The sequence below is a fragment of the Callorhinus ursinus genome, unplaced genomic scaffold (genome assembly GCF_003265705.2).
Source record: "Callorhinus ursinus isolate GAN/ISIS: 27379988/994484 unplaced genomic scaffold, GSC_fseal_2.0 scaffold9, whole genome shotgun sequence".
Taxonomy (NCBI): domain Eukaryota; kingdom Metazoa; phylum Chordata; class Mammalia; order Carnivora; family Otariidae; genus Callorhinus; species Callorhinus ursinus.
Genome location: NW_027397071.1, coordinates 39,765,492 through 39,837,580, shown reverse-complemented (window position 1 = coordinate 39,837,580; position 72,089 = coordinate 39,765,492). Strand labels below are relative to the sequence as shown.

At 38.4% G+C, this 72,089-nt stretch overlaps 2 protein-coding genes across 3 annotated transcripts; one reads left to right on the top strand and one right to left on the bottom strand.

Annotated features, from left to right (window-relative positions):
• Positions 1–12,884: 12,884 nt before the first annotated feature.
• On the bottom strand, positions 12,885–37,085 carry CRYZ (crystallin zeta). Of its 2 annotated transcripts, XM_025871851.2 has the most exons (9): positions 36,947–37,082; positions 31,885–32,001; positions 30,343–30,495; positions 27,385–27,548; positions 22,704–22,755; positions 18,889–19,038; positions 14,925–15,026; positions 14,729–14,824; positions 12,885–14,304 (listed from the first exon to the last, which is right to left on the bottom strand). In XM_025871851.2, the coding sequence occupies exons 2-9, from the start codon at positions 31,993–31,995 to the stop codon at positions 14,140–14,142; spliced, it is 993 nt and encodes a 330-aa protein (XP_025727636.1). In that variant the 5' UTR covers positions 31,996–32,001; positions 36,947–37,082; the 3' UTR covers positions 12,885–14,139. The 2 variants fall into 2 exon arrangements, with proteins under 2 accessions (XP_025727636.1, XP_073752619.1); XM_073896518.1 differs by lacking the exon at positions 30,343–30,495 and having other exon boundaries at positions 36,947–37,085.
• Position 37,086: 1 nt separating this feature from the next.
• Positions 37,087–54,694, top strand: TYW3 (tRNA-yW synthesizing protein 3 homolog). Its single transcript, XM_025871852.2, has 6 exons — positions 37,087–37,381; positions 40,270–40,350; positions 41,994–42,092; positions 42,311–42,382; positions 44,879–45,012; positions 53,630–54,694. Exons 1-6 carry the CDS (start codon positions 37,208–37,210, stop codon positions 53,847–53,849), a joined length of 780 nt encoding a protein of 259 aa, XP_025727637.1. The 5' UTR covers positions 37,087–37,207; the 3' UTR covers positions 53,850–54,694.
• Positions 54,695–72,089: the final 17,395 nt, after the last annotated feature.

The window sequence follows — 72,089 nt, the reverse complement described above, 5'->3', positions numbered from 1 at the left end:
CGGATGGCCTGAGAGGTCAGCTCTATGGGACCTTCGGTCACACAGCCAGTACATTTTAGAGTCCATAACCCGGATCTTCTGATTCCAAGGACTCTCTTCCTCCTTTATTGCTCTGAGCTGCAAGTATTCAGCGATGTGGACCTGGGCACTTTCTATCTTATTTTTTTAAAAAACAACCTCTCTTAACTTATGTCTTCATACCTTCAAGGGGCATTTATCATTTCCTCATGTCTCCTTCCTGTTTGCTTCTCCGTCTCCCCCAGTCCTGTGTATAAAAGCGTTGCATGTATAATGTTCATGGATCCAGGATTAAGAGTTCTTTACTCAGGAACTTGAGCTCTTCAAAGTTAAAGAGACCCTACAAACAAGGCACATTTCCTTCTGGGCCTTGTTTTTCCTTTCAGCACTTTTGCTCAAATACCAAACACAATTTGCGTTTTGCTTGAGATGGAAAGAAACAGTTGTGTAGCTGTAGCTATTATTGGACCATGACCATTCTGAGGTGTGGATTTTGTGCTTCGCATTTTTCCTGTGTTCTTCACTTGATGCCCTATCTTGAATTTTTATTTCGCTCTAATCATTTTTTAAATTTGAAGTCTTCCTTTTTACTTTGGCAATTTCAGTTGGAACGTTGGGTTTGGAAAAAAAAATATTCACAGAAAAACTGAAGGTTAAATCAGTTTTATTCTGTAAACAGTGCCTAAATTATCATCTCCTTCCCATAACAACCCAATTAATACGTTAGAGCAGAGCCAGAAAGCCAAAAACGGTGCTGAAAACATAGAGTTAGTGTGACACCTTCTGGTGAGGAACAAACTGCATTTCGTCGACAGCAGCAAAAAACGAATTCAGACAAGGGTCCTCCAGATAGCTTTTATTCCAACAAACCCATCTTTTGTGAATACCCGATGTCGTCCCAGGCTCTGCCACAGGCCCCAGCGCTACTGACAGGGAAAGTATGATTCTTACATACAACAATCTAACCACCCCCAGGGGAAGAGCTCTTTCTTATCTTCACACCTATCTACAGAGATTACAATTGAGGATGTCGGCACCTAGAGTTAGGTTGGGTGTTCGTAGATGCTACGGGGGGCCCACGGAGCCAACCCGCCCTCGTGGATCAAGGACAGCCTCACAGGGGCAGGGATGCTGAAGTCTTGAACGATGAGCAGTTTTGGGGAGGCAACAAGGTAGGAAGTGGGCATGCAGTGGGGGAAAGTCGCATACGGGAAAGTAAGGGGACAGCAAGCGTGCAAGGCTGAGAGGCTGAGAGTGTGTGTTTACTGACCAGAAGTTATTTCAGGTACCTGGAGAAGACAGAGCATGGAGAGAGGGGTGGCTTAGAGACCACACAGGGTCTCAACCCAAAAGGGCTTTGGAAACTTAGCTTAAGAAGTGTGTGTTCCATGATCCAGGCTGCAGGGACCCATTAGAAGATGTGAGCATGCCAGTGATAGGATCAGATTTTTCCACTAGAAAAATCAGCCTGGCTCCAGGGTGGAGGGAGGGAGGAAGACTAGTTAAAGTTCTGGTCAAGTAGGAAGCTGTTAAAATGGAAGAGAACCTGAACTGGGCAGGGAATGCGGATGGGTGGAGGACAAAGTGTTTTAGGAAAGGGCATCATCAGCCAGTATAAGAGCACGTTTAAATGTGGACTCTGAGAAAAAAAAGGATTATGTTTTATGCTTATACGGCCCAAAGTAAAAGGAATATTTCTTTTCCTTAAACGGAGAGAGAAAACCCCACCTTTTAATGTAGATGTCTTCCTTCTCTTTGTATGTGGTCTTAGGAAAGAGTTAAAATATTTCTCAACATGAGAGGATAATTGCTCCACAATCCAAGCATGCAATTTTATAAACTAAATTTGGAGACTTTCAAAAAATATTGATCGCACCTGAAAACATTTAATGAATGCAATTTGGAAACAAGGGCCCAGAGACACCAATTTGTATCAACAGTGCTTAAATACTCCATAAAAAACACACCCAGGGCCTTGGGAAATCTGGATCACTATAATGTGCTTTCAAAGGAAGGTTTGAAATTTTTAGATGAACAGCTATAATTATAAATTGAATTTAAATATAATGCAAAAGAGGCCATGATTTCCCTGGCTGTCAAAATAAATCTAAGGAATACGTTGTGTCCACTGACTATCAGACAAGGGCATGCACTTACTCCCTGTATAAACCACTTTCAGCTTTGGGTAGCGGAGCGTTTTTACTTCTGTATCCGAATGCTAATGGATATGTTTTTTCCATCTAACTCAGATTTAAATTCTAAACATTTCCACTGATCTGCAAGGCTCCCTGTTACCTTGCTAGTGTTAACCTCTGTTACCCTCCCACTCCCTCATTCCACCCCAGTCAGAGCACCTTGCTCTTCCTGAAACACACCATGGATATTCCTTCCTCAAGGCTTTTGCACCTGCTACTTCTTCTGCCTGGAAAGTTCTGTGTCCAGATATCTATCTGCTCCACTGACTCCCTCATTTCCTTTAGGTCCCTCGTTCCTAGGAAGGTTTCCCTGATCACACTACATAAAATAGCAACTGCTCTCAATAAACTCTTGCCCTTTATTCTGCGTTAGTTCTCTGTATAGCTCTTATCACTCAACAGTCCATGTACTTATCATTGCCTTTCTCCACTAAAATCCAAATACTATGAAACCACAGGCTGTCACTGATGTAGAGCCAGGGAGTGGAACAGTGCCTGGTTCAGAGTAGGTGCTTAACAAACACGTTAAATGAATGATGTTTATTTGAAGTATTTATTAGGTTTTTAGTCAGATGGGCAAGCTAGAGGTTTTCAATCAATTCACCAACCATGTACTATGTGGCAGGTACTGTTCTCCTCCCTTCATGAGACAAAAGACCACCCTTGGGTAAACAAAGCAGTGGGAGTCAGACAAGTCAGTTGGTAATTATTGTCAATTATACTTCAGTAAGGCTGGGGAAAAAAAAAACCCCAGGTGACTGTAATCCATCCGTTCATTCAACATATATTTACTGAGTACTTAGTGGAAGAGAGCTAAGTTTCTTTGCAGGCTTTTTATGTGCCAATATTGTGCAAAGGCATAGAAAGATGCATCTAATATATTTTTCAGAACAACCAGTAAGGTAACTATTATCCTTGATTTAGAACCATGAAACTTGAAACTTACAAAGACCCAAGGTCGCCACACTAGTGAAAGAGGAAGACAAGACCAGGTCTAGGTCTGTCTAACTCTGTATTAGTTATTCTGCTAAAGGAACTCAGAGAAAAACCATCTAACCTATTAGTGGGGTCAGAACAGCCTTCCAAGCAGAAGTAACACCTAAGGTAAACCTTCAAAGTAATGGGTTAAAATTGGGCAAGAGTGGAGGGTAAGGCATGCTGAGCTGGGTGGACAGCATGACTTTGTACTTTCCATAAAGAAGCAAACATCTGGGCCTTTGTTTTCATTAGTAAAGTAGGTTAAATTTTGGCTCTCTGAATTACTGAAATAGAATAAAAAATACAAACACACACATACACACCCCATTATAAACAATAGCAAAATCAATTAAATATGTGATATAACTCAATCATGCAATGCAACTAATCAGCATGAAGAAATAATATAAACACAAGATTGAGGGAGATCTAGTATTCCAGATTTTAACAAAAGAGATGTGATTGCCTATAAACAACATTTTCCATTTATAGCATATAATTAAATAACTTATGTGGCAATTAAATTACATGCCAATTAAATAGAATTGCAAGCTTTAATAAAACAAGTTAAAGATAAGTGGAAGTTATTACTGAAGCACACCAATTGCTTTTTTCCTACTAAGTTGATTTGACATTTAAAAATTAATACTTACCTGTGTTATGCACTTTCTATATTTAGAATATAAGTTTAAGAATTAGGCTGTTAAAGGTTTTCAAGCTAAAATTAAAAAAGGTTTAGAAGTTTGGATGCTTGTTTCATTCAAATAAAATAACAAAGGAAAACAAATGTTTTGATAGGTTTTACTTTTATTTTCTTTAAAATTCCATGATTTTTTCCTCTTAACCATCCAAAGTGAGATTTTCTTTGAAGCAAGATGGCAGGTACCCAGAGCTGAGCTTTGACAGTATATAAAGCCAATTTTTTTGTACTTGATCCAAATGTTAAATCTGCAATTTACAATTAATGTACCAATATGTTTACCTATCTCTGTGGGTTCTTCTGCAATACAATTTAAACTTCAAATTAAATATATATACATAATATACATTATATATGTTTGTGTGTGTGTAATACTTGGGATACAGCATTATTTGTAATAATACTTGGTCGACAAGTATTATTTCTGGGAGATGTGCTTCCGCCTTGTTTGTGGTTGCCCAGGGTTATGTTGCATAACTGGGACTTCATATGCTTCAAAGAGTTTAGAAAAACACTGGCCAGGACTACTGGGAGTTAAATATATACAAACACACATATGCATATGTGTGTGTGTGTGTGTGTGTGTGTGTGTGTGTAATATCAAGGTATAGCAAAGCAGGCACATAGAGCACGTGAACCCCCTTTGTACCTGTCTGGAGAAAAAATATAAATAGTATACTAAACCTGACTAAGGCTATTACAGTTGGGTTGTTTGAAGTACAACTTTCCCCCTCTCCTGTCTTTTTGCCCCACTTTCCGATGTACTCAAGAAAACTGAAAAATTGTAATGGATCAATTTAAAATATTTTACTTTCTAAAAGCCTTTTGTGCCTGTTGTAAGGTGCAGAACTCTTCTCCTTTGCTAGGAGAGACAGGTAGTTATCTAAATTTAGTTTAAAAAGGTTATGTAAAAAGAACTTGTAATGAAAGGGATACTCTGCTTTCCAAGTCCTTGTCTTCTCTTAATCTAGGTAAGGTATATCTAGATAAAAACATATCAAAGCAGATATGTAAAGAAAAAATAAAAGTTGTCTTTATGGGAAAAATAAAATTAAAAGTTTAAAAATACATAATCATAATAAATATAAATGGCACTATAAATAGAACCTGATATAGCGGAGTTTACAGGTGGGAAAACCTAACCCACCATTATAATCCTTCACTCCTCAAACACTTGAATGCCTATCCTCGACAGCAGTGTGTTAGGTTTTACTTCCTCACCTCAAGAAGCCTAAATTCTATTTAGGCAAAAAAGTTCAATCAAAAGATGAAAATATTCACTCCTCCTGATTAGCAACTGCTTATCATACTAAGCTTCAGCCATTCCACGTTCCTTCCCATCATGTGGTTTACAGCAATTTGCTTTCATTACCGGTTTGAGTGACATCTGATTCATAGCTACTCCCAAATTCTACCTAACTTCTAGAGGTAAAAATGACTTGCTCATCTTCCAAATACTTCACACGGGGATATATAAAGATCATCTTATAATTAATCAAATGCTTAATTTCTGAATGTATCTGGAGAAAGGGTAATAAATGGGGCATAAATGACATGTAGGAGTACAGGCAGAAAGTTCTGGGTTTGAAAGGCCAACGAGAGGAGACGGCTCGGCAGTACATGCTACATTTGACTGGCTCAATGCCGAAAGGTTGGACACTGGAGGTTGATTACAGGTTTGATGCGGGGTTAGGTTTCATTGAGTGATTCTGTACGAGGATGGTGGTTCTCACTAGTTGAGGGTATTCCAGTGACCACATAGGCCTGGTGCAGTGTGAGGGCTGGTTCAGGCTAATGGGCTGAAGAGCAACGAGGGATGAGATGAACCGAAGGACTGAAACCAGTCAAAGAGCAGGTATAATCAGAATGTTAAAAAAAGGACTTTAAACTACCTCTGCTCTGAAGCAGATTTCTTCACTCTCTGATCACTTCAGAAAGGTGTGTTAACTTAAATTTTTCCCAGTCCTCGTCATTCGGGGGGCTGGGAGGAAAGCAAAGGAAGTCACAGTAATAGTAATAACAGAAATTCTATTATTTCAGTGAGTCCAATGTCTGGTCTAGGGCAATCAACTCCCTGAAAACTCTTCCCCAAGAATTTCTGGGGACCCAAAGCTGTCTAGACTGTGGCTCCTTCCCTGGTCCTACGGCTGCTGCTTTTCTTCTGTGCACCCCTGTCCCCCACTCAGCCTCTGACGGGCCTCTAGCAAAAATGGGCACAGAGCTAGAACCCATTGGTTGCAAATTCCCCACTCCTTGGTAAAACCACAGTGTTTGGAATTTTTACTTTACAAATGCATTCCGAATACATTTTCATGCAGAAGTTAAGGTACATTCCACAAATCAGTGCGTAATAAATATTTATTAACTTAGTCAATAAATGTTTGCTAAGTTCCTTCCACCAGTGAGGCACAGAAGATGGGTTTAGGAAATGAAAGACAGAGTCCCTTCACTCAAGAAATATACACCACTCTAGTCAGGAAAGCAGGCAAATAAATAGTAAATTGCAATGGTGCAAGGTGTGCTTTTTTTTTTTTTGCTTCTGTGTTTGTGTGTTGTGTGTGTGTGTGTGTGTGTGTACCCATCTTCTTCTAAAAAGAATTTAATATCCTAGGCAGGGTGGCAAGCATTCAGATTTATTCTAGGAGCAGAGAGGAAGGGTGCCTAACTCTGATTAGGGGTGGTCAAGAAAGATTTTCCTCTGGGAGGAAATTCCATGTGCTGCCGTCATATCTTTGAGACTCACAAGGCCCTAAAGGCTTAGCTGTGAGCTCCCTACTCTTGGCAGATATGCCCCCACCTGGTGGGAAAGGCCCCCCGCCCCGCCCCCACAGCTAGCTGCAAACCATTCTGTCCTCAACTTAATGCCACACATTAAGGGATTTTAACCAGACATTTCATAGAGATCACTCTGGTACTGTGTGGCCAATGGATTCAAAGTAGGGCAAGAATAAAGAGCGAGCAGCCAGTGAGAATGCCAGGACGGAGAGCCAACCCGGAAGCAATGAGGGCTGAGACCCAGGCATGGACACTGAGTCAGGTTCTGTGGAACAAAGGAGATGCCATCCAAGTCAGTGGCCAACAGGATGCAGTACTGGGGATAAGGGAGAGGGAAGAACTGAAAATGGCTGCTGGACTTGGGTAGCCAGGTACAAGCTGTTGTCATTCACAGACCTAGGGAAGAATTCAATTCTGGACATACTGATTCTCAGAAGTTTGTGGAACAATAGCCAAGCACTGTCCAGTGGATGGTCCCTATATGGGCCTTAGAACAGGCTTGAGATAAAGGTTTGAGTATACAAAGGATATACTGATGCCTGGGTTCCGATACCAGTCAAGAGTAACGGGGAGAGAAGAAAATCCAAAAGTAAAGCAGGCCGACGTTTAAAAGGTGAGTGGAAGAAGAGATGTCTACATAGGAAACTAAGAAGGGGGCAGGGGTATCAGGACAATGTTGTTCTAGAAGTCAGGATAGGAAAGAATCTGAGGTGTTTCTATGTGTAGGGAGATGATGAAGCTACAGGATTCAGGGAATACTTGATAGAGCAAAGTTCATGAAGAGGCCAGAGCAAAGCGATCCAGAGAAAAGATAAATTAATGCTTAATAAGCAGGATAGTCGTCACTTCCAATGAAATAGGGGATGAAGACAAAAGGATGCAAATAAATTTGTAAGTATAAACAGCTTAGTGTTTTCTTCATTGTGAAATAAAAATTCCAGATAAATTGCCTACCACCGGGTGGAACAAAACTGGAAAACAGTGCTCTTCATTTAGATAACCAGCGGGCTGACGATAAAGAGGCAAAGAATTCTAGCAACTTAAGAGTTTTCATTTATGTGGAAATGTAGTTTGATAGACATAAAAAAAGGGAACATAATCTGAGAAGCACTTAGAAGCTATAGTGATAGGTCTATAAACAAGACTATGTGAAACCAGCTAATAAACTCAAACCTACTTTAGGATAAAAGAAACTGCAAGACATGTAAAAACCCAAATTACATGGATAAACTGTGAAACAATTACAGTGTTAATTCCTAAGCAAAATAATATTTCACCAAATAAAACATGGATATAATTTTGTTAAAATGCATTTGTCACACCTACTAACAGTGCTTTGATTACAAGTGATGCTTACAATTGGATTTCAGATGTGATGCTGCAATCAAAATAAACATCCAAGACAAACTGAGAAGCCCAAGTTCATCTTGGGTTTTTTATTAACCTTAAGTTAAATCTTGGAGTTCATTACTAGAAATGTACATACAGAGTTTTCCCAAGATCAGATAGTTTTCATCATCTGAAGAATACTTTATCCTTTTAAAACAAAATGGAGTATTTTCTGAGGACAATTTAATATTTCAAAAACAAGAATAAAGTAAATAAATCATTACGATCCACTTAGTACAAATTTAACACATTGCACTGCCATAATTTTTTACAGAGCATGTCGTAAGAATAAATCATAAATTACCAACACAGGTAAAAAACTAGTTCTGAATATGCAGACATACAATTACAGAGGATTCAAGACAAGATATATATATATGTACTCTGAAACTTAATAAGTCATTTATTTTGATTTTTGATATTAAACTCTTTAGATCTTAGTATTTATTATTTGAAGGAAGCATTTCTTTTAAATAAAATTTTGCTGCTGATTTCCTAGAAATAACTTTTGTTAAAAAATATTTGAAAATGTTGAAAAAATAAAAGTGTTGGGAGGAATCTTTATAACTGTACTACTAAATCAAAACTATTTAACAGGCATCTCTTGAAATGCATAGGTAAACACAATGAACTAGAAGTAGAATTACACATATTTTGTATCTGCCTTTTAAACTTAATATTCTTAATACTGTGCCCTGAACATCTTCCCATATTAGTAGCTATATATCTCCATGATATTCTAATAGCTACACCCTATTGCACTGTACAAATATATCAGCTTTTTAATCACTTAATTGATGAAAATCTGGGTTATTTCCAAATATTTTACTATGATTAGCTAGACTGCAGGGAAAGCAATCTTGACATATGCCTCTACAGACATGTCCATCTCATTAGGATAAATTTCTGTAGTGGAATTAATGGGTCAAAGGGGAATCCACATTTTAAACTTAAAGACATTGTCTATCTGCTCTCCAGAAGGGAAGGAAGTGTATACTTCTATCAATAGTCCATGAGTGCCCATTTCTTATATTACTAATAAGCATGAACAACCCTTTCCCTAAGTTTGCTGGCTATATGCATCTTCTCTTACATGGATTATCCTCTCATTTCCATGTCTCTTGTGGGGTGTTCATCATTTACTAATTAATTTGAAGAATTCTTTTTTTTTTAAGATTATTAATCTTTATCTGTTACTACAGATCTTTTTCTACTTTTTCTATTTTGCTTTCTTTGATAGTTTGGGCTTCTGAGTAACGATGTAAGGGGCTGTTCACCTCTCAAGATTATAAAAAAATATTCTACCATGTTTTCATTTTATATAATTTTATTATATTTAAAATTGTGAACCATCTCAAAGTCTATTGATGTTATATGTGAAGTAGGATCCTAGCTTTTTTTCCCAAATGGGTAGCCAGATGTCTTAATAAATAACTTTTTTCCCCACTTAAAAGCCATCTTTATCACCCCCAAAAGTGAGAAACATTTCTAGACTTTCTTTTGTTCCACTGATCTTTGACTAATATTTTAGTCACTCTACCCTGGAAAAAAATTTTCGTATCTGCTGAGACTCATTCCAACCTTTTTTTTCCCTTCCCCTTTCTGAATTGTCTGGCTACTTGCCCATTTTTTCCACAAAAAAGGCTTTAGAAACATTTTTTTTTCAAGTTTCTAAAAAGTCATATTGAGATTTTTATATGAATTACTTTGAATTTCCAGAGTATGAGGGAAAAATCTGTACACGAACCTGACCAAGAAATCTTTTGAGTATTCCATTTTGTCCCCCAGGAATTTCGCAGTTCTCTTTTTAAGGGTCCTGTACGTTTCTTTTAAGTTGGGTCACTTATATTTCACTGCTTTTTAAATTGGTAATAGTAGTACTTCTATTGTGAATAGATTGTCTTTCCATTATATTTTCTGACCAATCAACAGGTTTATATTAATCTTTGTATATTTATTATGCAATTGGCTACCTTTCTAAACTTATTAGTAGTCTTTCCACTGGTTCTCTTGCATTCTCCAGGTCTTGAACAACGTAACTGCAAATAATGATTCTTCTGTATGCTCCCTTCCACTATCTGTATGTGTGACTTTTAAAAATTTTAAAGGATATGTCTTATTACTAGCAGCTTTCATTAATTTTGCATAGACCTAATAAAAACCGTCAATTAATAAACTAAGCTCTTTGGGTTAGTTCAGGAAAGTTTTCTTTCTTTCTTTTTTTTTTAAAGATTTTATTTATCTGAGAGAGCGAGAATGAGAAAGAGAGAGCACATGAGAGGGGGGAGGGTCAGAGGGAGAAGCAGACTCCCCGCTGAGCAGCAGGGAGCCGGATGCGGGACTCGATTCAGGGACTCCAGGATCATGACCTGAGCCAAAGGCAGTCGCTTAACCAACTGAGCCACCCAGGCGTCCTCTTTCTTTTTTTTTTAAGATTTTATTTATTCACCTGACAGAGACAGAGACAGCGAGAGAGGAAACACAAGCAGGGGGAGTGGGAGAAGGAGAAGCAGGCTTCCCTCGGAGCAGGGGGCCCGATGTGGGACTTGATCCCAGGACCCTGGGATCATGACCCGAGCCGAAGGCGGCAGCCCGACTGAGCCACCCAGGCGCCCAGGAAAGTTTTAATTATTACTTCTTTCATTTTTCTGTTTTCTTTGGGCTGGCATACACAGAATTCAAAAATCGTATTTTTCTTTCGTTTGCTATATCTTAATTTTTTTTCTTTTTTTTTTTGAGAGTGATCAAATTTACCCATATGACCTATGAAGTTTTCAGTAGTGTCAATTATGCTGATTAGTCCCTCTTATGGGAATTTACTTTTGGAGTTTCCTTTTATTTTTTTTTTCATATTTCAGGATGCTCCCTTTTCGTTCCTTCTCTTTATCTCAATCTATTCCTTCTTTATGGCTAATAAAAATGAAATTATTTAAACACTTCTTTGTGCAAGCCAGAGCACTAAGCACTTCACACTTTAACTTGCTTACTTCCTACAAACGCTGAGGTAGATATCACTACCATGTAATGTGTGAGGAAACTGAAACTCTGGATGACTAGGTGATTTGCCCTGCACTCTACAGCTGATTAGTAGGAGAGCCAGGATTTAAAGCCAGGCCTTCTGTCTCCATAACCCCTGCTTTTAACAACCCTGCAAGCAGGTTTCCACATGCCCTTGGGCCTCCTCCCTGTTCACAGGGGAGTTCGGTTCCTTTCAGATCTTTATCTGTAATGAGGTGGCCTCCTAAGTACCTGTGTCAATTCCAGTGCCTGCTGGACTAAGGCAGGAGCAACTTCTGCTCCAATTCTTAGATAATCTGCGTAGATAATTGCTACAGTCAGACAAATGTTCTTTGAACAAGTGTCATACACTCTCAGCATTTGCTACAATCTAGGGATCCTCCACTCTCGATCCATTTGCAAGACTTCTTTGTGGTGACTGTATATCCAGGGGTACAAAGTGCCCCTCACTCCTCAATCCACAGTTGTACCAAAAATTGAAATCTGTAGTTTCTATCATGCAGGTGAAAGAAAGGGGCTGAGGAATACTGCAGGAGTGGGCACAGACATCAACTCTAGCTAGCTCGGATGATGGCTGGGCAACAAGGATTTGATTTTCAAGGTGGTGTAGCTCCTGCGTCCTGAGTTAGTGACTTGAGTTGGGGCTTTTTCTTAACTTCTCTCCAGTTAATCTGGATCCATGAATCAAATGATGGGCACTGGAGTTAATATAAATTCCCAGTGGATTTTGGCACAGGGTTTCATCTTTAGTTTGTAGTACTGTTACAATCTTTGAGGGTATTTTTGCATGAAGCTGGGAAAGGGTAACCAGGGATTGCCAACCTCTGGCATGTTTAACACATTTGACAAGCATTTGTATCACGCGGTGGGTTTGGGATTTAGACTCACTCTTAAGGCTGTCCCCCCATCAACCCCTAGCAGTCTGACTCTAGACCAAAGTGAATCTAGATTCCTTTTTATGATATAACATTTCTGGGCTCTTTTATTGGATGTAGGAAGTTCCCAAAATATGAGCTATTCCTAAGGCCCTACGGATTAGTAAAATTATCCTATGACAATTTTCAAGATGTATTTTTTAAAAAATCACTATGCTAATGGTAGTGTTGGAAAAAGAATTAAGGTTTGAGCTGAGGTGTTTTCCTGTGAGATGTAGTTGAGGAAGCAGAGAGAGCCAGGTCAAAGAGACCCGACAGGTTTTGCTATTCTTGAGCGTTATCTTGCACAGGAAAATGCTCTTTACACTGTGAATTGTGGAACCCCTTGGCACACATAGAATTTCTTGCCTCAGTAAAGCTAAGCTAAGGACATTATAAAATGTTACCCCCCCTTTTTTTTTTCCCTCTTCAGAAGCATGTATGTTATTTTGAACTTCCATGGCCAAAGCTACTCTGGATGGAAGCAGCTAACAAATGCATCAAAAATATTAAATGTGTAATTGGAAATCCCAAGCTATACTAAGTGCTTCTCATCTGTGTCCCTATGTCACCTTCTTGGGATGACTGGTTTTATATGTCAACATAATATCACATTTTGTTTATGTGTTTACGAAGAGTCACCGGGTGACTTCAGGTAGATTATCCTCAATAATGAAGGTGGGCCTCACCCAATGGGTTGAAAGCCTTCATATTGAAAACTGAGGTTTCTCAGAGAAAGAATTCTGCAATGTAGAAACCCTGCTGGCCCACCCTATTGATTTGGCTTATCAGCCCCCATCTCTTTATAAACACGTGTGTGTGTCGGTGCGTGTTTGTACGTACACAGGAGGCTAGGCTCGTAGGAAGGAAAACAAGAACAAAAATAATCAAACTTCATTTCCTTGTGCATGACATTGATGGCAAGATTTCTAAGTAATCATCCCTTTATTTAGTTTCGATAAGGACTTCCAGCACAGAACACTGTTAGAAATTAACCATTAGGAACTACATAAAAGAGATGTAAGGCAAATACTATATAAAGACCAAATAGATAAACACAGGTTTTATTTTTCTACAGAATTTACTGCAGGTTATCATGTAATGAAGACAAAAGCAGATCACTCTTAATGTATCAAATTTGTTTAGTAATTTAAATAAAAACATAGAACTCCCATCACTCAGATAATTCTAAATCTATTTTGGAAAATCAAATCATCAGGAAGTATCTCTCAGGAGACTAGGTACCTACCTATCACATTATGCCAAAAATAAGGCTGCTCTCTTCACAGAATATATGGATAATGAAGGGGGAGAAATCGGAGGGGGAGACGAACCAGGAGAGACTATGGACTCTGAGAAACAAACTGAGGGTTCTAGAGGGGATGGGTTAGCCTGGTGATGGGTATTAAAGAGGGCATGTTCTGCATGGAGCACTGGGTGTTATACACAAACAATGAATCATGGAACACTACAGCAAAAACTAATGATGTAATGTATGGTGATTAACATAATAAAATACAATTTAAAAAAAGGTGGCACTAAATATACAATTAAAAAAAAAAGAATATGTGGATAATGAGTAATCAACCATCAATACAGTGGATGTTCTAATATTGGGGAAATAGTGGAAAACTATTTGTTAAAAAACACATTTCTCTGGACATTGTTTATCTTGCCCTTGCAAGAGACTTGTAGATCCAGATGAGATTAGCTTAGAAAAGGGATCTTATTTAGTCCAGAAAATCTTCAGAGTCCAATACAGTTCTGAGCTAATCAGGTATTAAAGAACCTTTACAAGGACAAGTAGGTTTGGAAATCACACAGTCTTATTTTGAATTAGCTTCTTTTAGTCAAAGGTATGGAATTAATGATCAAGCACCAGGAATTTCTGTAACGCACCCAATGCCAAATGACTACTGACATTTTATTTCCTACTATGATGACTCCTTGATTAGAGGCAGGTGGGAGGCATAAAGAATATTGTGAGCTATAAAATAAATTCTACTCCAATGCTCAGATCTCTAAAGGCAAATCTTGTTTTTTAATATAAGAAACTCACTGAATCAAATGAATGCTGAATAGAGCAAAGGTAGTGTAAGTAAAACTGGGACAGGAAACTTCTAATTGCATAGGAAATACATGAAAGAATTAATCATTCTAAGAGAAGAATCATTTTCCCACGAGCCCCACTGCTATGGATGATATTTTCGTGAGCCTGGGCCACCTTCTCCAGTGAATACTGAGAACCTATTACAGGTCTCAACCAACCAATTTCCATTCCGGCTTGAAGGGCGGCTGCAAACTGCCTAAATTCCTCCTAAGTGAAAGAAAAAGGTCTTTTTGTATTACTCGTGACTTAATTTTCAGAAAAATTTTCAGATTATAAGAGTCGGAACATAAACAGTTCCTTACAAATATGTGGCTTTTGTCACTTGTCCAGAACTAGAGAAAAAGTAGTTTTCTATATAGTAACCTTAAGTCCAATTTGAGGCAGTGTCAGTTTACAAAAAGCCTATTGTCCTGAAGCAACTACTAATAGTATCTCCCTTCTCTCTCAAAAGTGTCTTGCCTTGGAAAATAAATTACATTGCCCCCCTAGTTATCTTGTAGTGACTAATCCTCAACATACCCATCCAGTCAGATAACAAAGTTTAACATCTACTGGAATTTTCAGTCTGCCTGACTAGGCAAACTGTATCAATGTTTTAAGTTATCAAAATCAGAGTCACTTATTTTCCTACCTTAGTTGATGAATAGAGAGCAACTCCAATTATACTAGATTCCTTTGCCATGGTGTCCCGTGGGTTTATTTCAATAGGACCTCTGCTGCCAACAACCTAGTATGAAAAACAACTTTTCTATAGTTAAAGATTACTGCAAAATAGTATTAAGTTATGGTAAAGCTTCAAAGTGGTAAGAAGAAACCAAAATACTTACTATTACTCGTCCTCCATATGACAGAAGATTCAAATCATTACTAAGATTTACATTAGCTAACATTTCAATGATCACATCAATTCCCTTTTCACCAACAGATTTCTATGTAATAAAAAAATGCAGAGTAAGATAACAAGTGGAAAAAAAAAACAACTGTAAAACAGTTATCACAGTCCCATATATTATAGAAATGTGTTTCAAAAGACATAAAATGCTACATTTTTAAGACTAATAATACAAATTTTAAATGATCTAATTATATAGTATTGATGTAATTCCAAGGTACCAGTCACAACATTTAAAGTAATAAAGATTTATACTAAGTAAATTTCAAGTGCTTCGACTCAACTTGACTATAAAATACTTTTTCCTCAGTTGAAAATTTTCTGTCTTCAAAATGTATTTTCACAGAGAAGTAAACAAATCCCAAATCCCAAAAAGACTTCCACTTTTGTTAAAAAACAAAAAGCAAAAGAAGAAAATCATTGGCTGTTTGGTGTTGCCGAATTTTTTTTTGTGTGCGTTCAATTTTGTCCCAAGTGGTTTACAATCAGCTTGGCATACTACTTTTCTTTTGGGTTTTCAGAGATGTTGGTTTGCAATATCCAAAACTGGCTCTTCTCTTAAATAAGTTATACATATATACCTTATACTGATTTTATTTAACAAAAAAAATGAATACCTGTGTCAGGCATTGTTAAGTACTGGGAATTCAAAGATGGACACAGAGAACTCAAAACAAAGCTAGGGAGAAAGATGGAAACCTACCGCAATCATAGCTGTGACGGGATGGGCTAAGTGCTGCGTTAGTGGAAATAAACTATAGGTTATAGAGAAAAACAAAGCTATAACTATGATCACCTGTAGTGATCAGAGAAAGTTCAACAGAGAGGAGGACCTGGGCCCTGAGGAGTGAGCAGGAGCTCTTTAAGCAAAATGGAAGGAAGAGGAGCCAGCAGAAGCTGCACCTGAGGTGGGAGAAAGAGAAAACAGAACAGCTATGGACTGAGAGTCCGAGTCGGGATTAGAAAGTAGCCCAGAGGAGCTGAGGCACGTGTTTGGGAAGGCGGGCGGCAGGGAAGAGGTAGAGAGGCGACTGTCAACTATATCAGTATGGACTGGGAACACGTATTAAATGCCATGTTAAAGGAGCTAGACTTTTGGGAGGCAGGTGCTAATTTCTGTGCCAGACCCTGTTTTAGATCTGAAGGTGCAGCAGGGACCAAGAAAGACAAAAATTCCTACTCTCATGGAGCTTCCATTTTAGTTATTTCTGGAGATTTTTTTTTTTTTAAAGGAGAACCAAATAAGTCTAGAAAATGTGAAGACAGAAGGGGATATTAGGTCAGTTATAAATAACAGACAAAGCTGGAGAAGATGAGGACTAAACTAAGTCACAGCAGAGACGAGAACAAAGGGAGACATATTTGAAAGGCATGTCAGAATCGAAACTGACAGAGGGAGGTGGCAGACTTGACGGGCAGGAAGGAGAACAGTGATTAAAAGATAGGAATGAAAAATGAAATGTGGGTCTGTCTCGGGTGAGCAGATGAGTGGTCACGTCCAGCAGGCTGACGGCACGAAGGAAGGGAACGCAGGCCAGAGACAGTGCTGGAAATCAGCAGGATGTGGGCACAAACTGAAGCCATAGGTGTAGATGAGACTGATCGGGGGAAGGTCTAGCACCAGGAAGATATGAGACCAAGGGGAAAGGCTAAGGAACAGCAACACTTAAGTAATACGGGAGGAAGGGGACTGAAAATGAACTCAGGGAAGTAAGAAGAGAACCAGCTGCCAGGAGATGTGATCAGGGTCAGCTGCTGCCAAAAAATCACACAGTACGAAGGCTAAGCCAAAAGCAGCAGAGGGGTAAGTAGGAGCTCACCGGTGACCTCTGACAAGCAAAATGCAGTGGAAGGTGCTGGGAGGTAAGGAAGTAAAAGGAGTAAGTATTCACTGCTTTTTCAAGAAGTGCAGTGGTAGAGGGGATGGAGGGTTTGATAAAAGGTTAGGGGAATGATTTGGAGAATAAGAGAGACTTAAGCAGAAGGAGCTAGTAGAAGAGAAAGAAGCCACAAGACCTCAGGGTCTTAAAGTCAGATTTCTGCAAAACAAAAACATATTCTTAAATTAACTGGCCATTTTTCATCTTTGTAAATACTGTTGGATGATGGGAGCAGGAGTAAATATTCAATTAATTTTAGGTTTCCTAGACATATACAAAGGAGTAACTTTACTCAGTTTTTTGGCAGTATGATTTAGTGCTAATAAATAAACTCTCACTCATATTCTCCTCAATTTGTTAATGACTGAGGTTACACAGTAATCAGTACCTGGAAAATTCTAAGTCTTTCTCAACATAAGCAAGTAATTTGAGGTTTAGCAAAGTAATCAGTACTTAGTAAATTGCTACTATAGTACAAACAGAGAACTTCAGAATCTGCTTGAATTCTGCTCTAACAATGGAATATATGCAACAACTAACCAAAACCTTCACTGCTCTGGATGAGGTAATGATTATTCCTCCACGGCATCCAATTAAAAACAAACTCTTTTCCCTAGGCTAGACAGATCCAGTTTGTAATCTGTAGATACCTCACTTTTCACTAAAAAGTCACACCAACATAAATTATATTAGGAAAACCTCGTGGTTGCCAGAGGCAGAGGGCTGGAAGTGGGTGAAATGGGTGAAGGCGGTCAAAAGGTACAAACTTCCAGTTATAAAAAAAAAAAAATAAGTCACGGGGATGTAAAGTACAGCATGGCGAACACAGCTGTTAATACTGTATCACAGATTTAAAAGTTGCTAAGAGTAGATCTTAAAAGTTCTTACCAGAAGAAAAAAATTTTGTGACTATGTATGGTGATGGATGTTAGTGAGATTTACTGTGGTGATCATTTCACAATATCTACAAATATCAAAAAAAGTAAAAGGAGGACACCTGGATGGTGCAGTCATTTAAGTGTCTGACTCTTGGTTTGAGCTCAGGTCATGATCTCAGGGTCATGAGATCGAGGTCCACATCGGGCTCCATACTCAGCAGAGTGTGCTTGAGTTTCTCTGCCCCTCTCCCTCTATACCTCCCACTCCCCTCACCATACTAGCTCTATCTCTAAAATAAAAATAAATCCATCAATAGATGAATGGATAAAGAAGATGTGATACATATATTATATATATATATATATAATGGAATATTACTCAGCAATCAAAAATGAAATCTTGCCATTTGCAACGATGTGGATAGAACTAGAGGGTATTATGCTAAGCAAAGTAAGTCAGACAGAGAAAGACAATTATCATATGATCTCACTCATATGTGGAATTTAAGAAACAAGGCAGAGGAGCATAGGGAAGAGAGGAAAAACTAAAACAAGACAGAACTAGAGAGGGAGACAAACCATAAGAAACTCTTAATCATAGGAAACAAACTGAGGGTTGCTGGAGGGGAGAGGGGTAGAGGGATGGGGTAACTGGGTGATGAACATTAAAGAGGGCATATGATGTAATGAGCACTGGGTATTATATAAGACTGATGAATCACAGACCTGTACCTCTGAAACCAATAACACACTATATGTTAATTGAATTTAAATGATTAAAAAATCCCCAAAAAACAAAAAATAAATAAATGTTAAAAAAAAAACAAAACAACTCAGGGCTCTAAATACAGAGCTATGACTTTACTTAAAATGTGACTACATTAAAGAGTACCAATTTTTATAGCTATAAGACTCTGGAAAGGCTAGGTTTTATTTGATAAACATAAACAAGACAGACGAGAGTAAAGGTTTGAAAATTAGACATCTCTGCTTTTTAATTTATTAAAACTGTAAAACACATAGGCATAAAAAAGAAGCAAACAACTTTAAGAGAGTGGTTGATAAGAAAAAAGAACTTACAAAAAAACAAAGTCTCCCAAGAAATAAAATCTACTTTTATAAAATTGTAGAGTAATTTTACCTTAATTTTATCAATATAATTAAGTTCTCTGTGATTGAACACTTCATGGGCTCCATTTTGCAAAACAATGTTTTGTCCTTCCTCAGTACCAGCTGTGCCCAAAACCTTTAAGCCATAAGCTCTGGCAATTTGGCATGCTGCTAGTCCAACCTGAAAAACAAAATATAAATGCCTAGTTTTAGATTCTTTGCATCCCTGCAAATATTTATTAAATATATGTAATAAACAAGGTTCTTCTAGGTCCTACCCTATCCTTAAGGAATTTTGAGTCTAAATGAAGAAATAAGAACAACAATAGCTAACTTATATTGAGCATTTATAATGTGTCAGGTACCACTCAAAAGACTTTCTATCCATTGCTTTATTTTAGCCTCACAATAAGCCTAGGAGGTAGATACTATTATTGTCCATATTCCATAGATGAGAAAACTGAGGCTTATAAAATATAAGTAATATGCCCAGGTCACAGAGATAGGAACATGGCCAAATCACAGAGCTGCACCAATTCAGTCTGTAGAGCTTGAGCTTTTAACCACGGTATCAAAATGCTTACTATTAGCATCTACTTTGTGCAGAAGGTATGGGGTTTAAAGATATTCAAAACCTGCTCACTGACTTCATACTTTAACAGTACATATGAAATGCTAAATGACAAATGTGACACCATTTAAGTGGAAGAGATAGGTATATGAGCAAATTAATCCATTCATCCATATGATGACCATTTACTGAGTGTTTACTATGTGCTAGGCATGGTACTTCATGTAAGAAACTTATACTCTGAGAAAGGGGGAAAATAATAAATACACAAATAAATGAATAAAGTACATTCAGAAAAGAAAAAGTGCTATGAAAAAAAAAACCCAGCCTATTGGAGATAGGGAGAGGGACTAGTGAGGTCACCAAGAAAGACCTGAGTGAAGTGAGGGATGAGCTGTGTGAGTATCTGGAAAGCCTGGTGGAGAATGCTGTTGGCAGAATGGTTGTGGCTCACCTGGTGACATGGGAATGAGCTTAGGGCATTCAAAGGACTGAAAGAGGGTCATTAAATGTCTGCCTTCGGCTCAGGTCATGATCCCAGGGTCCTGGAATCGAGCCCCGCATTGGGCTCCCTGCTCGGCAGGAAGCCTGCTTCTCCCTCTCCCACTCCCCCTGCTTGTGTTCCTGCTCTCACTATCTCTCTCTGTCAAATAAATAAAACCTTTAAAAAAAAGTAAGAAAATAAAGCCACGGATTGCATGAAATCACTAGATCACTAAATAAATGTACTTAGGATAAAGGAGAAATAAAAGCATATAAGGAATATAGCTAAAAACAGTTTTTTGAATTGCAATACTAGGAAATCTATGTTTGGTTACATGCCACATGAATGGTACAGGTAAGTGTCACATACATTTAGAGCAGGGCTTCTCAAACTTAGCACTACTGACATTTGGGGCTGGACAATTCTACGTTGCAGGGGGCTATCCTGTGCTTTGAAGGATGTTTAGCAGCATGTCTGGTATTTATCTACTAGACACCAGAACCCCTCCACCCAGTGATAACCAATAATGTCCCCAGACACTGCCCCAAATGTTCAAGGGGGAGGAGGGATGATGCCAACCCACCCCTCAATGATAACCAATGATTTCGAGGGAGGTAAAATCATTATGGACTGAAAAGAATTAAAATGAAAAATGATGATAGAAACTGATTAAAATTGTAACAGAATCACAGACTCCCAGGTTTGAAATAGACTTTAAAGACTGTATGGCATATGGGAGTGATGAGCCTGAACTCAGTTGGGTTTTGGCAGGGGCCTGTTTGATTTAACCAAAACAAACAAACAAATGCCCAGGACTCACAGTCTCCTGAGTCAGAGAGACATTCAATTCCACGAAATACTATGGAGTTAGCACTACTGATTTTTGCTACTTTAAAAAAAAACAAAACAGGCCTTTAATAAAACTACATCTAAACTAAAGGTTTAATGTAAATATATCTCCTTCTGCTCTAAAGAGGCATTTAATAGCTATTCTGAAGGTACTGTTTATGCCATTCTTGTCAACAATTATACCAGGAACAGTACTTCAATAGATTATACAACCATTATGTGTCAGTTATTGTTCTTCTATTTACTTTGCTGACACTAAAATAGGGCACTCCCCACCAACGTATCTGGATAACAGCTGTGTTCACAAATTCCACACCATTTTAAATACACAACATAATCCCAGAGGAATTTGAATTAAATGAGGACAGAAAGTACAAAGAGAAGCAAGACAAAACCCAGCACTATTTCCCTTTGGTAGGGCGGGGAGGATCAGAAGCTTTCTCACACCAGGCCACCAGCCTATCCCTGCCAGCCAAGGATTTAACAAACTCAGCCAGCTCAGAGAACAGTGTGGATTTTGCCTTAAAAAAAAAAAAAAAAATTAAAAAAATCATGGTGAAGTGACTGGGCTTTTTACAAGCGGGTAAAGGGAATAAAAAGAGATTTTCTTTAAATTCTTCTCTGCCCTTCCTACTGAAACCTCTCCCTTTTATACAGTGCACCAGGTTAGCTCTCAGAAAGCCAAAGCAATTTAAATAAATGCAAGTTTGACAGATCCTTTAGTTATTTTGGGTTAAATTTAATTTAATCCAAAAATAGCCTCTTTGGTGAAGCTAAGCAATGGGAATTTTTGACAAAGCATATCTGTCATATTTTCTCAAGCCCCAAAAAGACAATCTTAGTCTTTTTAGTAAATACTCTGATCTGTGAAATCCTTCAGAATTGATCTATTTGAGGTAGACAGGAGGCTAAGTGTGGAACCTTGTGCTTCATCTATTTGAAGTAACAGAAACACAATGGGCTGAACGCTCTGTAGTCCCTGGCCACCTTTAGAGGTAAATTCACATTTTTAGGATGCCACTCATTATTCCAGAACAATGTGCCATTTGACAGGCTACTCCTTTCAACTACTCTGTGGAATACACAGTGCTCTGAAAGGGTTAACCAGCTTCCTCAAGGTGAGCCATCTAGCCCCAGGCCCTCTATTTTAAAAAAACGCGAAATCTCATCTCCAAAATTTCTAAAGCCTCTATATGCAGGATAGAGGTCATGTGGATTTCTTGTTAAATTCCAACCTCAGAGCTCTAACTTTTCCTCTAAGCTCCTCAGAGGCAGATTGACAGCCGGTTTCTTGAAGAAGCTTCTGACAGCCCTGTGTTGGGTTATTTCACTGAAGGGCTTATTTTAAAGTTCTCAGTCCCCTCCCCCCCCATTAGCATTTAAGCCACGGGTTGTGGTGTTAAGGACACAGCCATACACCGTGCATTCCGTGAATGTCCTTAAAGCGCAGCAGGCAAGCAGTGGGAGGGAGATAGAAGGGTCTGAGAATTCACAGAGTCGCTTTCCAGTGCTGTCTGGGGCAACACAGGTAAAGCTTTAAGGAGCCTTAGTTTCCTTAGCTAAGGGAATATGGAATTAATATTAACTTTAAAAAACTGTTTAAAATTCCAAATAAATACTCTTACAACATATGCTACTTGAAGGCAAAAACAAAGCCAGTTCATTTTGGTCTGCACCTGACACAGGTGGAAAAACTAACCCAGACATTTTTAATGGGGTGATCTGCTGAATGTATTAACCAAGAAATGCTAAACTAATGACAAGGAATCACCTTCAGAAGACAGCATTTAAAGAAGCTATACTACAAAAAGGAATATATGTACTGACTACAAATATTGACCATATTTATTAACTTGGCTTTTAAAAATGACTGAAAAGAAATATAATGTGAAACCCACACACATAAGCTCCTTTAAACATAAACTTAAAAATAAATACTTACTCCTCCGCTAGCCCCATGAACCAGCACACTTTCTCCAGCTTTCACACGGGCACTGCAAAACAGGACAAGGGTTCATCACCTCAAGTCGAAGGTAATGAAGCTCAGGTGTGTCATTCTTCTTAAGGAAATTCTACCCTCAGTTCAGCTAACACGTCCCCAAACAGGAAACTCATCCTGCCCTACAGCCCAAAATATTCTCCAAGCTTCACAGGATCAAATGAGGGTTCTTCAGGGCCATAGACGAAAGAAAACATGAAATTCATTTGTTCGTTCAACAAACATTTAATGGGAACCTATTACGTGCCAGGCACGGTGCTGGATGCTGGTAGCACATCAGGGTGCTACCTTCCTTCTGGGAGGCTACAGTCTTTGGAGGCACGTGAAGTGAAACAGCTGAACCTAGAGGAACTGGAGTTTCTCATTCATTCCTACAGAAAGTGTCTCAAAACAGGCTTATGATAGCCCAGTCTCGGTTCTGTGACCCAGGGGAATGCCCAAGAAAACGCAGAAGTTAGATGATTTATGAAAACATTTTTCCTTCTCCATGCCTTTGAACATCAGGTCGTGCAGCCTCTAAGCCCACATTTCAGAGAGCAATGCTGAATCAGCAGCGGTACGAGACTAAGAAATATGATCAATCCTGTCACAAAGGTTTCCATGTCACACCAAAAAATGTCTAGATCCTCCGGTAAAATGACATATTCTACTTCTGGTTCATCTGACTACTTTTCCATTATACGGAAAATAAGGCACATGCAGCAAGACAGACAGGAGATGCTTTATTATTCCAGGTGGACAATGCTAATGTCCCAATCCAGCAGCTGTTCTGTGATCCGGATCGGACTCTCAGGGAGGATCTCTTACTTCCTAGAACAATAGGGGTGGCCACACTGTACAGACCGTTATGTTCAATCTGGGAGTAAGAACACAATGACCCAGAGTCATGCTCAAGGCTGCGTGCCAACAGCTGACAAATGGCAATTACGAGCAGTAAATGAAACCTCTTCCAATACTCTTGTTTAGAGATGAGGGGACTGAGGGCAGTGAGTTAAATGGAGAGTCTAAATGATTAACTATCACCAAACACTCTGACATTTTAAAAAGTAAAATATGAATGTAAGGGAATAGGATTACTGATGTCATCCTATGGGATATGAAATACTTTTCCCAGTAATGGTTCTTTTAAGAATCTTTCAAACAACCCCTCAAACACTAAGAGCACATTCTCCTAAACCACTGGGCCTGGGGCGGGTGGTGAAAAAGCAAGCTAACCCTGTCGCGGGTCCCCCTGCTATGATCCTTCTACCCTTACACAGTCATTGTGATGGTTAATTTTATGTGTCAGCTTGGCTGGGCCATGGGGCCAGAATTTGGTTAAACATTATTCTGGATGTCTCTGTGGAGGGCCTCATCCAATCAGCTGAAGGCCTTAAAAGAACAAAAACTGACTTCTGGAACAAGAAGTAATTCTGCCAGTAGACTGCCTTTGAACTCAAACTGCAACTCTTTCCTGGGTCTCCAGCCTGCCAGTTTACCCTATCAGACTTTAAGCTCACCAAGCCTCCACAAATCAATCTCTCTCTCTCTCTCTCGTATATATGTATGTATGTAATACGTACATATGTACGTACACATTCTGTTGTTCTGTTCCTCTGGACAACCCTGACTAATACAGTTAGCTCCCCTGGGGGCTCGTGGCAGGGGCTCGAGCCTTGGCCTGGCCTTCCATGCTATTGTTCCAGACTTCCTCCCAGTCACTGAAGATTAGTACCTGGCACATTAGTACCTGGCTTTCTCTTCCACGCCAAAGCCAGCCCTAAGCTAAAAGATTTCAACATTCTCTGGGAAGAAAACCTTGAATCACAATTCCTGAATTCTCCCCTTTAGCCACTCTCTCCCAAGGCGGAACCTGGTAACCACCCCCAAAGTCTCTACTAGAGAAGTATCAGACCCTAATAACCAGTGTTATGACAGTAATCTCCAATCCTAATTCTGTAAACCCATATTCTCTCAAAATCTTTTCTTCAACTTCCCAGAGATTGCCGTCTCTGGATTGCTCAATTCCTGCCCACCTGTTGCTCCTGGCTCCATTTCCTGCACTAGCCAGCCTGGACCCCGCAGCAGCTTACCCCGACTCCTCTCTCTTCCTCTCCTGTGCTCTCATTTCCTTCATGCTACTCCATTCTGTCACTAACACTCCAGCCCTGGGTTAATGTTAAAATCCAGCTTCCTTGATAATCTACCCAAATGACGAAGTACTATTTAAAAAAAAAAAAAATCACGTGACCATGCATTTTGGTGCCACTTCTGTTCTGATTCTCAAAAGATCACTTTGCCTCCCATTTAATTATGAAAAGTGAGGCAATCTCATATGAGTTCCTTCAACACTCTACCTCCCTACCCACAAACTTTTCCATAGTTATACCATCTTTACCTATTCTGGGTTTAGCAGATGAGATACCCTTTAATATCTGAGGCCAGTCTTGCCACACGTCCTACCTCCTTCCATATTGCCATCTGCCGCTCCACCCTCTCTTCCAAACCTTCCGTCGCTCCCGCTGCTAGATCTTTCCTCAGCTATAAACATATTCAGCTCCCATCCAACCTGTTGTCCCCACAAACTCCCGAGTACTCTTCTACTTCCTCCTCCCTAGCTCCATTCGAGGAACCCAATTCCACCTCCTTCCTCAGCCCACTCAATCAAGCTTCTGTCCCGCCGCTCTACTGGGAAAGTGATCTGGACTCAAGTCACCAGTCACCTCCTAATTGCTAATCCTAACTGTTCTTTTTTTTTTTTTTTCCAAACACATCTCACTGCTGCATTTGACAGCTAGCTTCCCTTCTCAGTAGCAACATCAACCACTGCCCCTAACACCACCAACACCAACAGAGTACTTACTCTGTGCCAAGGTCTGCACTGAGCTTCACAAGGTATGACTTCACTGAATTCTCACCACACCTCTAGGAAGGAGGAGCTATTAGTATTCACAGTTTTCAAACCACTAAACTACAGCCGAGACAGGGAAGTAACTGGACCATGGTCATATGGCTGGTAGTAGGAGAAGACAGTCCTGTAACCCAAGTCTTTCTGTCTTCAAGGACCATGAACTTAGGTGTTTAACAGACACCATGACCTCTAGACACCCTTGGCCTTGGCAAACGCTCCCTTTGGTCTCTTAGGACTCTGCCCCCTACCTCTGACTATACTCCTCCATGCTGATTTTCTCTTTCTATTCTCACTCCACTGTTCTTCATTCCCTGAAGGTTTTCAGTCACTTTCATCTTGTCAACTCCCACCCACAGGATGATAACCCCATGTTGACATCTTTACCCTTCAGGCTTCAGATTCTTTCACACAACAGGTTGCTGGTCTTTTCCAACATGATGCCTGTCTTGGTTTCAACTCCAAAACTGGACCAAGCTTCCCTTTGAAACTTTTTCCTTCTTTTCTTCGTCAGAGTTAAACATTTACCAACCTCAAGAGCTAGAAGTATCCGTTAAGTTCATCTTCTCTCTCATTCTCTACATGCAAACAGTCACCAAACACACCTGATTTTACCCTCTAATAGTTGTCCTTTCCCTTCCACCTTTTCTACCATGGCTCTTGCTCTGGTCCTTAGGTATTTTGCCTAAAGGATACTCGTATAAGACCCACCCACTCCTGTCATCAAATCCATCCTTCACATACTGATAGGCGATCTTAATAAAACACTCATATAACAGTATCACTCTCCCGAATAAAATATTTCATGACCCCCAATCCCTTACGGAACAGTGTGCGAGCTCTATCATCTTGCTTTTTACAATCTGAAACCTACCTATTTCATGTGACAGCTAATATTTATTAAAAGATTACTATATTCCAACCTAATTCCATGCCATTCTTTGCCTTCAAACCTTCCATCCAACAAAACCAAATTGCTACAGCTCTCCTTAAATATCATGATTCTCCCCCACAACACCAGGCTATTCCCATTGTCTAGAGTTTCCTCTCGCCTCCCAGCTATCCTTCCCCAAGATAACTCCCTGATTAAAGTACATATTTTCAGAGGGGCGCCTGGCTGGCTCAGTTGGTGGAGCATGTGACTCTTGATCTTGGGGTTGTGAGTTCAAGCCCCATGTTGGCTATAGAGATTACTTAAAAATCAAATCTTTAAAAAAAATCATATATATATATATATATATACACACACACACACACACACATTGTCAGATCCCAGCCATGGAAACTGACCAGTGGGTCTAGGGTAGGGCCCTACATGGTATTTTTAAATTGCAGCAATTAGTTTCTAGGGCTGGATAACAAGATTTTTTGAACCATGACTTTAAAATAATCCAAGCCTTACATCTTGGCAGGAAGCCCTATCTCATCACCACTGTTACATCCCTTATGATCCCATAAATCCCTATGCACATCTACACCACTGTACTTTCCACATTATACATCAATATTATAACCCTTATGTCTGTGTCTCTTACCAGACTGTCAGCATCTTAAAGACAAAGACAGCATTTTGCTCTTCTTTGTATCCCCAGTGATTAGAATAATCTCCCAAATTAGCACAGCTTCCACTCCATAAATGCTTAATGGTAACTAAATAGTAACCGGATAGGAGAGATATGGATGCATGATAGGAAGGCAGGCGATACCGGCTGTATGACTGGCCGTGTGTGTCATTACCTGTGGAGCAGAGCTCGATAAGCAGTAAAATAGGGAATACCGATGGCAGCTCCTTGCTCAAAGTCCAGTTTTTCTGGCAGTGTGTAAACACTGTCATCTGCTGCGAGAGCAAACTCGGCGTAGCCCCCAGAGATGGTGCTGGTAGTGAAAACTCTGTCACCTTTCTAGGGAAAGCAATAAATTGATAAATGCACCAGGGATTAAAAATGTCAAATGGGTATAATCCTTTATAATGCAACTTTTATAACAACAAGTATTTATATATTGTTTTCTACATCTTACGGTCTCATAAAACTATCTTCAGCATATTAAACATTTTTAAAGGTTTTATTAATAGAAACCAAGAAGAAGAAAACTTAAGGAAAATAGGAAAAAAAAAAAAAAGGGAAAGAGAACCTCCAGAATGGTATAATGAGAAAACAACTAACCTTTATTGCCTTTATCGAGAGAGCTTACTGTGCAAGACACTGTATTAGGAGTCTAATGAGTATTGTCTAATTTGATCTTCTCAAGAACCTATGAGGTAAGCACTTTTCTTATCACCACTTTAGATTAATTCCACTATACAAATGAGGAAGTTGAGGGACAAAGAAGTTCAATAATTTGCTCAGATTAAGCAGTTAGTAAATGACAGTTAATACAACACCAAGAGCCGGAAACTATGCCTGGATCCTGACAGCAAGATGAGCTGGGACAGGCTTCTTCACTTGTTACAGCATCAGAAACACAGTAAACTCTCAGTAAACTCTGCTGGGTCCTTGCTATTGAAAAGCAGAGGCATAACTGAGGGTGAGGTAAGGCACGATGCAAGACTTAGCGCCTGCCCAATGTGACCTGCATGCTAGGGAAATCAGACTGTCTACTACAGACACCTGCCCGAACTCTTCTTTCTTGAAAAAAATGTAAATATTCCTTGGAATAAGCAAAATATTAAGGCAATAACTTTCAGGATACTTAAATTGCCCCCCCCCAAAAAGATCTAAAAAAGTAATAGCACTATGTGGTGGGACAGAAACAAAAAAGATTCAAAAGGCATCCACCCAGCGGTCAGACTCATCACTGCTTAACAGTGCCACTTGCAAATGGGCAGCTATGACTGTGTTAAGATTAATCCTGCTTTAATAGCTTAAAAAGGTGTTGCACAGATTGCAATATAATTCAAACACATTCTAAGAATTCATTATGGAAAGCAGGACTTTGAGTTCTGTGATGGATATTAATAACAAAACAACTTCCCCCATCTAAAGCATCCTAAACCCTGGGAAGAGAGAAAAGGAAAGGACAGGAGTAACTACAATGCAAGAAAACATGATGAACCATCAAAGATAAGTAACCAGGAAAAGAAAGGAATTATTTCTAAGTTGAAGGAATCAAAAATAGCTTCACTGAGAAGCCAATATTTAAGGTAGGTCTTGAGGAATTGGACAAGATTTTGGAAACTAGAACTGACAAGAGTCATTATGAGTGAAGAGAACAAAGTAAACAAAGGAACAGTGGCAGGAATAAATGCTGAGGAACTGCTAGCATTTGTGCCCAATGAGTAAGTAGTCTTATATATGGAAGGTAATAGTTTCAGAGATAAAATGAAAAGGAACTAAAGCTGGAGGGTAAAAGCCCCCGCACCTCTGTTTGTAAGTTTCAGTTTCATTCTGCCAAGCAGAAGAACCAACACGAGCGAAGACAGGGAAGGAAGAGTGTGGGGTATGCACCTTAGTGGACAGCACAGGTCCACAGCTTGGTGGAAAGTTCTAAGTAAAGATGTCACGTGTGATCCTGGAAACCGTGGGGTCATGATGAAGGCACAGAATTCCAGAGTGTAAAGAAGACTGAGAACACTGGGCAACACTGAAATTGGAGGAGCATCCCGAGAAAAAGCAGCTTGAAAAACAATGCCTAGGAGGAAGTGGGGCCGAGACGAGAGAAAATGATGTCATAGAAGCCGAAGAAAAAAAAAAATTTTTTTTAAGAAAAAGCGGCTGAAGAGTGTCAAATGTCACCAAGAAGTCAAGAGAGATAATGACATAAAAGGGCCCATTAACTCCAGCAATCGAGAGGCCATTAGTGACATTAGCAAGAATGTTTCAGTGGAGCTATGAGGGCAGAAGCCAGACAGCCACAGGCTGAGGAGAGCAACGCTGTAGGAATCGGACAGTCTTCCTGCGCAGAGGCCATGTTAACCTTCTCTGTCTCAGTCCGATTTTGGTAAATGTGCTGCCAAAGTGGAGCAGGTCAAGGAATTATGAGGAAAGATGCTAGAACATGAATACACTATCCATGTTTTAGATTCCTTTTGGCATATAAATAACAAAAGCCCTGATCGTAACATTTTTATTGACTCAGTCACCTTGATCTGAGGCAAAGCTCTAAAAATGTATAGTTGACCTGGCATTTTTTTCATCTTTTACTTATTATTCAAAAGAATTGGCCTTCCCTTTATCTTATGAAACCAAATTTATAAAAAGAATTAGACATTATGTTGGCTTGTGTATTACTGAGAGTTAGGAAACAGTATAATTTCCTTGCCTATTTTCTGCCCTTACATATTTCTGCTACATCAAAAGGATCACAGTTGAATTCTGTGAGGATGTGAAGATACAGAATTTACCCAGCACTTGTCTCCAACAATGGAAACAAGGAAGACCTCCAGATAAAAGGCAATCTCTTTTTTGAATAGAGGAGTCCCCCAAGTGGCAGAAATTGTATAATGGGGCCTTTCATTTTTTTGAAGTTTTTATTTAAATTCCAATTTATTAACAGGCAGTGTAATATTAGTTTCAGGTATACAATCTAGTGATTCAACACTTCCATAACAACACCCAGTGCTCATCACAGCAAGTGCACTCCTTAATCTGTGATAGGGCCTTTTAAAGACTTAAATAACAACACATTTTAAAGCCATGTTAAAATGTTTTGAGAAAAAATATTAAGCCAAAATGGAAATAATTGAAAATGTAATACCTTGAAAGTGGATACATTATCTCCAACGGCTTCTATTACACCAGCCACATCTGAACCAGGAGTATAGGGTAAGAGTGGTTTTCTGCTGTAAGTACCAGAACGAATATATGTTTCCACTGGGTTTACACCACATGCGTGGACTTTGATCAGAACCTGCAATGACAATGTACTTTTGTTCACACGGAACATTTAGGCATTCATTCAGCATTATGCTAGGACTCCACTGATTATGGGAATTATAAAAATGGAGGGGGAAAACCTCACCTTCAATTGACTCACATTACAGTTTTGCAAACCAACATATACATAAAAAAGATAAGACAGAAAGGCTTATTATATGCTATATTAAAAACATTTTGGGACAATAGTAGTGGAAGTACTTGAGAGGATGTGTGGCACAAACCTCTATGTGCTCATCAAATCTAATTCCTCCTCCTCCTGGGTACATAGGAAGAATATTATTTCTTGGTACCTTATGATTGAGTTTTAGCCAATAGAATGTGAACAAAAGTGATCAGAGTCACTGTCAGGGCCCATAAAGATGTTCTAGGCAATCCACACTGTGCCTCCACCCTTTTAAAGAAGTGACCCCAGAAGACAGAGGTGTTGAAGGTGCAGAGCCACATGATGGAAGGCTAGGTCCGTAAATCACTCTTTGAGAATTACCCACCAATGTTTTAGAATTCTGGAATTTAGTGAATGAGAAATAATTTTCTATTGTTGAACCACTGAGATTTTGAGGTTACATCTACCACAGAAGCTAATTTTACCTTACTTAATATATAATGATTACTTTTGCTGTGGGAGTTAAGAGAAGGCCTTACAAAGAAAGTGGTATTTGAGCTAGACCCTAAAAGAATGGGAGAAAAGGATATCTCAGGTAGAAGGAATAGTATGAGAAGGAATAAAAGGGCCTCTTGGGGAAACCAGATAGTGCTGCTTTTTACAGCACAGTCTATTGAAAAGGAGCAGTAAGAAATGAATCTCTAAAGTTAGGTTATGGCCAAATTGTAAAAACTCTCAAGAGGCTCAAGGTTCATTAAGGAAATGAGACTTGGGAGTCATGGAAGGTGCGGTAATAAAAATACATAATTTTTAATGAGAAAGTATATCATTAAAGTCACCGGAAATGATTAAACTCTTCATTTAAATTCTCTTAAATCACATATAGAAGGGCATGTATGCAGAAGAAAACCATTTTCCTACTGTGCACAAAATAGAAATCATGAAAGTTTGTAATAGAATAACTTGTTCAAAACTACTTATGACTCCGTGCAGAAAAATTCAATTATTGCCCTGCACAGGTGATCCTCAACCTCAAAAATGTTCTTATAGCAAGATATTTTTCCTTTTTATAGATCTACCTCACTGTTATAACTATGCTCTCTTTGTCAGAGCTCACATATATCATCACTATAAACTTTGTTCTAATTCAGTGTCTCTACGAATTATTGTGAGTCTGCTTCTTTTGAACATTAACCTCATGTGCTGGAGACTCACACTCAGTGTAATTATTGCCTGTTTTTATGTAATTATTTCCACCTGATGGTCTTTTGGAATTGGTACTGCAATATCCGACTGGAGTTTCAGCACTTCTGGTCCACCAAATTCAAAAACTCGAATCGCTCTCATCAACTTCTGTCCAGTCGCCATGGTGATCTAGACACAAAGAAAAAAAAATAATGTACTGTCATATGGTATCTAGGCTATATCACTATGTTTTTTCCCCTGGAGGAGGCAGATCAAACAATTTTTCAAACAACAATTTAAATCATGAGCTTACACAGATCTCATTTCATGTTTAAGGGCCTTTCATCTTACAAATTCTTCAGCTACAAAGCAAAATACTTGATATTACTTCCTGTAGGGATTCAGTGCCTTCCACAAGGGAATCAAACATGCAAACAAAAACATCTGGCTAGACATAGCATGACACAGTATCTTAGGTTTCTTTTTGTGCAAGTTTGTGCTGCCACATCTTAGAAATTTGTTAAGTTTTATTAACATTAGAGAAATAGACCTTCTGTTAGATTATGAAATATTTCAAATATAGAGAGAAACATAAAGAATATAATGAACACATTTACCTGCCACCCTGCTTTAATAAATCTTAACATTTTAAAAACCTAGAACATTATAGATATAACTGAAGCCTTCTGTACCCATCTCCAATCCCATTTCTGGCCCACCCTTTTAAGAGGTAATTATTACCATAAACTCAGCGCTCATGATTCCCAGGCATGATGTCATATCACTACTTCATTCAACAATATGTGCCATTGTGTTGCATGTTCTCAAACTTTATTTAGATTGGATCATACTGTACTTAATTCTGCAACTTGCTTTTTCTTCTCAACATTAAGTTTTTGAGATTTATCAATGGTGAAACACTTAGCTTTATGAAGCTCACTCATTTTAACAAAGGAGGAAAACATTAAAAACTAAAAACAATGCTTTGTATGTAATCTTTTATAAATTACAAGGGTCATTTACAGTTAACCTTTCTGTCCTACCACTGTTATTTTTTTTTGTACCACTGCTATCATTGAAATGAAAACTCAGAGTTAAACTCTTAGAAAAGGTCTAAAGAACATTTGAATATAAAAATAGCTAATTATGGAAATCTTCCATACCTATAGCGATGTAATGAAAGGGTTTTGACTGTATCTCCATAATTTTGCTTGCGGGTTATCACAATTTCTTGAAATTAACCACGTCAAATAGTTAGACTCTGCCACCACCCAGAACATCCTTGCTAATGTCTGGAATAATTATATTCATCAACAATGAGTAGGTGAAAGATCAAAAAGTTGTAGAAACTAGGGACTTGAGATGAAAGAATTCACACTTTTACTATATTGAAGCTCAACACAGGGCTACTCAGAAGAGAACACATGCTAACTATAAAATGTCCCTCCAACTATAGGGGGTAATTGAAAGCATTTTGATAGTATTATTAGTAGAAAGTTCTTGATACAATTAATCCAAAGTTGTATTATTTTAAACCCTTTATTTTAAGTGATGCCATGTAGTACCTAGCACAGAGGAGAAAGTAAATTGTCCATTGCTAGAAGGTTGTTGAGCAATGACATGTCCTGAAGGGCAGACCTCAAATACACGGGGGCAGAAGCAGGCAGAAGACATAAACCTAAGGTCACTGCAGAGGAGCTGGGCAGTCCCTGAGGGTGACACCTGTGTGGTGTGAGGACTGGGAAAAGGCAGCTCACCCCCTACCTGCCAACAGTCTCACTGCTGAATTTTGATCTAGCTCTTCACTCAAGCTGGGTATTTCTTAGACAAGAAAGTGAAAATATAAAGACAGTAAAAGAGAAACGACACCACCACCACCACCACCAAGGTTGCCCAGCTCAGAGTTTTTCATTCTGGAAATAAGAACACAGCTTTCTTTTCCCTTTTTGTTGCCAGCACGGTGTTATGGAAAGAGTACGGTTATGGAATCTGACAACTTTCAGTATGAATTCCGGCTCCATCATTTACTAGCCAAATGGCCGTGGGCAAGGCAGTCAACTTTGTTGAGCTTCTTCATCTGAAAACTGGGCTCCCACTCAGGGTTACTGTGCTAGAGACAGCAAGCATCAAGCATTGAACCTGGCAAGTGTTCACTCCTATGTATAGTAGATATGATTCCTTTCCCATCTCTTTTCTCCTTTTCAATTTCTTATTCATTAAAATACTCTTGATTCTATAATTCCATAATCACTTTTGATTTTACATAACAATATTTACAGGACTCAGATTATAAAAACAAGACCTTGGCCTCAAAGGACTCAGTCTGGAGAATCATTTAAACAAAACATTAATATCAAAATACTGGTTGTTATTCATTCGACATGTATACTTCGAACATTAACTGTAAGCGAGGCCCTGTGCTAACCCCATAGAACACAAAGGGCAAAAAGAAAATGCCCCAGCCCCCCTCTTAGCTCCAGTTCACTCTGTGCTCTCATTCTTTCACACAGCTACACACACCACATAAGATCTGCAGCTCCTTTTCCACTTTCTACCTTCTTCCTACCTATTTATTTCTTTCAAGCACTTGCATCTACCTTTTCACCAACAGACATCATTATCCTCAAAGAACTGTAGCAGTAATAAAAGCAAAATTATCCCGAAATAGGATCTGGCAAAATTATCTAACACATACATTTCCCCCCTACATTTTGATATCTGCTAAGTTGGGAGAAAAGAACAAAGGAAGGAGGATTCTCATCCTTAATACCGGATTTAGACGACCCTGCTGCCTTGCCTAGTACTACCATCTTATCCTACCGAGCGTGTAAGGAGACCAGGCATAACCTTGACAGCGCTGTCTTCTACTTTGCTTCTGTCCATCTTATTTCCCACTGAGCCTTTGCCACTATGATCGATCAGGCTTCAATCTGTACAAACTGCCTTTGAAAACCCCCTCAACTACCCATAGGATCATCAACTGCTTCACAATACATAACACATAAGGTGATATGTCAAAAGGAATAAGAAAAAGAATAAAATAACACACAAATTGTAATTATAATTCTTAAACCCCTAATACCTGATTTCTTCTAAAAAGCACACCTTTTATGTCCATTAGTATAATTATTTTTCACAAGAGGTAGAAAAGCAACCATTTAATTGTATGCAGAAATGGAAATAAAATCACCATCCATGTTATGGATGAGAAAACATCCCAAGAGGGTAAGAGACTCACCAGGGTCACACAGAAGCAGAGCTAGAATCCAAGTCCTCTACCTTAAATGTTGATTGGTGATGTACCCTTACTGTACAATCCTTTTCATCTTACCCTTTGAAATGTTGGCATAGAAGATCCTTTAACTTCTTAAAAATATACTTTATGACGATGAGTGAGACAGGCTCAGCTAGAAATCTGAAATTCAACTAACTTGCAGGTAGGATTACATATTTTATGATTAAGGCATCTGCTCAGAGTGTGAAATTTTCCAAATGTCTGTCAGTTAGGAGGATCCAGTAGTGACACAGAGGACAAGATTCTATTAGGAAAACTAATAATTTCCTTATCTGTAAAATGGGGCCAGTACTCCCTAGCATAGGATCCTTGTGAAGATTAACTGCAACAGTGGGGGGTGTGAGTGCTTCACAGCATGCCCAGCATGCAATATGCTCTATTATTCAGTCTAAATCATTTGCGTGTCAGCAGGCCTGCCACCTTGCTAGTGTTTTTAAATAGATTTTTCTATTTATCAAGTATAAGCTTTAAATTAGAGGACCTGGTTTAATTTTTGGTTGTACTTTTGACCTATAAAAAGTTGCCAAGAATACTTTGGAAATCTAGGAAATACAGAATTCTAAAATTCCTCCTCAAACAGTGATCTTCTCTATGCTCTGTTTCAATCCGTTTGGTTTAAATAAAAACTGAAGGGACAGGGAAAATGTTAGAACTATATTTTAATATAGAATGAAGAAATCAAGTCACAAAGGCAGAGCAAGGGCACTTATGAGAGAAGGGCATAAGTAAAATTAAGTAAGAATTTCTAGCAAGACATAAAAAAAATAAGAACTTGTAAAGAGAATCATCATTACGAAATGTGCCGCTGTCGATCAAGAATGACTCACGTAAGCCTTTTTTTTTTAGCCTTAAGCCAGAAATGTAAAAAAACCAAACAATTAAAAGTAGCCTAAGAAAAGTCTCTTCTTGGCTGGGTGACCTTGTCAGGTTACTTCCCTGGTCTGGATCTCAGTGCCCACTTCTGATAAGAGGGGGTGGTGGAGGAGGAGTGGAACAGATAATTCTAAACCCCTCCAGGTTCTTGGATGTAAAGATTGGATGGAACTAGGCCGGCAGCTCTTCCGTGCTCGGGAAGGGCTCAGTGGGATTTGCTAATGCTGACCAGACTTACATGGAGCGTGCCAGTGGCTTCAGTGGGAATCGCACAACTTTTCCACTACCAGTCCAAACGTGAGCCTTTAAATAGTTCAATCATGAACGCATTCTCTGGTCACTGTGATAAGCCTCATCTGGGAACTAAGTGAGCATTTAACGATGTGTTTACGCGGTGTTTTATAATTTTCTTTTCCTTTGAAAATTATTCTAGGTGGGGGTCACCGGAGTGGGTGGGTGGGGGTGTCAAAGAAACTAGGCATTTCTCTCCCAAAGGAAGACAGCACCTCTGATGGCAGAGGCGACTTAAGACCGGGCGGGTGGAGCTCCAGAGCCCCCGCAGTCGCGGCAACCGCAGAGGAGAAGCCTGTTCCCCCCGCGGGGCTGTGCGCAGGGCCCGCGGCCGACACCGGCTGCAGCAGGAACGCCCAAGCCCGGGCCCGGCGGCGGGAGCGGAGCCCGCGGAGCCCGCGGCGGCCTGCCCGGTGCAGCCGAAACGCAGATCTCACTGGAGACCAGGGCTGGGAGCTCGCGGCCAGCAAGTGAAAGTCCCTGCGTGATTTACGGATGAGGAATAAGTAACCCCTAGAGGGAAAGGTCTTCGGCCACGAGCTCCTTTTTCACATTCTCCAGGACAGAACGCGGGACAAGAGCGCGACCCCAATCAAACGCACTCCTTTGTGGACCAGCGGCGGGGAGATCCGCTGCCTGAACAACTACAGGGAACTTTTTTTAAAAACCACTTACCCGGTTCTAGAGTGGGGAGGCAAAACCTGCGAGGGCTCACTCAGACTCCACAGAAAAGGGGACGGAGCTGGGCGTCTTCTACACTTGCTGGCTCCGCCTCCCCCGCGCGTCTCTCCCCGCCCTCAGGGGAGGGCACGACAAGCTCCCGAACTCGGGACGAGGAGGAAGTTTGGGCCTTTCCGGCCACCACCCGCTTCAAAATGGCTTCCCCCAGGGAGAGGCGTGGGCTAACGTCAAAGTATAGACTAAATCCTTCCTCTCATGGATCATACCGCAGAGTTCAGGAGATGGAAGGCGCAGTGTCTGAGCAAAGCTGACCTCAGCCGGAAGGGCAGTGTGGACGAGGATGTGGTCGAACTTGTGCAGCTCCTGAATGGGCGAGAACCGTACTTCACCACCAGTTCCTGCGCTGGGCGCATCATCCTCCTAGACGGGGTGAGGCCCTATTTGTTTCAGTGCCAGCCCTGTGGTGTGCAACACCGAGAGCCCTGTGCCCACCCAGTGCAACACCCCAATCCAGCTTGTGTTTGTCCTTCTGATGGGTGGTTTCTGCTTCTTTATGAAACTTAAATGTTGAATTAGACCAGTGCTTCTAAAACTTTAATGTGTCTATAAAAGAGCATCACCAGGTGCTCTTTTATAATACAGATTCTGATTCAGTAATTCTGGGATGGAGCTGATGATACTATGTATTTCTAACAAGCCCCCAAGTGATGGCGAAACTGCTGGCCTGAGAATGCTCTTGAGTTGCAAGGATTAGAGAATATGATTCTGAATACTGGGGGAATTTAAAGACTCCCAGCAGGGCAAGGCGGCTTTTCTCCTCAGCCGCCTTTACCAAATCACCTACTTGACGGAACGTCTCCAGGGTTAAGGCGTTTACTGCCTCCTGGTGGCCCACTCCGTTATTACAGCTCTGGTAATTTTTACATTACGCTGAATATGGGTTAGTCTGAGATAGTAGTCAAGCCCTCAGGCTTTGGAGTAATACTGCTTAGATTCTAAGCTAATTATGGGACCTACTGGCTATATGATTTTAGGAAGGTTATCTAAGCTCAGCCCCTCCCTGTTCTATGAACTGAGGATAATGGAGTATCGGCTTCATAGGGATTTTGCATAGTAGAAATGGGATAATTTGAAACGTTTAGCACATGCCTGGCCCATATTAAGTGTGCCATAAAAGTTAGCTGCATGTCAATTTTAACATTAGGATTGAATTCAGAGCATGAAAGACAGCACACTCATAAGCTCATTTTTTAGATCCCTCATTGACTGATTTGCTGGTCCCCCAGGTTAGCAGGGCCTGTATATTTTTATATTGCCACCATTGCCTCCTGAGCAGTGGCACTCTAGCTGGACTTACTCTCTCCTACTGCCCTATTTTATCTGGATTTCTGCAGCGTTTTCCTAACAGGTCACTGATCTACCATTCTCTCTACTCCAAACCATGTAACATACAGTTAACAGATTCACCTTCCTAAAGACAACTCTGTGCATGTCACTCATCTATGCCGAAATCTTTTATTACACATTTTTCCAACATCAGAAAATCCAAACCCCTATTCTAGTATACCTTCCGACCCCTCTGCTACTCTGATATTTTCTGCTACTTCTCTTCATGTTTATCTCTTTACTAAAACTGAACTATTTTTCTTTAATAGCTTTTTTTTAAAAGATTTTATTTATTTATTTGAGAGGGAGAGAATGAGAGAGAGAGAGCACGAGAGGGAAGAGGGTCAGAGGGAGAAGCAGACTCCCTGCTGAGCAGGGAGCCCGATGCGGGACTCGATCCCAGGACTCCAGGATCATGACCTGAGCCGAAGGCAGTCGCTTAACCAACTGAGCCACCCAGGCGCCCTATTCTCTTTTTCATCTTATATTTACCTGCCTTTGCCTTTGTTTATATTTATTATTCCTGAAATGTTTCCCCCCATCTCTGTATATTTGAGATGTGACTCCCAAAACTCCCCTCTCCCATCTGAACACAAGCATACACACCCACTTGTAAGTAATGACTGCTTCTTCTGAACTGCCTCAGGACTTTTTCAGAACCTCTTTTCATTTTATGTGTATTATTTATTTTCATTTAGTCTTATTTCGGGAAGGATTTGCATCAACTTACAGAAAAGTAATACAAGAAGAAAAATTAAAAGTGGGAAAATCTGGATGAAGGGAATATAGATAAGATGAAGCTAGAGATGGCATTAGTTCCTAAGTATGCCCCTAGATTCTGTACATTTGCTAGAGGTGAGTCACACATTTCCTTCTAACATTTAGAGCAGGCAACATAAGATCAGGTAAATGTCACTGAGGTCATTCAGTGAAAACAAACCAGTTATTTAGGACAGGCACAGCTCTTCCTCTTTCCAAAGCTAGACAGCCAAGTCTCCTGTGAATTCATTGTAAAAATAGTTACTTTGTAGAAGTATAGTGATTTAGACTTAAGTATGGTTTCCTGCATCTTCTTTCCAGCCTCCTTGAGGGTAGAATCTGTTTATATCCAAAGAATCTAAAAGAACTTTACAAATAAACATTTTTTAAGTTAATTAAAAAAAAAAAAAAAACCTGATGTTAAGGTATTGGCTTCTTGAAGCTTTGACCTTGCAGTCCTAGCTCTGCCCTTTGGGTCTGTATATATAGTCTAATCCCGATGTTATAAATGTATGCCTTTAGAAACTAGAGACATAAGGGTGTGAACAGCCCACCTGTCAGTAAAAAGTAATAGGTCCTGTGTGGGATTGGGACAGTGCTTTTTTACAAAGGAAATTCCAAGTTCTTTTGTTTGCTTTTTTAATGTTGTGCAAGCCAAGGGGCACCTGGGAGGCTCAGTAGGTTGAGCATCCGACTCTTGATTTCAGCTTAGGTCATGATCTCAGGGTCGTGAAGCCTGCTTAAGATTCTCTCTCTCCCTCTCCTTCTGCCCCTTCAACCCCCCGAATCATGCTCTCTCTCCTCTCTCTCCCTCAAAAAAAAAAAAAAAAAAAAAAAAATTACAAGCCAAATAAAACAACTAGAGTATAACTCAGGCTGCTAACGTACAACGCCTTACAATAATCCCTTTTCTCCTGACAAAATCGTGATCATATTTCGGAAAATATTTTTATACCTTAATAAACAATTTATTTTCTTTATATTTCAACTAATTTGGTTTCATTTTTGTTTTGGGTTAACTTTACCCAAAACCTAGTGAATTATTCCCAGTAATACTTAAAATAACCACTTGGAATTATTAATCTTAAGAAAGCTTACAATTATGCTATGCATTGTACTTATTATTTGTGTAAATATTATATGATTAAATTATGTTTATTTTTTAATTTTAGGATATAAATGGTTTTGAGGTTCAAAAGCAAAACCGTTGCTGGCTACTGGTTACACACAAACCTTGTGTAAAGGAGGATGTGGTAAGTTTTTATATATAAACTTAGAAATAAACTTTTAATTCAGAATCATATTAAATACATACGAAAAAAATAGAACATTCAAGGTGGATTAATGTGCTTAATTATAAGGACTGAAGATTAAAAAACCTGAGGAGATTCATTATAGTGGCTTTTTTGATTTGGGAAATAAAAGTATAAATATGTATATAAGCATTATTTATTGCTCAACAAAACACATCCTCTTCAACATAGAGAGTTCATGGGTATTGGACACATAGTAGATTGAAAATTTGAATTTCAGTTCTACCATTTGATAACTCTGTAACCTGGAATAAATTATACAAGGAGAAGGGAGCTTGGAGAAAGGTACTATCTATATATTACCAACATACTGACATAAATAAGTTATGCATTATTTATCTGGATTGCTTCTTATAAGTCTTCCCATCTGTCCTGGGTTATTTAGTTTCAGAAATTAAAAATGTTTAGAAGAGTTCATATAAGTTTGTATTAGTCAGGCACTTTACATTACCTTTCAGGTGCTCAAATGTTGTCTTAGGATACTCACTCATTCTTCATCTCTTTCTTTGGGTACTGGTTCTTTCTGCATATTGGCCCTTATTCTCTTCTGCTGCAGACAGTCTTTGTAGTAGGAAAAATAGCTGCCAACAGCCCCATTAGAAAAGGACTTCTTCTTGCTAATATCCAGGTATTATTCCCAGAGGAGTCTGAGTCATCCTGCTTGGGTTAGATGTTCTCCCCTTGAGATCAGTTATTTTTGCCAGTAGAATGGAATACTATCCTCGATCAGACCTAGGCACTTGGCATCTCTGAGATTATTATAGCAGGAGTCATGAGTGATAGGGTCATGATTGACAGTCCCATCAGAATCAAATGGTGTGAAAAAGGGAGGATATAGCCCAAGGACACTAGGTGGACAGAAATAACAACCACCTTGTATAAATTCTAGCTCAGACATATATGCGTCTCAAACGTCAATTTAATAACAAAGCATTTAAACAGGACTTTCCTTTTTTTAAGATGTTTTATTTATTTATTTTTGCGAGAGAGAGTGAGCGAGCATGTGCACAAGTGGCAGGGAGGGGCAGAGGAAGAAGCTGACTCCCTGCTGAGCAGGGAGCCCCATGTGGGGCTGGATCCCAGGACCCCAGGATCATGAACCGAAGGCAGATGCTTAACTGAGCCACCCAGGCTCCCTAAACAGAACTTTCATATCATATTCCTTTTTTTTTTTTTTTTTAAAGTAGGCTCTATACCCAACATGGGGCTTGAACTCATGACCTCAGAATCGAGAGTCACATGCTCTACGGACTGATCCAGCCAGACACCCGCATACCGTATTCCTTAGTGAAAATCTGTTACAGAGTTAAATAGAGTAGTAGTTTACTTTCCCAGGTATGGCTGGAAAGAATGACACAGAGGTTTATGGGAGAATTAGGGATCAGGTCTTTTAAAAGAATAAGCAGATTAATCAGTGTTTGGAGGAAGAGGACCAAGAAAGCAGAGTGAAAAGTTATTGCAGAAAAAGGATGCTGGATGGTTCTGAATGTTTCTGGGAAAAACTGAAGTTGCATATGGTAAAGGGTCAGCATAGCAAAGGATCATATATTGGTGTCTGATGCTAACATTTCTCATTTATTTAGATGGCAGCTCTGAAGAAAGCAAATGGTGATGCCATTTTGAAATTTGAACCACTCGTTCTTCATGTGCAGTGTCGACAGTTGCAGGATGCACAGATTCTGGTAACATTTTATGATTATACTTGAATTTATAGGTATGTGGGTAGATTTAATTCTAAGCTTTAAATCTACCAAAAAAATAATATGATTTTAGTTTAATTAACGAGTTTTTAAATTTAATTATAGATTTGGGGCTATATGTGTTTCTGCAATTTTTAGAGCTAATCAGTTTATTTGATTAGCCAGATTATCAGAATTTAACCAATTTATTTTTTTTACAGCATTCAGTGGCAATAGATTCTGGTTTCAGGAACTCCGGCATAACCGTAGGAAAGAGAGGAAAGACTATGTTGGTAAGATAACTTTTGGCAAAAAGCAATTCTTTGGGCATGAAGTGATTCAGATTATTGAAGAACCTCATTAGACTCCTGTCTTTAGTCTCTCCCTACTCAAATCTTGCCATTCCCTTGCTCAGAAATCTTTAGTACTTTATTTTTTCCTACAAAGTCTAGAGTTCTTAGATTTGCATTTGAGCTCTTATTTTATAGTGTCTTCCTCTACTTACTTTCAACCTGATTCTCTGTGCCCTCCTCATCCTAAATAGTCAAAGCTCACTGTAATCAGCACCATGATACAGTGGAAAGAATCATAGACAGGGGGTCTGAAGTCCTCTACACAGAGACTGGCTGCACCACAGCTGCGCTGTATGAACCTGGGCAAGCTCCTAATCCTTCGGGGTCTCAATTTTCTTGGCCATATCAGGGGTCCAGCAAACTACTGCCTTGGGACCAAGTCTAGTCCACGGGAGGTCAGATCCCACTACTCCCACTTGATAAATTCTTGTCTCAGGTTGCTTTTGTGCTACAATGGCAAAAGTGAGTAGTTATGACAGATACTGTATGGCCACAAAGTGAGAAATATTTATTATCTATCCTTTTACAAAAAAAGTTTGCCAACCCTGGACTAGATGATCTTTAAAGCCCTTTCTAAGCCTCCAGCCTCTCTGAGTCCTTTCCTGGCCGAGTTAACTCCTAGTGATTTTGCCCTCTTCTGATCTTCTGTAGTATTTATTATTTGTAATGGTATGTATTCTTTGCTTTTTAACTATTTCAGGTTTTCTTCCATTCTGGCTTCCTAGACTTTCCTATTTTCTATCTATTTTTAACAAGTTGCCCATTTCCCAAATAGAGATGGCTTACAAAAGAAGACACTTATTAAAAAAACATGCCTAAATAGAAAGTCAAAGCCACGGTACTGGTTTATGTCCCTGTCTCCTTCCCATACACTCCATTTGGTAGCCCAAGCAAGAACAGAACCGTTCATTCACTTTCCATTCCTTTGTCTTCCGTATTCAGTTAGTTACAAGTCCTATCACATCTGCCTCTAATTTCTTATGCCCGACTCCACCTGTCTAAGCCTTCTGTCACTGCCCCTGCTTAAGCCGTCATGATCCCTCCCCTCAGCCTTTACAATGGTCTCCTGACTCATCTTCCTACCATCTTCTCCTTCAGCCCCCCAAACCAATACTATCAGAATCCCCCTTTTAAAAAAGTCAGGGTCGGGCACTTGGGTGGCTCAGATGGTTAAGTGTCTGCCTTCGGCTCAGGTCGTGGTCCCAGGGTCCTGGGATCGAGCCCCACATCGGGCTCCTTGCTCAGTGGGGAGTCTGCTTCTCTCTCTCCCTCTGCCATTCCCTCCACTTGTGCTCTCTGGCTCTATCTCTATGTCAAATAAATAAATAAAATCCTAAAAATAAATAAATAAATAAATAAAATAAATAAAAAAAGTCAGGGTCTCCATATATTTCCCCTGGTATTCAAGGCCCTACCCAAATTATTTTCCATTTACCTTACTTATGCTCATCTCCTTCTACCATACTTATGCTCCAGTGAGATAGAAAACTATTAGCTGTTTCCCAAATGTATCATGCTCTTTCACGTGTCCATGACTATAGATAAGTCATTCTCTGGCCAGAATGTCCCCTGCCCCCATTTTTACATCTGGTGACATTGCACTTATCCTTAAAATCCTAACTCAAATGCTACCTTTCCCATAAAACCGAGGCCTGGACACGTTCACGTGTATGTGTGTGTGTGTCTCTCCTGGCATAGCACCTATGTTGTTTTGTCGTTCTTTGTTCACTTATTTATTTCCTGTTTTAAAGTGTGAGCTTTTAAAGGCAGGGATCATATTATATTTATTCTGTGTCTTCATACCTTTCATGGGGCCAAAACACTGTAGATGCTCAGTAAAAGTTCACCGAAAGAATTTTTATTTCTCATGCTAGTTTTTGTTGCCATTCTTAACCTATTTCCACTGTTTGGATTTACTTGGAACACATTGACTGTTTCATCAAGAGGTTTACTAAGATTGGCAACCCTAAAGCATGGAGAAAGCAGCCCCTTTGTGAGATAGAACAGGCATGGTTTATAACCTCACTCTGCTCAAGCAGCACTAAGAGGCTCTTCCGCATCCAGTCCATTTTGATTTTCCCTTGAAGCTTCTGTTGAGATTTCATTTATTTCTTTTCTTTAAATAGCGTATTAAAGCTTTCTAAGCTTTAGTGAGACTGAAACTGTTAAAGTGATTGGATTTTTGGATATTATCTGCCTTCCCGAAAGACAATATGTAGAATGACTTTCTTAAGAAATAACTTTATGTGATGGGAAAATCTATTTAATCTCCTTTGATTCAGTTGTGTTTAGCTAAAGTATATTAAAGCATAAACTTAAATCCTGTAATGGAACCAAATTATGTTTAAACACAGCCCTGACTGGGACTTTTCTTTAGTTATTTTCAGTGTGTCTAGTACGTAAGTTGTTATATCTAAAATTGTTTGTTCCTTGTAGGCTATCCGGAGCACACATGGCTTAGAAGTTCCATTAAGCCATAAGGGAAAACTGATGGTGACTGAGGAATATATTGACTTCCTGTTAAAGATAGCAAATCAAAAAATGGAGGAAAACAAGAAGAGAATTGAAAGGTATGTTAGTTGGATATTTCTATGTTATTCTTATATATCTAGGTCATATTTGAAAATACTGATACACACCGTCTTCAGTTTATACTCCCAACAACTTTTCTTTTTTTTTTTTTTAAGGATTTTTTATTTTTTATTAGAGAGGGAGAGTACAAGCAGGGGGAGCGGCAGGCAGCAGAGAGACTGACGTGGGGCTTGATCCCAGGACCCTGGAATCATGACCTGGGCCAAAGGCAGCCGCTTAACCGACTGAGCCACCTAGGTGCCCAACTGCTTTTCTATTTGTAGTCTTATCACAGATAATAAAAAAATGATCAAAGTAACGGATGAGAGTAGCCCAGACAGTAAAGGGTACGAAATGCAGTGTAAAGGGGAAGATACTTGGAGGATAGTGGGACATGACTACCAGCAACAACAGGCATAAAGGGAGAGAAACATAATCCCTCAGGTAAGAGAGCCCAACAACAATGGGGACCATAACTGACCAAGCTGAAGGCAGCCAGGGAAGAGGTACACACTGCCCCCTGAATGTGATCTACTGGTGATTATCTAGAATCTCCTTTTGAGGAAAGCAACCTGGTTAATTTTTGCCTAATAAATATTTTACATATGTGGCTGATTCTTATGGATTAGATCTAGAATTGCCATAATTGTCCCAGGAGGGATCATGGATCCCAGGATCATGACTATCCCAGGATCATGACTATCAGTTTATATCTTTATACCTTCTCTTCTCCTTAAATTTTATCTCCTGGTAAATAAAACTCTTACATTACTTTCTTTTCAACTTTTTCATAAAAACAGAGTTTTTGACATAAAGAAGTGATGATGCTGCTGTCTTTCTTATATGAAAGGAATGCTTGGATCTGCCATCAGCAAGATGCATGCTTCTGAGTTTGTCAAGGAGTGATGGCCAACTTGTCATTTATAATGTCCTTTCCCCTTCTCCCCACCTCCTTGGCTACCTCACAACGAGTCACTCACTGCCTAAATAATTCTTAAATCATTCTTCTCTCCCCATCTGTACTGTCACTTTCTTTATTCAAGACCACTGCAATATCCTTGTTAGCTGGTCTCATAGTAGAATGTTTCTAGTGTGTCTCTCTGCCGAGCCATTCTCTATTAGCACCATCAGAATCCTGTCTGTAAAGTGCAAAGGAGTCCTAGTGTTTTACTTGCCTGCTTAAAATTCTTTAATACCTACAATTTTTTTTTTTAAAGTAGCTAAGGCTACAGGTGCCAATGGTAGCAGTGTATGATGGTGGAAAGAGGAAGAATTTGGTTCCAGAGGCAGAACTGAATTTGAATCCAGGTTCCACCACAACTTACTCAACATTCTTGACTTCATTTTTCTTCCATCTAACTTGGGAGAAATACCTGTCTTAAAGAACAGTTTTAGTATAAATACCATCTGTATAATGACTGGCCCTATCCCTGTCATGTCATGGATTCTCAGGATAGGGTAGCTCTTTTCCTTCTTCATTGACACATACAGAAAATAAACCTATGATCACATCATTACAAACCATCCAGGCTTTCTTAACCAGGACTCCTCATTTGAACAACAGAATTCACAAAATTATTCAAGGGACTGTTTCTCAGTTCTTGCAACAATGGTATATATCTTCCATTCTAGATACATTGGAGATAAGTTAACTCATTATAGACAATGGATGGCTTAGGGCATTGGAGCTTAATTTTCTAGTACAACACTGGTTGAAGAAAGCTGAGGGGTTGCCTGGCTGCCAGGTGCTTTGAGCAAACATTCTAAATGAAGTGATAATTTCCAGTAAGTACTGAGGAGCACCCAGCCACTTCACCAAACTACAGAGTTTGAACTACATGTAGGTACTTGTTGGTACCGTTCCATAAGTTTACCACGTTTCTTAGATTGTATTCCAGTGAGGCTCTTTGCTGAAATGTAGGAAGTAACAAATCAGTTTCTCTGTTTCCTTACTTGAATTTCAACAAGATTATAAATATAGCCCAAGAGCAACTAGCTATACACCTGGTGAAGTTAATTGAGCCACGTTCACCAGCTATAAAATCAAATTATACTTTAAATCCATTGACTCGAAAATATGTTTGGAGATTATAGTGTGCATGCTGCCATCAAGAGAGCCATGCTCATCATATAAAATCAGTGAAAAATTAAAGAAGGGTAAAAAGTGTCTTAAGATACTGATTAGAAGATTACATGTGAATTCAGAAAGGGGGAACAAATTAGAGAGCTCCTTTGGGAACAGCTGTACATTCAACCAAATGCAGAGAAAAAGTTACCCTTCTGATGTGGAAAAGTGAAAAAATAATAAATACTGGAGGTGATAAGTTCTGCAATCAAACTTTGAGTACTAAAATTTGTTTGTGACAGGACCAAAGGTTCACAATTCAAATAACTATAGTAGAATTTTTAAAAGTCAAGTCCTAATCAGTAACATTTCAGCAATAAGAAATAGTCTAGAAATGTAAAAATCAAAGTTAAGAAGTAAAACATTTTTAATACAAAAAAAGGTTTGTGTGAAACAATTCCCAAGCCCACCTCTTAGTGGAAAGAAGGAGATAATTTTATATATAATGGTTTCCAGCTAAAAAATACAAAGTCTGGAGATCTCTTTACCAAGAGAAAGGCTATCTTTGGACTGTTAAGAGATCGGGACTGACTTGGTCAGAAGAAACCACCATGTGACTATGAGTAGAACAAAATTAGCCATGTTCTTCTCTTCACCAACTGTGTAGTAAGAAAATGCTAAATAAAGAGTAAAAGGGCTGAATACATTGGCATATAATACTGTTGATAAAGCAAATTGGAGAGAAAAGTAAATGAATCTATTTCCAATGGTTGGTTATGTTTTTTAAAACTTTTCTTTTTTATGGTAAAATATATATACCATAAAACTTAACCAATTTTAACTGTACATTTCAATGGCATTGTGTACATTCACATTGTTATGCAGCCACCACTGTCCATCTTCAGAACCTTTTCATCATCCTAAACTGAAACTTTGTAGCTGTTAAACAATAAATCCCCATTCCCCAGACTCCCAGCCCCTGGTAACTACTATTCTATTTTCTATTACTATGAATTCTATTATTCTAGGTTCCTCACATAAGTGGAATCATATAATAATTGTCCTTTTGTGTCTGGCTTGTTTCACTTAGTATATGGTCTTCAGAGTGTATCCATGTTGTAGCATGTATCACAATTTCATTCCTTTTTAAGGCTAAATAATACTCCACTGTATTTATATGCCACATTTTATTTATCCATCCATTCACTTATCAATGGACGTTTGGGATTTTTCCATCTTTAAGCTTTTGTGAATAATGTTGCTATGAACATGTGTGTACAGATGTTTGAGTCCCGCTTCCAGTTCTGTTGGGTGTATACCCAGAAGTAGAATTGCTACATCGTATGGTAGTTCCACGTTTCATTCTTTGAAGGACTGCTGTGCTGCTTTCCACAGGAACTGCACTATTTTATATTCCCACCAGCAATGCACAGGCATTCCTTTTCTCAGCATCCTTGCCAATACTTGTTGTCTCTTGTGGGTTTTTTTGATAGTTGCCCTCCTGACAGGTGTGAGGTGGTATCTCTGTGGGTTTGATTTGCACTTCCCTGATGGTTAATGACATGGAGCATTTTTTCATATACCTGTTGGCAGGTATATGAAATTGTTATTACTTTGCTGCTTTCCTTCCTGCTTATGGTGCTCCTCCTTAGCTTCCTTCTGGATTTCACTCACTAGTCTGTCTGTTGGTTAAATATTCTTGTTCTCTACAATGCCGCTCCTGGCCCATTGCTTCAGCTACTTCCCCATGTGTAATGATAGGTCTTCGAAATCTCTCCCAGGTCCTGAACCTAGATATCTAATAACCGCTGGAATGTATCTAACTAGAATACCCCGTCAGCCTTTCCTGATTAACTTTCTTGTCCTAGTCTCAACCCCATAGTCATTTCCTTGGTTCAGATTCTTCTTCTTATTTACCAGTATTGGTACAGTTAATTCCTCAATGCAAAACAGAAATATGAACCACATTGAAACTTTAATTAATTGCATGTATGTCCTTTTTTCCACTACAATGTGGTCACATTGAAAATAGGACTGAGTTCTCCCTGCCACCAACCATACACATACACGCTTTAACTATTTTTTATCCCAAAACCTAAGATAGTGTCCAGCTCATAGTAGAAAACCAGTACATGTTTATTGAATTAATAATAAACAATAAAGGAACTTAAAAGTTAACCCATTAAATTGAGTTCCCCAAAGGCAATGACAGTTTCTTATTTATCATTTTCTGAGTGTCTGGTGTGAGAATAGTAGTTAATAAATGTTTGCTAAATTTGCTAACTGACTTTTTCCATCACTAGTGCTACTTACAAGGCTTCAAAGCCTTAGATGATTATTCTGGAAGATGTATAAGATGGCTTAGAGATAAGAGTGAGCGGTGTAGGCTCTTGCTGTATACTCAAGGTGAGAAGTAACAGGAGCTTGAGTAGCAAGATGAATGGGAGTGATAGTGCAGAATGTAAACAGAACGTGGTGACAGACTAGAAATGGGGGTAGAAAGGAGGAGGAGGCAAGGATAACAGATGCCTTAGACTCCTCAGCGTTGCTAGTCTTACTTTTAAAACAGAACTAAAACAGGTGAATAATAACTCGCACATTTCCCCATTACTTAAGATCAAAGAAGCAAATAATATAAAGTGAAAACACATAACTTTATTTTTGCATAGTTCCCCCTTGGATATTCGGTTCCCTCATTTTTTTCCTCTCCCATACCTAGCCAACTTCCGTCCGTCCTTGCAATTCAGCCCCGGCATTGGGTTTTTTTCCAAAGAGCATTTCATGATCTCACTTGAAGCAGGGTACCCCCCCCATGCTCCCCGTTCCTCTTGTCTTCTTCATGGCATGCTGAATGTGTCTTTACAGTTCTGCTGCTCCCATTAAACCCTGAGCTCCTTGAGAGCACAACCAGGTTCTTTACCTCTCTTTCCAGAGCCTGGCATGGGCTCCATCACATATCTGTTTTTTAATAAAAATGCTAGAGTTTAATCAAGTTAAAATCTAAATACATATCCATGAAAATAGCCTTCTTTGTTATTTGTGAATAATGGAACCCTAAAAGGGTATGAAATTGTGGCTAGATTTCATTAATTTTATGTTCCTATTTCAGAAGTCAGAGAAATATCAAGTGGTCCTCTAACTGACCTGAAAAACAAGAATTCATTTTCCTAGAGCGGGTCTGAAAAGTTCTGTCACGAAGAGAGCTAAGTACAAGTTGTCCCGTGGCATGATCATCTTGACTGCAGAAGTAGAGAAACTGAAGACAGTTTGATTTTCTTTGGGGGTGGGGAAGGCAATTGCTTGTGCATACATTTCAGAAGATAAAATATCTTCTGAGTTCTTTTTGTTGCCTGTGAGAACGGAGAAAATTGCACTTTGAGAATTGGGCTTCAGAGTGCTATATAAAGGGGCATCTTATGAGGGGAGAGCATGTGATTGCAAAACAAATTTCTGACTTATTGAGAAAGACAGTTTCCCAAAGAACTTTTTAAAAATTCCCTTTGAAAAACAAAAGGAAAAAGTATTTGAAGTATTTGTTCTTGGCTTTCAGACAACAGGGTCTTTGTTGCATTTTACCAGTTGTTTTTGGTACCCCAAGGATGTAGCTGTGAATTCTTAGGTCCTTTAACGGAAGATTAAAGTAAGGCACCTGTTCCTCTTTAATTACTTTTTTTATATGATTGACAAGATATTTTTTTCTCAAGCTATTAATTCTCTATGATCATAAGAGAGCAATTTAATCTTATCTTTAATTTTCTAGGAATAAAGTATAATCCAGAAAAAAGACTTCTGGCCTGATTCTGAAGTTCAGGGTTGGGTGGAGAATGGTAGAAAATGGAGTTGCACATCACGATAGCCTCTTATGATCAGATAGGGGTGATTCACACCACTTGGTGGCATGAAGTTTTGGACTTATAAGTTTTAGATAAAATGAGTCATTCTACTGGGTCATTTTGTTAAGCTATTCTAAATAGGCAGGGTGAAAGATGAGAAGAAAACCAGTCATTAAAGTCATCAGGGATGACGGTAGGACCTGGAGAAAGATCATGCCAAGTGGAGAAGTTTTCATGAATGTAAGAGACTGAACGAAATATTGGTAGGTGGCATGAGGGGCAGATGAAAGAGTTTAGTCTGGTAAAGTGTTGATGAGCCAGTTCAGTTCTGACCTCATCCCAGCTGTTAGGTGGGATATAGAAAGAGTAGGCATCTCCACTTGAGAGAAATGCAGAGCAGATGGTGTCTTTGTGGGGGAACCAGGTTTCAATTAAGTAAAGATATAGGGGTGCATTAAATTAAAAGGTTGTTACCACGGAATAGGGTCTAAAAAATTATACATCAGTATTTTTCAAAGCCTTTTGCTGTACCTCCTACTATACTGCTTTTCCTCGTACTGTACCTCGTCTTTGAGATGGATTTATTCACCGAAGAAATATCTGTTCAGCACCTATTTGCCAAGCGTAGTGCTGGATATCAAGGTATACCTAAGTGGTGAGTACATAAGTTCTTAAAATATGGACAGGATATGTAGTGTTAGGTATGTATTAGAATTGTGTGGAATATTTGGAAACAGGTGAATATCTTTGGTTTTTTAGGGCAGTTTTAGAGCCTTTACAAGTAGAACTTAGCCTATTCACTGAATTAAAGAAAGAAGAAAATTGGTCCAAATAACAATCTATTCCATAGGTGCCAAAAATTCCCTGTCACACTTTGCCATTATAATAGAATATAAAAGCATGATGAGATCCCCACAATGGCAAGGGAGGTCTCAGCTTCCAGATTCCTCTACCTGGGGACCTAGGGTAACACATCCATATTCACCTTTTTGTTCAGTGGTTATTTATTCACTTATTTTTTACTGAGTGTGCCAGCATTGTATTACATGCTAAGAATGTAACAGAAAACCATATAGATGGGGTCCTTGGTCTCATAGAATTTATATTCTATAAAAATTCTCTCATATTGAGAACTTACTTTGTGCCAGGCACTGCGCTAGGTACTTACATATATCACCTGTAACCTTCTGACAACCCAGCTCAGTACAGGATGATGTCCGGTTTGATAAATGAGGAAATCGAGACTCAGTAAGGTTGAAATTAGCCTACCTTTAGCTTTCCCAGTGGAAGGCATTTGAAGCGCATGTGATGCCCCATGCCACCTCGCTGCCCTCCCACATAGGCTGAAGGCTGCTGTGTCAGGCAGAGGATTGTATTAGGTGTTAACATGGGAGTAGAAAAGACATGAAGACCAATTTTCGGGGAGCTAACAGTTTGTTGTACCACAAAATTAACACTAAAACTAAAGTAGAAAAATGAGGAAAGGAAAAGAGTAATTTACACTTAAGAAATCAAGATAGCTAATGAACACATGAAAAACAATTTCACTGGCAAACAAAAAATGATAATTAAAATAATAAGATACCATTGTCACCTATCAAAGTAAAGTATGTTTTTTGATGGTAATATTCAACGTATGGGTGAAGTGATCTTTCAAGTACTGCTATTAGAAGCATGTTTTTGCTTCTATTCTGGAAAACAGGTGGTATTTATAAAGAGCTTTACAATGTTTATATCCTTTAGCCAGGTAATTACATTTCTAGCGATCTGTCCTAAAAAAGTAGCTAGAAACTCAGATCACATTGTTTTTTAAAAATGTTTGTCACACTGTTTGTATTAGAGAAAGTTTGAAAGTAAATTAAGGCCAACCTAGATGACATAATATTACACTACCATTAAAAAGTGTTATTTTGTAGTTTATCTGATGATATAGAAAATGTTTTCAATAAATATTAAATTTGATAAAACAATGTAAAACTATATATAATAATTTTGTAAAAGATAGTAGGCATTTGGGTGCATGTATAAATTATATTAATTCAGAATACATTAATTAACTGGAAAGAATAAAAATATTGAGAGGTGGGCGCCTGGGTGGCTCAGTCGTTACGCGTCTGCCTTCGGCTCAGGTCATGATCCCAGGGTCCTGGGATCAAGTCCTGCATCGGGCTCCCCACTCCACGGGAAGCCTGCTTCTCCCTCTCCCACTCCCCCTGCTTGTGTTTCCTCTCTTGCTGTCTCTCTCTGTCAAATAAATAAATAAAATCTCAAAAAAAAGAAAAAGAAATTCATCTAAAAAAAAACTATCGAGAGGTTATTTCTAGGTAGTTCTGTAGAGGTAGTCTATATTTGTAACCTCATATATTTGCCAAATTCTCTAAAGTGAGATTTTATTACATTTATGATTTTTTATAAAGAAAAATAATTTCTCTTCTGTTTTTACCTTTCTTTTTTGACTCCTACATCTGGAATAGTAGTTGAGGTAGAATACAGGTTGTCAGGAGATGTTTCCAACTCAATTTTCAGGAGTGTGCTTGAAGAACTGAAAACACACTTCCTAATTAAATGATCTTATAAAAGCAAGAAGCCTATTATTTCTCTGCTTCATTTTATATTTTAAGGTTACTATGGAACATTATCAAATTTATAAGTTCTAGATGTATTTCAGCCATTCTGTTTGAGAACACAGATATAACAGTAGTACTTATTTCTTTACAGGCTTTATAACTGCCTACAGCATGCTTTGGAAAAAGAAAACATTACTAACGCACGTCCCAAAGAGAAAATCAAAGACAAAAATAAATCATCGTATACTCGTAAGAAGAAAAGAAACCCAGAAGAAGCACACAGCAAATGTTTTACTGAAGAAAATGTTAAAGAATGTGAAAATGATGATGACCTAGGAATCAGTGTTACTATCTTCCCTGAAGATTACTAAGATTCAGTCTTGGTAGAATAATGTTTCTAATAGATAATACAAAGCTGCTCTTTACAAGAGTATTTTAGTTTCTTGAGTATATGAGCCATTCAGAAAAGCAAGATTTATTCTTTCTCTATATTTGAGAGAAATCTTTAGCTTTTTAAAATAGCTCTGTATAATATTTGCTTATTAAATACCATCTGTTTTAGTCACATAGTGATTCATTGCAAAATTAAAATTGACTTTTTAACGCCTCTCTTTTTTAAGTTTCAATTTCTACTTCTGCAAAACAGAATTATAATACTCTTTCAAGAGAACCTTAACACTGGGAATGTTTGAGTAAAAATCGTCATATAACATTTTACTTCTTTTTTCACTTTGAAATCTCCAGCCTTTAAAGGGGAATGAGCTTGCTTCTTGTTGCCATGAAGTCCAATAACAAGTCCTTCCCTTTCTTTTGACTTTGTGGCGAAAACAACTGATACGCTTTTTGTTCAGGACAAAATACCTGAACCCTTTCTTCCCATTATTTCTCACAAACCAGAGCCTGCCACTGGCATGGTCTCTGCCACACGGGTGGGCCTGGTTTTTCACTAAACCTGGTCAAAAATGATCATTTAAGACCTAGGAATCCTTATAGAATCCTCATACACTATTTTGGAAAGTTTCAAGGAATCACAAGACTTGGGTCCGAGTTCTGGCGGCTACCCAGAAGCTGGGGTGGTCCTTGAGCAAATCATTGAGTTTCCAAGGCCTTCCAGTTCCTCTTCTACATAATAGTTCTGACACCTGCTGTATTTACACGACAGGAGTACTGACAGCTTCACATCAAATAAAAATAAAGTTATTAATAGACTTTTGCATATGTGTTACTACTCATCTCTCATTTATTTTCATTATAAAATGATGCTTTCATGCTGTATCTTCAGAAAGTATCAAATCATTAAAGTTATATTTAAAAATAAATTATTAGTTAGCCCTAGAACTAATAAATGCTAGGATAAAATCAGAATGCCAAGAAAAAATTATATAAGATAATAAACATTGAGTTCTGATTTTGGCCTTTCCTAATATTTTTATAAGTTGTCTAAGCTTTTATGTAAATTATGGTTAGATTTGCATCCCACATGCTTGCCTTCTGTCATATCATTTTGCACTCGCCTTTTTAAAATAGATGGACTTCAAAAACATCTATTATCCTCTAAATAAATTCATCAGGGATGATGTCCAAGGAGTTTTAAAGTTCTTGAGATTTATCTTCGCTCCCTTTTTCTATCATATCTCTGAACTGCTCCCTATTAGGCCTTTATAAGAAGATTCTAATATTTACTTTTCTAATTTAGCATCCCCACAACATTTAGGAAGTCTTCCAACACGGTCTTCTCCATTGGTCCAGAAAGAAGCTCCTTTGAGTCCTCAATCCCTCTGCCACCTGCAGCATTTGGTGCTGTCAATCACCTTGCGCCCATGGGCATCCTGAATGCTTTCTTCTGAATTGCCCTGATTGTGGCGAATCCTCAAGTCTTTTGCTCTCAAACCTTTTAACAGTTTTCAACATTCATTGTGCCTTGGAATCATCTTTAGAACTTTGGAAAAATACAGAAAGGATCTGAGACTCTCCAGGGAGGGACAGTAAGCATGTGTATTTTTTTTTTTTTAAAGCTACCAAATTGTTCTCTAATTGTAAACCAAAGGGCAATAACGTGTAGGCATTCCCGTATTTCTGTCTTTGGTTTTCTTGCATTTCTCTCTCCATCCCAGCCATTTCACCCATTTCAGCAGCTCTGACCTCTGAGACAACTCCCATCTCCTGCTCCGACCTGCCTGTCTGCTAAGCTCCAGCTAACTGCGGGGCTTCTCCAGTACAGCTGTTCCTTCCTAAGATCTCTTGTAACACGGTCTTCTGGTTCCTTGGCTAGAGAGAGCAGACGTTTACTGGGACGTTTTTTTGGTCTGAGCCCACTGGCATTTCTGGTTTTTGTTTTTTTTTTTTCCAGTTCCCCGTCCAGCATATGTGAGGTCAGAAGAAACCCCAGAGAACCTACCACTGTGTTGTTCTTTAGGTCCCGAGATGCCTAGCCTGTCCACCTTCCCCTCTTCACTTTCAGTCTTCTTATGTTTACTTTATATATAATGTCCAGAGTTTTTACTGGTACTTAGTGGAAGGAATGGGAAAAAGCATCTCTACTCCATCTTCCAGAATCCGAAGTCTAATGTATTTTTTAAATTATTGGTAACATCACCTTGTTGGGATATTGTTGACACCTTTGGAACCTATCCCAAAGCCACAGTTCCCTTTATTTAGTGCTGTGCCTCATCTTCCAGCTCCTTTGCTTTGTTGCTCTTGCTTTAGGCTTCTGGAGCCTCTCCACTCTAAAAGAAAGAACGAGCCTGGAAGTCTGTTTCCTGTCCACCTCCCACCCTGCTGCCACATGAACACCCACTGACTCGCAGCCAGTAAGGACAAGTGCAGAGCTTCAAAAGGCAGCTCTGCTGCACAGACATGGGATAAACTTGGACATGCAATTGCCATTTAAGCTCCCAGCAGTGTCAGACTGAAGCTGGGACTTCACCTGACTCCTATCATGTTTTTCCCATTTCCTTACCCGTTTCTCCTTGGAGCGCCTGCTTAATAAATCCGTTGGACTAGAATGGTGTCTTCTGCAAGAACCTAACCTATGACAGGTATTGAGATTACTTTAGATCTATTTTTTTAAAGTGATGACATACACTTAATATAAAGAGTTGATGTTTTATATGTTAGAAATTATATCATTGGTAGTGATTAAAACTTATGATATAAACATGATGCAAATAAACTTACGATGTTAAGTACATAGTGTTAAAACTAATTTGGGTGAGTATCTGACCAACAATTTTTGAAGATCACTTCTTTTTTAAAAAAATATTTTATTTATTTGAGAGAGAGGGAGTGAGCAGGAGAAAGGCAGAGATGGAGGGAGAGGGAAAAAATCTTAAGCAAACTCTGTGCTCAGCGCAGAGCCTGATGCAGGGCAGGACTGGATCTCACCACCCTGAGACTGTGACCTGAGCCAAAACCAAGAGTTGGATGCCATCCAGGCACCCCAAGGATCATTTCTAGAATACATACTGTTGTAAGAACCTAGAGACAGGAACAATTGATTCTAGGTGAGGGAGTACTAGAAATCCAATTCAAGAGGATGCCAACAAGTTTACCTCACTGAAAAAAAATCCAAGAAATACTCTTGCAGACAGAAAGAATGTGTAATGTAATTGAGGCATCAAAGAGCTTGGTATATTCAGTGATGGTGAATATTCCAGAAAAGCTGAAATGCAATATATGGTATGAAACGAGTCAAGGTGGTTGAAGCCCAATTGTGAAGGGCCTTCCAGTCCACCATGGACACAGACCAGTGTTGCCTAGACATGACTATGCATCGGAAATTCCCAGGCTAGCAGTGTTTTGGAGGGCTGCTTTTTAGAACACTTGCTCCCAGACTTTACTCGAGACCTTTCCAGCCAGAATCTTCAATCTGGGGTCTAGGACTCTATTTTTTTAAACTCATTCAAGTGATCATGATAAAATTGGTGCAATGCTTTTAGAATCCACTGGTAACAGACTTAATCCTGAAGGCACTGGAGAAAAATTAAACATTTTTTTAATGACAAAACGTAACATGATCAGATGTTGCAATATACCTATGTCACAGATTTTGTGTATACACATTATAGGAAGGTAAGGAGGAGGTTCTAAGATATTAAGTCACTGTCTTTATCCTTAGATCTAAAGCCAGGAGGAATGAAAATATGTACAGCTGTGCCCTTTGAACTCTGTTCAACTCCAGGAGGGGACATCCCCACAGATGGCAGTATGAATGGCACCCCTTAAAAAGTGTGCGGTGCACATTATCTACTAACATACACAGCAGTCCTGCCAAAGGGGAATTTGGGCAGGAAAGAAGTCTTATGGTCTCAGAATGTCTGGAACATTTCTTCTAATTTAATGAATAAAATGTGGAAAATATCTGCTAGCAGGTAGATGAAAAGAGAAGAGAAACAATTAAAAAACAAACCCTAAAATAAGAACTGTAGGAAAAGGGGGGTTGGGGTGGAGGAGGGGGAGAAACGGGGAGAGGTATCCTGTGGTGGAATGATTCTGCATCCTGTTGTTTAAAAATATCTCTAAAGAACTCATAATCCATTGGTTTTCATAATCCTTCACTCATTTAAACGGAGCCCATAGGGACATATATATCCCCAAATTTTATAAACTGAGCACATGCATAGAATCAGAAAGAGAGGGGATGCCTCCTAATCCCTTTATCGAAGGTAACAGAACTATCCTGGACCTCTTAGATTAGTAGAGGAGAGAGTCCAGGTGCTGGCCATAAACTCGAAAGGACATTGAATCCCACTCACTCCTTAGCGTGGTATATTATTTTATATTCAATTCACGTGCTGATCAAGAATATTAGTAACTGCAGCAGGGCAATCAGTAATAATTCAATATGCAGGTTGTCTTTGTTGTTGATCCAACCAAAATGAAGGGAATTCTTTCTCTTCCCCCAGGATGGAGGCACACATTTATTCCTAACACCTGGATTCATTTTTCCCTATAGTCTACAACTATTTGTTCTAAAAGAGAAAAAAAAAGATTGTTAAGTTTACTGAGAAATAGGAAGGGAAATTTAAAAATGTGCTTTTATTTTTAATATTCGAGGCCAGAGGTCATAAACTAGTGGTTGCAAGTATGGCCAAACAGATGTGTTTTGGCCGACACAGAATATATTTTTTCCTCACTGAGCCAATATTTTAAAACATGATGAGGTTTTTGAAGTACATCTCTAGTTTTTCTTTAAAAATTGGAAAATCGGACTCTACTGGGCCAGTGACAACTCTTTAGCGGAGGTAAGGTCTGGCTGCACCAAGCCTTTCTGCTCACCGCAGTTGCAGCCCCTGCACTGGCTCCCTGACTCACCACCAGCTGCAATCTTTCCCACTTCAGGGCTTGTACCTGTGGGCACCAGCATTGGTCACCACTGAGTGGAACTTCAGGGAGAATTAACCTACACAACGATGTTAGTTATGACATTACACAATAAACAAGAGATCAGAGCAGGACTGGCTACATAATTTGCAGAGGAGAGTGCAAAAATGAAGATGGGGAGAGGAGACCTTGTTGAAAAATGTTCAATGACAAAATGGCAACAACAGAGCATAAAGTCAAGTGCAGGATACTTCCAAGCATGGGGCCCCATGCAGTTGCACAGGTTGGAGACCCATGAGGCTGGCCCTAGGTTGGAGTCTTGGTGTTTCTGGAGTTGAAGACGGGAATGAGTGTCAGGGTGTTTAGCCCGCCTCCCCCCATTAGGAAAGGGTCAGAGTGCTACAGATTGTGGGATGGGCCTGGTCGAGGTGCTGGCTTTCACACAACACCCCTGAGGTGGCTGGACCATGGGCAGCCATTTGGGAGCATACCAGGACTGAATACTCATCACTGATGTTTTGAAAGGCAAGGCAAAAGGCTCAGTGGCTAAACTCAGATCAAGTGAAATGGAGCCTTTTCCAGAGCCACCTGACTTCAAAGGCAAAGGTGGCCAGGAGCTCCATGTTCTGAAAACAAAGGCTTTCCCCATTTTGCCAGGAGCTGTGGAAGCTCATGGGTGAAGGGTGAAGAACCTTGAGAACTGGTTGGTGTCATCCTTCTGTGGGTGGCCCCCGAATGGCTTGAATCTGGTTTGAGGAGGGGGAGTAAATCTAACACAGCCTTATAGGGTGTGTAATAAGGGATATCAGTTTGGTTAAGATTTTTGGCCTTTAAAAATGGGCTCTGACCCTCAAGCCTCTCTCTTTTCCCTACTCTACTATGCTCCTCTCAACATGCAGGTTTCTCTTAGTGCAAAAGAATTATAATACCCATAAATGCTTATGTTCTTAAACTCAACCATTTAATGTACTGGGTTTTTATGTATTTGATTCTTGCTGAGACTTTATCTCTCAGCCGTTTTTCTTTTTGCATTCAAAATGGTTTGAACTTTAATTTTAACTCATTGCACGTGTACTTATTTACTTATTTTACTTATTATTTTTAATTAATTTATTTCAATACATTTTATTTGTTTGGAGCAGCTTTAGGTTTACAGAAAAATCAAGAAGAAAGTACAGGGGTGCCTGGGTGGCTCAGCTGGTTAAGGGACCGACTCTTGGTTTCTGCTCAGGTGATGATCTCAGGGTCGTGAGATCGTGCCCCTGGTCGGGCTCTGAGCTCATTGTGGATCTGGATTTTGTTTGGATATTCTCTCCCTTTGCCCCTTCCCTCCCTCATCCTTGCGTACCCTCTCTCTCAAATAAAGAAATAAATCATTAAAAAATAAAAAACAAGAAAGTACAGAGAGTTGTCATACGCTTCCCTTCCTCTCTGCCCCCCACCTCGGTTTCCCATTTGTAACATCTTACATCAGTGTTGTGCTTTTGCTACAAGTGATATGCCAATATTGATGCAGTACTATTACCTCAAGTCCATAGTTTACTCCTCTCCTCATCTCTGGTCTCTCCTTCTGAAACTATTAGTCATATACTGGACCGACTTTATCTATTCTCCATATCTTTCCATCCACCCCTCCCCTCCATCTCTTTATGTTTATGCACTTTATTCTGTATCACTTACTCAGATTATCTGCCAGCAACCTCATTCTCATTTCAACTCTGTCTAGCTAGCCTGTTGAGTTTTACATTTCAAAGGCTGTATTTTATTTCTAGAAGTTCTGTTTGATTCCTTTCCAAGTCGATGGCAGATTATTTAACGTTTCCAGAAGTTTATTTCCCTTTCCATATACCCTTTTCCAGATATTTCTGTCGAATTTATTAACACAAAGTTTCCTACGTCTGTATATCATAGAAATGACCTATTTTCTTTAGCTATACTAATTAAAGAGAAACTCTTTCTTCCAAATATAAGTCTTTCAAGAGGAAAGTGAAATCTTCCTCAATGATCAAATTGTTTACTTACCATTCATACGTGTATACAACAATTGCACCATAGTTACTTAACAATATGTAAGGAGTACCTAACAATGTGTCAGTCACATAGAGACAAGACAAAGCCCCTTCCCTGGCAGAGCTTCCCATCTCATAACATTACTAAGGACCGTACTGTGGACACCATCACAGAGTTGCCTAGGATCTTCTGTGCTCTTTAGAGTCTACTCATCAATCCAAGCCCAGTTCAAATGTTGCCTCTTCTCAGAAGTTTTCCTGGTAGCCCATTTCAGAATTAACTTCTTCCATTTCTGTTTTCCCATAGCACTTTCCGATCGTTATACTTCCATAGCACTTTGTTTACATCTCTAGAATCAAACATATTAAGGAGTAGCTTGATACATCCACCAACATCACCCTATTAAACTTTGACAACTTGAGGGAGAAAGGTATATTTCTATCATTTTTGTATCTCCGATGCCTTGCCCATTACTGGTTTCTAACAGGCACTTTACTTTTTTTTTTTAAGATTTTATTCATTTATTTGAGAGTGAGTGAGTGAGCAAGAGAGAGGGAGAGCACATGAGCTGGGGCAGAGGGAGAGGGACAAGCAGACTCGGAGAGGAGCAGGGAGCCCGACGCTGGGCTGGATCCCAGGACCCTGGGATCGCGACCTGAACAGTAGGCAGATGCTAAACCAACTGAGCCACCCAGGCGTCCCTTTAACAAGAACTTTCTAAACTATTTCAATTTATAAACACACTGTATGTGTAAGAGTTCAGAGCATTATATATTACTTTACAGACAGATGACAAATTCCTTATCAAATCCAATTACTATACATTTCTTGGAAAAATCTTTATATGATTGATAAAATCAAGGGGCTGGGGTGAAAAAAATAAGCTTAGAGGACACTGTGTGCATAATATTGTTTTATATATGATAAGATACCCAAATTTCCAGATCCAGCATTCCAAGATTCCAAGATACATCTTGTGACTAAAGGTCATAGGTCCTGTCTCTGTTTATAGAAAGCCTTTTGAAAACTTTTTATTGTGACATAATTTCAAATATACAGAAAAGTTATGCTAGTATAAAGAACTTCTGAATATACTTTACCCAGATTGATTACTCCATCTCCCTTTGGTTCTCTCTCTTTTTATGCATATGGGTACATACATACATACCCATAAATATAAACATTTTTTCTGAACCATTCGAGGGTAAATCGAAGATACCATGCTTCATTATCCTTAAATACTTCAATATATATTTCCTTAGAATAAGGACAGTCTTATATAATCTCAACACAAATATAAAAATCAGGAAATCTGAAATTTATACAACCTAATTATATAATCTACAAATTGTATTCAAATTTCATCAATTGTCTCAATGATATGCTTTTTAGTAATTCGTTTTTCTGACCCAGAATCCAATTTAGGAACTTAAATTGCATTAGTTTCTGTATTTCTTTAGACTCTTTTAATCATTAACTGTTAGCAAGTCTTTGTTTTTCATAACACTGACATGTTTGAGAAATACATGAAGAGGATTTTAAAAATAGTTATCAGTTTATATTTTTCTCATATTTATTCACAATTAGATTCAAGTTATGCATTTTTGGCAAGAAAACTACATAATGAGGAATTCTTGTCAATGTATAATTTTAGGAGGCATGTGACTTCAGGTTCTCTTATTGGTGACATTAACTTTGATTGGTTAATGTGGTGTCTGCCAGATTTCTCCATTCTTAAGGTAATATTTTTTCCTTTTATATTTAATAAGAAATTGGTAGGACGCTATACTTTAAGAGTATGTAAACGACCTGTTCTTCATCAAACTTTCACCTGTAGTTTTAGCATAACTCTTGTTTGAATCAGTTATTACCATGATGATTGCAAAAGGGTAATTCACCATTCCTTTATTCCTTCTACATTTACTAGTTGGCATTCTACTTCAAGAGAAAGTTTCCTCCTCACTGTGTGTGTGTGTGTGTGTGTGTGAGAGAGAGAGAGAGAGAGAGAGAGAGAGAGAGAGAGAGAGAGAGATGGATTCAAATATTCTTATTTTATTCAATGGATTACAATCTGTTGCTATCATTCTTTATTGTCCCAGATGTGAACAGTGGGAGTCACTTCAAGTTGGCTCCTGTGTTCTTTCCACATGTTCCCATCAGGTTTTAAACATTTCCTTATTATTTTTCACAGGAAGATGTTCTAGGTTCATTGTGTGCTGCCACAGAATCATAGAATCAGCTGAAAAGCCCCAGTTCCTTGACATTTAGCAATTATGTTCTGAACACTAGGTGTGCTCATGACAGCAAGTTAAAAAAACAAAACAAAAACACATATAATTATGGAATGATTCATCAGTGTATAATAATCAGTAAGTGATCATTATTCAAAGGCTGGATCTTGTAGTTTACAGCATCCATGAGATGTATGGACAGAAATGATATCTCAGACTCTCTACTAAGTTTATTTCCTGTAATGTAGCAGTGGGAATATTCACAGTAATACACAGAAATGCTGTCGCATTATATTCATTTAATGAATTCCTTTGTTTCTCAGTTTTTCATGACTTATTTCGTGACTATTTTCCAGGGTATGGTAAGACTTAAATAAACTATTTTTAATTCCTTGCGTAAAGAAAGCACTGTGCAGAAATCAAGAAATTCTGGCTAATTTCATTTCACTAAACAATTGCCAATAACTTACCTCCTGTTAATCTTGTGGCTAATGTGTACTTATGCTTTGAAACGAGGCAAAAGAGAATTAATTAGTAAGTCCCATGAACTAGCCAGTGTTTCCCACAGCATCAGGCATATTGTCAAATTGAAGTTTAATTCATCAGTTCTATAAAGGGGAGGATGAAGAAAGAAAAAGAAACAGACCGCCCAAACACATTGTCTAGAATTTTTACAAGCAGCCACCAGGTGGCAGAACACTACACACAGTAGACTCAGCAGAGCTGCCTGAGCCTCGTTCAAAACTGAAATGGTGAGTGTGGGCTTGGGTTTGTTTTCTTTTCTTTATAAAACCAATTCCAGAATATTTTGATGTTTTTATTTTTAAGAAAAAGTAACATAAGAAAAAATGACTCTTCCACTTATTCTTCTAAAAATGAAATCATGTAATGCCAAATGATATTTGGTATCTTAATAAAAAAGCCATATTCTCCAAAGTTTTCACCTTTGCTATTCCAGTATGCCATTAAAATGATGCCTATGGCTTAAAAGGAAAGAAATGTTGGGAACAAGTTTTACTTCAAATTTTTAGTTGGCTTGAATCTAAAATCTACGGGGTTAGAATTGTAAGATCATCTTCATAACTTTAAATATTTTTCACACACACGTAAGTAAAATGTATGTGTAAAGAGCTAACAATCAACATCATTTTGTACAAATTCAAAAGATGGATCTATATATTTATAGATGACTCTATATAGGCCTCAAAGAAAATTCCTGTGTCTCTCTGTATATTTGTATTAAATCTACAGTTATCCTAGAGAAAGAGTGAGTAATTATAATTGCATTTATTTGGATTATAGATTTCCAAGTCAAATTTTTTTCTTTAGTCTTTTTAATGTTACTATTCCTCATGTGGTCCTGTCTATTCTTTATGTTAAATGTAAGTTCAACACCTAGACAGCAATTAGTTACAAAATTTAAATATACAATCACCAAGTCTATAAATAGTCCATTGCTATTGGTTTAAAAGAATCATTGTAAGATGGAGGTTCACTGATTCCTGATGACTTATTCTCGACAACATATTCTAGATCTTGTACAACCATTTACAAGTTTTTTTGATCTCTTGTTTTGAGGGGCTCTTGTGACACTGAATTTTCTTAATGATTGCATAGGTAGAATGTACATAGTACACTTTCAATTTAGAGTGTAGTGCAGTGGGTTTCAAAACACAGCACAACTGGGTATTTAGGACTACAACTGTGGTTTGGTGGTAAAAAATGGAAATAAGAGAATCCAAAGGTAAAGCCCAGTAAGAAATAGTGTTCTTAATTCAAAGATAAAGCTAATCAAAAGCTGAGAAATCTTCAGTGATTTGTTTCTTTCCTATTGCTATTGTGTGTTAGATGTAGTCTCAGCAACGTCTGGTTTAACCTTGTAATCTCTAGTTTACACTTCGTATTTGAAAAAACAAAGGAGCATTTTTCTTAAATATTGCATTTGCATTTTCACTTACAAACTTCTGGAGGTACTTGGCATGTGTTCCTCTGTGAACTTACGTTTTCGCTTTCTTGCCTGGATCTCTTTTTTGGATGCTAAACTTAACTATTTCCCCAGACTTCTCTATACTGCGCTCAAAGCAAATCAGTCTTCTAAGTGGGAAAATACTATTTGTGGGGACACTCTTTCACTCAAGGAACGAAGAATAGTTCCTTAAAAGGGTTACGTTTCATCAGCCATTTCTATAGTCATTCTTTTTTTTTGGTCTTTCCATATTTTTAAAATTGAAAAGCTACCTATGATGCCTTAACTCTTGGTTGGTAGGTCAGCGGACTGTTGCCCTGTTGACGTTGAGCAGCCTAAAAATAGAAATGAGCATATAGCTTGCATCAGTTCCAGTATCATGCCTTGTTTCTATGGAAAATACATGATTCAACTTAATTACATAATCTGTCCTTCTCTAAGACAGGGCTTCCAACAGGGCCAAACAATTCTAAAGCGAGTTCGTCTCTTTTTTAAAGAGGGCTAATCAGAAGGATTTGTGATATTGAAATCACTAAGAGGTAATTATAAATGATTTTGTGCAATTCAGAAATGCAAAATTCCTCCCCAAAGCCCCAAATCTGAGTCTATTTTGTTTTAAAATAATGGAAGTTTGTTTCTTCACTTACCTATCACACTAGTGTTGTGCATGGATTTCTTAAAAGCCAAAAATGAAAATATGTTCCTATAAAGAAAGATGAATGGATTCCAAGTGACAATAAGAAGTGATATGTAATATACCTCTGAAAGCCGAAATTTTCCCTTGAAAACTGAAAGACAAGGGAATTTATTCCATGAAAAAAATATTAATGATTGGGTTTCAACACTGATATTTCTCATTGTTTCTTTACAATCAGAGAAGAAAAACATTTTCCAGAAAACTTTCCATAGTCTGTTGACATGCACATCAATTTTTGCTATTAAAGTAGAAACTAGTAATTACATTTTTAAAAATGACAGTCTGGTAATTATATATTTTAAATATGAATTCTGATGTTTAATTAGGTCATATGACTGTAATATCAGCTTGCATTAGCAGCAGATTATCAAATCCTAGCAATTCATCCCATAGGGAAATACAAGAAGAAAAGGCTGCTATAATTGTGAGATTTAAATAGAATAAACCATAATGCAGTACAATATTCTTTAAATATTTTAATGTTTACTAATGTTATTGAATAATGAAGTTTATCATCATGGCATATTCTTTGTAGATAATTACTGTGGTAGCAATAAGCGCATAGGAAGAAGCTTCTTGTTTTTTTCCTCCAAGAAAGCTTTCCAATTAAGCTCAGCACCGAATTCAAAACATATATTTGAAAATGGTTTTGTGTATTTTTAATATGCATAGGTATATGGTATTAATTTTTTTCTGAAATTAATTACATTGTGCTTGGATGTTAGGTTAAACAATTTTTATTTCTTAATCTATATCGTAAATCTGTATTTTATTAGCTCTTACTTTCACTTTTTTTCTAATCATTATTGATAAATAATACAGTGCAGATAAAACCTATTTTTAACAGAAGTATCTATCATTTACAATCAATAGTTTCTAAAACGCTTAACCATATGCCTATGTTTTATATAATGTTTCATTTTGCATTTATTACAATAAATACAAGGGTTTTGTTGATTTTTGTTTTAATCCTTGCTTGCTTCTCTAAACCACACTGGTATTTAGTAGTTTCATTTCTTTGCCACAAACACACAAAAATCATAGGAGAGTTTAGTTATTCCTTATTGAATCTTAACACAACCCTCTTTTGGTTGTGTTTTTCTTAGGAAAGAGATATTGTTACTACGTACACGTTGCACTTCTTTGATGCCTTGTGGGAACTGTATTCCTTAACGTTACATTTTCCCTCCAAAATTCACTCTTCAAGATATAAAAATGAACTGTTAAGTGGCTACCACAAAATTCATTTGTGCAGGTTTAATGAAACAAGTGCTCTTAAATGCTTAGACATTTTAGAGTCTCCTTATAATGTGTCTAACGATTTACACAGCTAAACAACTTGAGTACTTTTCCATTTAGCCCATAAAGGCTAGGATTTCCCATATATAGGTAACTTTACTACTCAAGAAGCCTGCCTTGAAATTGTTCCACGCATTGTCCTAGATGATGCTACCAGAATTTTTATTTAAAAATCTTGCCTTTTTTTTTTCTCCTTGTAGGTACATCTGCTCTAATTCGTAGCTATAAACATATATTTCCTAATGAGAAAACATCTTTTCTGAATGATAAAAATCTAAAACTGCTTGAGTGAATCTGAGGATAAGCTACTCTTTTGTTTTATGGGCAAGAGGAAAGAGATCTCCTTTATTGCACACTTTGTGACTAAAGCAACACAATTGTTACTAATTGTATTACAGGCAGTGACAAAATGTGTGTGCTAACATTACTGTGTTCATAACAATATTTGGTGCTTATGATTCACCCTAAAGAATCTATTTCCTAACACTAGGGGTCATTTTAGCTTGTGTTAATATTCTACAATATTAGTTTTACTTAATAAAACAGAAGGCTAGGAATATGACCCTTCCTAGAAGAGTGTTATCCTTGAAAAACATTTTCCTGAGCTTAGATCCCTAAATTTTTCTCCTAGTTGGACTGTGAATAGATTCTGTTACTTTAAAACTATAAAACAAAAGTATGCTTTGAATTTCTTATCTAAAGTTCATTTTTGTTAATTCTTCTAAAATATCTGGCCTACTTTGAGGGCATGGTGCTTCATTTTGTAATTTTGCCTATGGTCACTACTTTAAATTTTGTCCACTTTTGGGTTTGCTAGTCTTTTTCTTTAAGCATTTACATTCTGATCCTCCTCAGCCACAGTGAAAGTCTTACTTAGTTTTGCTAATTTTCAAACATCTGTGAAGTACAGCAAACGCATCCATTATAACAGGGCTTTTCTTTCCCATAACAAAATGAATACCTCCCATTATAATATCTGATTTTCCACTCTTAAAAGTTTTTAAATTCCCAGCTCCTTCCTAAAAATACTTTGCTTTTTGTCTCTAGGATTTAATAATATCAAATCTTTATATCTTTTTTAAAAAATCACTTTCAGGTCATGGTGGTGGACATGAGAGATGACATAAAGGAAATTTTTTTTTCAGAGTAGCATTATATATTTTAGAATGTGCTATAGATTATGTATTATGAATTATGATCCTGTTTATATTGAATGGAGTGGGTAATTGCAAGCTATAAATCATTTCTGGGTATCTGAAAAATTTAGCCTTCTTACTCTAGTTACACACATAAATAAAGATAGTTATATTTGTTTTTCCAAATCCAATTTTTAGATCTGCTTAAAATCTGTTGTGCTTCAAAAAGCATAGCGTAGTTCACATTTTCAATTTTAAATCAAAATATTTCCTTTGAGATATATTTTCTATCCCTAATATTTGCTAGACAACATATGAAAAATATCAAAAGAAAGTTATTTTTTCCACTGAAAATGAATAAATAATAATAAATGTTCATTATGCTTACATTGATTCAAATGACAGGGAGTTCCAGTTTTTCTAACTTAGATTCAGAATTACCGCCTGAGTTTCCAGACACGTCAGCTGCCTCATGTATACTACAACAGCAGAGACCTACAGTCTGCCCACAGAATTCTGTTGGTTGCCCACCTGAAGAGAGAAATGAAAGAACAATACTGTGTCTTGGTTCTGCTACTCAATTGTCGATTCTATTGTGGGCAACTGGTCTTAATTTGGAAAATAAAAGAGAATGAAATATATTTTCAATAGGTGACATTTTAATCTTCTCATACCTAAGGGCAAAAGAGTTCTAAACTACAAAGAAGTTTCATTACAGGGTTCATGGAAAGTGGTGAAACATGCAGAAACAGTGGTATTGCTCACAAAAACATATTCTCTTACAAAAATCACTGATGTCTATACTAGAGGAGGCTAACATGTCCCGTTCCTAAAAAAGCCCCACATAATTTAAAGCCATTTGGAAGAATGGATATAATTAATGCAAAATGTGTGATGATCGGAGTAAGGATATCCACGTTTTAATTTAATCTGTCATTTAGTAGCTGTGTGACCTTCAGGAAGTTACTACCCTTACCCAGCCTGTGTTTCCTCATTTGAATAATAATTAAGAGGCTGAATAGGATGGTCTCCTCTATCTTTTCTACCTCTGTGATTCAATATAACCTCTGTCCTATAGTCTTATCAATGAATTTTCTTTTGCAGAAAGCAACATGGTCCTAACCTCTTTCATACAATATTACATAAGATATGTATGATATGTATGCTCAGCTGCTTTGTGAAGAGAATATTATATACACACACATATGTGTGTGTTTTGCACAGTAGAAAATAATTAATCTCCAAACTAGTACCTATGCCAAATAGATATAGAGAGATAGATAGATATCTCTCTATTTCATTATAATGTAGAAATATAGAAAAATAAGAGTGTAGATGACTCTATATGTTACTATATTTCTAATAACAGAAACCTCACCTGAACCAAGTCCACCAACACTACAATACTGAAGGAAAAACCCAGTGGAGCATTTAAAAGTATTATTTTTTTATGAAGTCAAATTCTCCAAAAGGTCAAAATCCCTTTTAAAACAGTGATGCTCAAGGACATTCACTCAAACGTATTTGGGAATATTGTAGGTAAATGTGTACAGAAGAACTGACACCTCCACTTCTTCCCTTTTTCTTTGGAGAGCTGTAATTTTGACCATATTAAAATATGTAATTGGGGGCACCTGGGTGGCTCAGTCGGTTAAGTGTCTGCCTTCGGCTCAGGTCATGATCCCGGGGTCCTGGGATCGAGCCCCACATCAGGCTCCCTGCTCAGCGGCGAGCCTGCTTCTCCCTCTGCCTCATGCTCTCTCTTGCAATCTCTGTCACTCTCTCACAAATAAATAAGTAAAATCTTTAAAAAAAATAAAATACATAACATGGCATAAAATATCACCATTTAAAAAAATATTTCCAATATATATTAGTTGCTATTTTAGCATGGAAGCAATGGGATTTGATGTCATGAAAATGGTAGCCCATAAGAGAAACACGTTACAAAAGCAACTCCTTGTTCCCTGCCTCCCCTCCCCCTGAAATAATAACAATTTGCTAAATTGTTGGGAAGTTGTTATAATTCCTTTTCCAAATTATTACTCGCCCTTTAGATTAGAAATGAGGCCAGGGTTAGCAATCAGCTATAAATGGTAGGATTTTTCAAGTAAGAAGCACTTGTCTGATTGTGAAGTGGAGGCCATTACTGCCTTGATTGGGCCTTTTTTTTTTTTTTTTTCAGTTCGCTTGATTTGTGGTTGAGAGTGCATATTCACTCCTGTACTGTGAGCAATCAGAGCCTCTCCTCTCTCATTTTTGCTCAGCGATTTAGGGTCCACTACTTTGGCACAGCTGCCACCTTTTAGCCTCCATCATGCAGAATATAACCTTTAAAAAAAGGGGGGCAGGGAATGGAGGATGGAAGCAGGTAACTAATGTACATTTGGCTTCTTAATGTGCCTATTTTACATCTTCAGAGAAAACTTTTTCTCTCAAAATAACAAACAGGTTGGAACTTGGACCTCTACACTTCCTAAATAAGTTTGGACAGAGACTTGAAGGTTGTTAGGGCATATTTTCCATTTCTTTATTTATCCCACCAGAAAATAAAACAGGTGTTGGGGTAAAAGCTGACACAAAGGCATTTAGCTTTACTTAGCACTAGCATAGTCTTTGTTCTCTGGGAAATGATATAGAAACAAGAGCTTTGTTCTTTGCCTTTGTTCTGGAAGGCACTTCACAAGTTATTCACCAAATTTAAGGTCTATAGGAAGATGCTATTAAAAGCTCTTGAAATTGGAGTCCTATTTTGTCAGGTTTAAAATTATTTAATACATCCTCTAATTTAAGACAATCTCTTCTTGTTGACAACAGTCAGGAAATATTTTTGTCAGGAGTTAAGTTCAGTGCATCTTTCTCCTTGGAATTCGTTAGAGAATCCTTGGAAGAAACTGGAGTTTCAAAGTTGGAATTAGATGAGCACCTTGGACATCTTCCTGGATCCTGTCAGTCATCATCAAATAACGAGCCCATGTAAGAGCATGTGCCCTATCACCCCAGTTCTGCTCCTGGTTCCCCAAACCAAATGCCCAGATAACTTCCATAAAATAAATACCAAACTTGCATTTTTCTAAATACACTGACCAAGTCTGGGTCTTAATAAACCTGTACAATGAAGTGAAGCCCACCAAAATTAAGAATACCATCTGGTAAGTGGTAGATTCCCTCAAGATCTGGGTTAGAACTCATAATAATATTTTTCACCAGCTTTATTGAGATATAAGTTATCAACCATAAAATTCACTCATTTTAATGTACAATTCAATAAATTCTTGTGAATTTATAGAATCTGATTTTAGAATGTTGTCACCATCCGAAAATGAAATGTTGTGCCTGTTTACAATCGCCCTCAATTTCACTCCCAGTCCTATCCAACCAATAATCTACTTTTTGTCTCTAAATATTTGCCTTTTGGGGGCATTTCATATAGATAGAATATGTGCTCTTTTATGTCAGGCTCTTTCACTGAGATGTTTGAGATTTAGAGGTTCATCCATGTTACAGAGTGTTATCCCTTCTTTGATGAATAGTATTCTGTTATATAGACTATCCATTCATCTCATGAGAGATACTTGAGTTGTTTTGACTTTTTGGATATTGTTATTGATGCTGCTACAAACATTTGTACACAAGTTTGTATATGGATATATGTTTTCGATTTTTGTGAGTAGGAGTAGAATTACTGAGTCATATGGTAAATCTCTGATTAACTTAAGAAACTGCTAAATTGTTTCGCAAAATGGCTGTATCGGTTTACATTCCCACCAGCAATGTATGAGTTCTAGTTTCACCACATTCTTGCCAACACTTGTTACTGTCTGTCTTTTTTATTATGGCCATTCTAGTGGGTGAAAAATTGGTCTCACTGGGGTTTTGATTTGTATTTCCCTAATGACCAATGATGCTAATGATAGCTTTTCATGTGCTTATTAGCGATTTGTGTATCT

Coding starts and splice junctions, on each gene's coding strand:
- TYW3 (XM_025871852.2), top strand. CDS start 37,208: ATGGATCATACCGCAGAGTTCAGGAGATGGAAGGCGCAGTGTCTGAGC. Junction 42,093..42,310: donor TGCAGGATGCACAGATTCTG/GTAACATTTTAT, acceptor TTTTTTTTACAG/CATTCAGTGGCAATAGATTC. Junction 42,383..44,878: donor AGAGAGGAAAGACTATGTTG/GTAAGATAACTT, acceptor TGTTCCTTGTAG/GCTATCCGGAGCACACATGG.
- CRYZ (XM_025871851.2), bottom strand. CDS start 31,995: ATGGCGACTGGACAGAAGTTGATGAGAGCGATTCGAGTTTTTGAATTT. Junction 22,756..27,384: donor TATCGAGCTCTGCTCCACAG/GTAATGACACAC, acceptor CCTGTTTTGCAG/TGCCCGTGTGAAAGCTGGAG. Junction 15,027..18,888: donor ATTATATTGATAAAATTAAG/GTAAAATTACTC, acceptor TTTATTACATAG/AAATCTGTTGGTGAAAAGGG.